This window comes from Chiloscyllium punctatum, chromosome 11 (genome assembly GCF_047496795.1).
Source record: "Chiloscyllium punctatum isolate Juve2018m chromosome 11, sChiPun1.3, whole genome shotgun sequence".
In the NCBI taxonomy this organism is placed as follows: Eukaryota; Metazoa; Chordata; class Chondrichthyes; order Orectolobiformes; family Hemiscylliidae; genus Chiloscyllium; species Chiloscyllium punctatum.
In genome coordinates, this window is record NC_092749.1 from 47893935 (window position 1) to 47966023 (window position 72089).

The 72089-nt window shown below is 38.5% G+C and overlaps 1 protein-coding gene across 2 annotated transcripts; it reads right to left on the minus strand.

The window, feature by feature from the left end:
- Window positions 1-224: 224 nt before the first annotated feature.
- rrp15 (ribosomal RNA processing 15 homolog) lies at window positions 225-36968 on the minus strand. 2 transcript variants are annotated; one of them, XM_072580764.1, is made up of 5 exons: window positions 36873-36968; window positions 31813-32063; window positions 29648-29745; window positions 25303-25504; window positions 225-638 (listed from the first exon to the last, which is right to left on the minus strand). In XM_072580764.1, the coding sequence occupies exons 1-5, from the start codon at window positions 36910-36912 to the stop codon at window positions 495-497; spliced, it is 735 nt and encodes a 244-aa protein (XP_072436865.1). In that variant the 5' UTR covers window positions 36913-36968; the 3' UTR covers window positions 225-494. The 2 variants fall into 2 exon arrangements, with proteins under 2 accessions (XP_072436865.1, XP_072436864.1); XM_072580763.1 differs by having other exon boundaries at window positions 36864-36957.
- Window positions 36969-72089: the final 35121 nt, after the last annotated feature.

The following is a 72089-nucleotide window of genomic DNA, read 5'->3' on the forward strand; positions in this document are numbered from 1 at the left end:
CTGAAGACTTAACGGGGAATGAGTTATTGCAGGTGTCCTATTTCCTCCATCAACAAGCCTCACTGGCCTTTTCTCTCATTACTCTGGATTCCAGCGATCCCTCTATTTCTAATCCCATTTCCCTCCATAACTTCATTATCGCTGGTCGCAGGGTGAGCGGTTAATGATTGCTAGGCGCTGTGAAGTGCGATTTCTGTCCAGGATACAATGAAACAAAACAGGACTCTGGGTCAACGCATCTTTATTAATTTGATATTAACTTTAACCAAAATTAATTCTTCTACTAAAATTCCAGATTTTCGACCTTTCCTTCTGAAGGGACCTGTACCCAAAATTCAGTGGAATATATGGATTTGTAATAAGATTACATTTTTAAAAAATCTTTGGAAAACAAACAACGTTTTATTAAAGAGGCAACTCGTTCCCATATACAACATCTATTGCATTCACAGAATGAGCATTACTCTAGTTTGGTTTGTGCCAAGTAGCAGGGTTCATCGGGCTGAATCACTTTTCTCTGCAGCATCACCATTCGCTTCTTCATCACTCTCTTTATCCCAGTCTTTCATTGTAGCTCCCATCATGAAGTCATCGCGTAATATGTTCCATGCTGCACTGTCTTCTGATTTAACTTTAACCTGAAATAGACCACATAATAAAATATAATCAAAAGCACAAATGAGTATACATGATTCACTTTTTCACCAACTCGAATACTCATCTGATGTAATTTTTTTTAACCCCCAGGTGCTGGGTCATTAGAATATTTTCTGGCACACCAGTCAGATACAGAGCATGGATTTAATAAGCCCTTTGAAACCAGATACAATATTTCTTTTGATCTCTGAACCAAATTCCCTTCATGTGCTACATTACCTCATATGGCACAAAGCTGGCTTTAAGGAAGTTTGATTTCTGTAATATTGATCTTTACTTGGTCGAGTCAGAGGTCGTTATCGTGCTACTAATTCATTCTTTTGCGCTCGATTGGTTCAAGCGGAAGCAATCTCGTACAACATTTCCTATATTTGTCTTTAAAACTAGAGGCATCCGGCTCAGTAGTTGCAATCAGTCGAGAGTTCCCCCTCAACTCCCTTTCCTTAGGAGTTACTATTTATACAATAGCTGTGTAGAATTTTACAACTGGCTATGAGAATAGAATTCCGATATATTAAAAGGATTAAGATAGAGTTGGAGCGCCACTCTGAGTTCCCTCTCTGCATTACACTATTTAACCAACGACTTCATCCGCCCAGTACCTAACGCCAAGGCAAGTAAAGGGTTTTACAATCAGTTAGAATTCACTGCACAAACACTGACACACACAGCTGAGTTTTGTTTTACACGAAAGTCGTATACAGAAGCGTGTTTGAAAGAAGCACGAAAACTAAAAACAGCAGCTAAAGTATAACCTTGTCATTGCAAGATATTAGCTTCGAACATTCTTACCTACCTACTACTGAATCAGTAATGAAGCCTTGGTCCTTAGTCTGATTAATTTTCGAAGCAAGGTTCAGAAGGAACCTTGAAATTGGCACCCATCAAGAGTTATATGTATTGATGTAAATTAAGAATCAAATAAATGTCCCTTGAATTTTCCAGTCAGGATATTTGAGATGTTCCTCTGAACTTTACAAATTGACAATATCCCACTGATATAGTCACTGCTCCGGATAATGAACATTGGAGTCAGCATTAATATCTTTATCTTATGACAATGAATTCCATGTGATAGAGGTATGGTTTAGATTAGGTTCATTAGGATTCTGCCAAGGAATGCTAAATTACCAGGTGGTGTCAGACTGAAGTATGTTGGGGTTATGTAAAAATTATAGCTACTGTGCAGTCAACAGGGATCTCTGTGAAAGTGTGAAATTTATAACCATAGAAAGTCATAGAGTGACTGTGCCTAGCATGTGGAAAACAAATTTCAATCATTATTGTCATTAAGGATTCAAGAACAACAAGACCTGCAAATTTACAAAAAAAAAATCAAAATTCAAGAATGAGTTTAATGCTCCAATAATCAGTTCTCTAGCCATAATTAGAGTTCAGTCATGGGCATAATCAAAATTCCAAAATAAACAAATTTATCAAGAGGACAAATTCAAGTAGGCCCCTCCCCTACAGGCATGAACTCTTCCTCCATTATGCTTATGCTTTCACTTTCACGAACAGCCCTCCAATTTCCATTGTGCCCAGATAGTGAATGACAATGGGCTCTTCCATTCCCAAAGATATCACAATCTAGTCAGATCCTGTCTTCACACAAGCACTATTAAGCTGGGATTGTGCACTATTTAGACAGGAACACAAAATTATCAAGAGGAGTTATGGTGAATTTTCTACTCTATCCGAAAATTAACATCCAGTGCTACCTTCACAACACCCAGTGCAGATCAGAACTTCAACCTTGGACTTTGAATCATTCAGAGTTAGAAGGTAACATCTTCATTCTCTATAATAAGGGTGCTCAGCCTCAATCTTTACAGATGCAGAATCCAAGCCTTCTACACTTCCTCCAAATCTTCCTGGTTTTGCTGGGATACCTACATGACCATAATTTTTTTTTAAACCTGTATTCACTATTTCCTTTCCTAGAAATTAGATCTTTGGACAATGGAATTGCAGTTCAATCATTTAAGCATCTCAATGAATATTGGCATTCAGATTATTATGAGCAGCAAGACTTGCTGTACAAGTACAGTTAAGAAGTTGCTGTCAAAGTTGCCCGACTGCTCCATAAGCTTCATTATACCAATACACCCATAGACTCAGCATTAAAATATACATATATGAAGGGTACCCACCAAATATATTAGAGTCGAGCATTTTAATGATGCAATAAATTTAAACTGGTCGCAAAAATCTCTCTGGCTCTAAACATTTAGAACTGGAAAACTTATTCAGGTTAACTGTTTAAAATGTAAAAATGTTTAAACCTTTGTGTTGCTATTTTGCATCTGTACATCATTTTACACTGCATTACATACTCTTAATTTACAATGCCTGATTTAACCAGTCTCGCATTAAGTGTTCTTCAATCTGATTGCTTAAAGGTATTCTGCTTTGCAACATGAATGTTGTATGTCCCAGATCCACTGTGGAGAACAGCATACTGAAATGGATTTCTAATTGCTATAATCGGTCCTGCATAAAAGAAGTCAAAGGTATACGCTGCTATCAGCATTAGAAATGCCAGTATCATCCTTTTGCTCCTGATTTCAAAGCCAATAACCACTTATTGTTCTGAAGCAAACATTACTTTACAGCAACAAGAAAACTTTACCTGGAATACCAGAAGTTCAGTGTTTTTTTATTTAGTGGTTGAATCTAGGCGAAACACTGAATAGAGGAAAATCTCTTTCTGGATTTCTGCCTCCTCTGTGAAATTTCAAACTCAGACCTATGTAGGAAAACCTCTTGCAAGAATTTCCACCATTAAACAATTTTAAGAGTTTATTTAATGTTTTCTTTTCACAGAAGCATGTATTAAATTGCAATGTTAATTATACACACTGATCTGATGGAAGGAAAATAAGGACTGAACACAATGAAGAAACTATGAGTGGTTTGATCTGTAGTAGCTGCCAGTTCCAGATTGCTTAGTTTGAAGGAAAAAAATGAACAACATAATTGGGTGGTTCTGCAGTGCATGCCCACTGGTAATTGGAAAATTCCTATCTGTCAAGCAAATAGCCTTGGTTTATGATTACCTGAAAAATCCCATTAACAAATGCAAAACTTGGTTAACATTTTTTAAGCCAAGGATTTTCATACCGCACAACATATTTTAATTAGATTTTTCAATGACAAGAATAGTAATTTTACTGATCTCCTGCAGCATATTTTTTCCAATAGTTTAGTTTGTTTCATAGCTTGAAACTTGACATTCTTTCCTTTCTATCAGGATCTATGCCAAAACTTCATGAACAGATCAAATGCAAAACACATCAGTTGGAGTTGCTCTGATCAGCAGCCAGTTACAAGACATTTTTTTTCTTTTGCTGCTGATCGGACAGGCCGACCACTACAACTCACATTAAAACCATGTGTGAAGCCAACAAAATGGAAGAATATCTCCTACCTAGCAAAGTTTATTTCTTAACAGCCAAAGAAAGCCATAAACAACTTGCTTAAGCACAACAATCCTCAAATTTTGTTCTGTAGTAAAATAAGTCAGTTTCTTTTACTAAAATGAAAAAAAAAATGAATAGATTACTCACTGCTGCTGCTGATTAGTGAAGCTTCAAGCTTCACATTCAAAGCCACTGACTAAGCTAGATCCAGGCTCTCCGGTTGGGACAAAACTAAAATTGTACTTTTATTAGAAGTTGTCTATCAAACCTGTAAATGCCAGAAATACTCAGGTCAGGTAGCATCCATGAAGAAAAACAAAGTCAATTTTACAGATCAATGCGCTTTCACCAGTTTGAGCCACTGTTAACTTAAGGATAGGTATTCAATATCTGTCTATAGTTGTTTTCCTACTATGTATCCAATTAATGTTGGACTCTTCTTGAAATTAATAACTAACAAATAATCCACAACTGTATTCAATTTTGTAATAATTCCTTCAAGTTTAGGTCATGTTTTGAAGTTGAGGGTGCTCTGCAACTTTCAGGGAGCTGAAATTTCTGGCTAGCACAAAGTGTGCTGAAAATTCGAAAATGTAACATTTAGGTTGAAACACATATCTGGTTCTGTCTTGCCAGGATACAAAAACAAATTCAAAATTCGACCAGTTTAAATGATGCCCCAGGTACAAAAGTCCAATCGAATTTGAATCTTACTATTTTGGATGACATCAAACCAATGAAATGATCTGATGTTTCGGGGCATAAATATCGAACATTTAAACAGTTAGCCACAGCAGCAAAGAGCTGCCAGCACCAACAAGACTGCTTGCAGAAAGATCTGCTCTCTGAAAGGTACCTTTATTTATCAAAGACCTGGGAAGCATAATCCTCCAGAAGAAGAAATTACTACAGGAATACAGAAAAGAAACAAAAGCTGCCTGGTTTTGAAATAAAAAGCTTTTTATTCCCCCAAAAGTCTTAGTTGGGATTTTTTTAAATTGGACTAGTATTGTAGACAGGGAGGTAAAAGATAGGTTTAAGAGAAAGGAGCTGCAAATAATTAATATTCTCTGTTAGACTTAAAGAATAAAGTTGTTAATTTTTACTTTAAATAGTGACTTTTGGGATAGTTCTTTGCCTCTCGAATTTTAAGATTAAAGCACCAGGTGAACCTTTTCCGTGTCGCCGATTTAAATTAGCAGAGGGGTTTACCCAGTGTCCTAAAGGTTTGGGGGCTTGTCCAGGATTTGAAAAGTTTGGGTCTCAGATTCATGATTTGAACAGGTTTAGACAGATTTGAATAGATTTGGAGTATGAAAAAGCAGAATAGATTTAAACACTTGCAGGTTAGTGTCTTAGATCTTTGAATAAAACATAGGTGAGACAATTTGTTTAATTTTGCTGACTTGTGGTTGAGTAAATGGAAAGTGAGAGAAATGGCTCTTAAAAATGCTAAAGAAGTTCTGGGATTTGAAGATGATTCTCAAAATTTTCAAGAAAGTTTAGAAGGAAAGAAAGAAGCCATATTTTTAGAATTAGCAAAGAAGTTAGATTTGGGTTTAACCAAGGACAAAAGTAAAGCTGAAATTCTAAGAGAATTACTCAAATACTTAGGTGTATCAAAGAAACAGACAAGTGCAGTAGAGGTAGAAAAAATTAAATTACAATTGAGGAAAATGGAGTTAGAAGGAGAGAGAAAGAGAGAGAGAGAATTTGAACTGGAGAAGTTGCGACTTAATCAGCAAAGCCAAGTTAACAGAATGGAGATTAAAAGAGAAGTTAGTCAAATATATACATATGTCAAAGCTCTGCCATATTTTGATGAGAAAGATGAAGCCTTCTTTATATCATTTGAAAAATTGGCTAGACAAATGGAGTGGTCCAAGGATTTATAAGTAATGCTAGTTCAGACTAAACTGGTAGGCAGAGCCAGTGAGGCATTAGCCTTGCTGTCAGATGAGGGGGGTCAAGAGATTATGAAATAGTCAAACAGGCTATTTTAAGTACTTCGGAATTGGTACCAGAAACATATATAGACAGCTGTTCAGAAACATAAAAGGAGGAACCAGGTCATACTTATGTTGAGTTCAAAAGAATTGAACAGTCATTTTGATTATATGGGTGCGTGCTTTAAAGATAGATAGGACCTATGAGACTCTAAGGGAGATTATTCTGCTGGAGGTGTTTAAAAACTCACTTCCAGAGTTGCTAAGAATTCACATGGAGGAACAGAAAGTCCAGGAAGTGAGAAGACCAGCAGAATTAGGAGATTAATACATGTTGGTGCATATGACAAGCTTCTGGCTAGAATCATCTTGCGAGGGAAAGAAGTTCGGAGAAGGGGAGAGATCCTACACTACAAAACACAAGAGTACAGAACACCGGTAAGAGTTTACCACAGGTTAAAATAGAAGCTAAAAGGGTGGAAAGAAGCGACAGGCCTCAGGTGTTGCCACTGTGGTAAAGTGGAACACACAAAGTCACAGTGCTGGTCGTTAAAGAAAGGCACTGGGGAAAAGATGTGGTAAAATAAGCTAAGCCAGGGGAAATAGTGAAGGTAGTAAAGGAAACACCAAGAAGAGCACACAACCTAGGCAGGGGCTGGGTATGGAATCAGTACCTGATCTCTATAATGAATTTGCCTCTGTGTATAAAGTTTACTCAGAAAGAACAGGGAGAGAAAGACAACTAGTTATAATTTTGACAGATACACGATCTAATTAGTCGCTGATAGGAAGAGATGAGTGAATGTGCACTCTTTCTGATCTGTTACCCAAGAGTGTGATAATTTGTAGGATAAATGAACAGAAATTTAGCATTCCCCAATGTAAGATCAGGTTGGAGTGCCAACTCAAGACTGGGGAAGTTATGGGGGAGTGATTGACAGTGTCAGTTCCAGGAGTTCAGTTTGTTCTTGGGAATGATTTGGCAGGATCCAAGGTGGGAACGACACTCCTTGTTGTGGAGAAGCCCAAGGAATATCAAGAAACTGAGGAGTTATACAGAAATATCCTGATATTTTCCCAAACTGTGTAGTAACCAGATCCCACTATCATAAGTCACAGCACAAAGGAAAAACTAAAGAGAGATGAAGGAGTTGAGGTTCAGTTAGCAGGCACTCTGTTTGATGCAATGGTGCAGGAAAATCCTGAATAGGCAGAGGGTCAGACAGAAGCATTTAGTCCTGAAAGGTGAGGGGACTTAAAACAGCAAGACAAGACAATAAAAGATATATATGAGGATGCATACTCCGAAAAGGAGGCAGAGAATATTCCTGAGTGTTATTATCTGAAAGTTAGAATCCTAAGGTGGAAATGGATACCATGGCAGGTTAGTGCAGAGAAGAAATGGGCCAAAGTGCACCAGATTGTGTAGCTGGTAGCATATGGACAGGGGTGTTACGGGTAGCACATTAACTACCTGTAGGAGGTCACCTAAGGGTACGAAAGACTCAGGCTAAAGTACAAAAACATTTTTATTGGTCTGAAATGCACCAGGATGTGGTTAACGTTTGCCTTAAGTGTCATACATGCCAAATGGTAGGTAAGCTACAGGCGGTAATAAAACCAACGCCTTTGTTACCAATTCCTGCATTTGAAGAACCTTTCACACGGGTTATGATTGATCGTGTAGGTCCTCTCCCAAGAACGAAAAGTGGGAATCAGTACTTGCTATTTACCAGATTTCTGGAGGCAATTCCATTACTGAGTATCAAGGCAAAAAGGATGGGAGAGGAGTTAGTAGATTTCTTCAAACGGTATGGGCTACCCAGAGAGATTCAGTTGGATCAAAAACCAAATTTTACTGCTCGGCTGTTTGAGGTGGTTGTGGATAGCTTAGGCATACAGCACTTTAAATCCAGTGCGTATCATCCTGAATCCCAGGGAACTTTAGAAAGGTGGCATCAGACCTTGAAGACCATGTTGAGAGCATACTGTAAATTACCCAAATGACTGGGATAAAGGTATCCCCTTTGTATTGTTTGCCATTAGAGATTCCCCAAACAAATCTACTCAGTCCACTCCCTTCGAATTAATACTCGGGCATGAAGTGAGAGTCCCTTTAAAATTAATTAAAGAAAGATTGACAGGTCCAAAGTCGGAGATCTCACACTTAGATTATGTATTGGAGGTCAGGGAGAGATTAAATTGAGTAGGCGAGTTAGCTAAACAGCACTTAAAGAGGCCACAGCATAGAACGATGCAGGTGGCAGGTAAAAGCTCTGAGACTTAGATGTTTTCCGGCGGGGATGACGTGTTGGTAAGAAGGTCGCTTCAAAGCCAGGTTTAGCGGTGCCTATCAAATTGAGAAAAAGTTGAATCAGGTGAACTATCTAGTAAAGATTCCAGATAGGAAAAAAATAGTATCGGGTATGTCATGTGAACATGCTGAAACTGTATTATACTGGAGAAAAGAAGTGGAGAAAAGAACTGGAGAAAAGAACTGGAGAAACAGGTATTAGTTACTGCCCCACAGAGTGAGGAATCAAATCCAGATGGTGTGGATTTTGATGTGCCTCATAATAGATTAAAAAATGAAAAAGTCCTTAAGAAGTTTGATATTTTAGTAAACATCTGTCTCAGGAGCATACAATGCAGTTGAAAGATTTGTACTGCAGTATAAGGACATAAGTAAGGATCAGCCGGTAAGACTAATACATGAAGTGGACAGAGGGAATGCTGCTCCAGTAAAACAACACCCCTATTGGCTTAATCCTTTCAAAACCAGACAGGTCCAGCAGGAGGTGGAGGCCATGCTCGACGAGGATATCATTGAACCGAGCCACAGCGAGTGGGGTTCACTGATCATCTTAGTTCCCAAATCAGATTGGACTCAACAATTCTGCATGGATTATTGTAAGGTCAATACCATTACAAAATAGGACACATATCCAATTCTGAGATTGGAGGACTGCATTGAGAAAGTTGGACACGCCAGTTACATCACCAAGTTGGACTTATTGTGTGGTACCTTTATCAGAGACAACAGAATAAATTTCTGCGTTTTGTAACCCCATATGAACTATATCAATTTAAAGTGAGGCCCTTTGGAATGAAGAACGCACCTGACACATTCCAAAGACTCATGAACAGAGTTGTGGCAGCGTTAACAAACTGTGCAGTCTATATGGACGATGTAGTGATCTTTAGTAAGTCCTGGAAACGTCACATGGTACAGTTGGCGGAACTCTTTGAACGACTATGAGAAGCAAAACTGATGATAAACTTAAAACTAAATTCACAAAAGCAGAGTTAATGTTCTTGCGACATAACATCGGTCATGGAAGATTGACCTCACAGAATGCAAAGACGAAGACCATCAAGGAATTTCCATGACCAACCTCAAAGAAAGAGGTGCTTCAATTCTTAGCACTCAGCAGATTCTATCGAAGTTTGTTCCAAACCTCAGCAGTGTAGTGGCACTGTTAATTGATTTGCTGAAGAAGAATAGAGTTTCGGTGGACAGAACAATGCCAGGAGGAATTTGACCATACGAAAGCAACATTAACCACCGCACCAGTTTTAGCTACACCTTTTAAAGTTGCGTAACGACATGAGTAAAACTCCCTGCTTAATTTAAACCAGCAACACAGAAAAGATTTATCCCGTGCAGTAATCTGTGAAAATTCAAGAGGCCAAAGGTCACTATTTAATGTAAAAATAAACAACTTTATTTCTGAAAGTATAACAGAGAATAATTAACTAACAACTATTTACAGTCCTTTCTCTAACCTATCTTTTACATTCCCCTTTCACAATACTAATCGGATAAAACTCCCGATTAAGATTTACCAAAAATTCGAATTTCAATACCAGTCAGCAGTCGAATCTTCTCTTTGTATCTTCCTCTGTCTTCTTTTCTTCTTAGGGATTATGTTTCACAGGTCACTGATCGATAAAGGTACCTTTAAGAGAGCTATTCTGCGAGCAGTCTGCATGTATTGGCGGCTTGGCAGTTCTCCACCAACTGTTTAATTTTTCCCGGTCTTCTACCCCCAAAGCATTAGGTTGTGTCATTGGCTTTTAATACTGGCAATATACTAAATTCAAACTTGACTGGAGTTTACTATTTTTTGGGGTATAATTTAAACTGATCGGCCTAATTTGAATGTGTTATTTTTTTGTCTCCAGGCAACCAATTACGCTAACTGCTGGACCAAAAGGTTACATTGTATCTTTTTCAGAACACTTGGTGCTATCAAGTAGTTCTGCTAGCGTCTAATTTTCTTAAAGGTACGGTACACCCACATCTTCATAACAGTTGTCATTGATGCTAGTGACACAGAAGTTGGAGCTGATGATGATGATGGGATTGAACTGCCAGTTAGTTACTTTTTGAAGAAACTCAACATCCACCAGAGGAAATACTCCACGATCCAAAAAGAACTATTGAGTTTGGTACTGGTCTTACAACATTTTAACGTGAACATCACGAACAATGTATCAGAGACGGTTGTGTACACAGATCATAATCCTCTGACATTCTTAGAACACTTTAAAGACAAGAATAGGAGACTATTTTGTTGGAGTCTTATGTTAGATTTTAATTTAAAAATCATACATGTTGCGGGTCATAAAAATGTAATCTCAGATGCATTTTTTAATATATATATATACACACACACACACACACCAAGAAGTTATAGTGAACTTAGATTAAAGTTATGTTATAGTAATGTGTTTAAATAATAGAAAAGAAATGAAGCCACCTATTCATTGTGATGATTCACTTTTTCTTAAGGGGGAAGTGTTATGAAGTTGTGGGTGTACTGTAACTTTAAAGTGCTGACATTTCTGACAAGCACAAAGTGTGCTGAAAATTCGAAAATGTAACATATCTGGTTCTGTGTTGCCAGGATACAAAAACAAATTCAAAATTCAGCCAGTTTATATGCCCAGATACAAAAGTCCAATTGAATTTGAATCTTACTATTTTGGATGACATCAAACTAATGAAATGATCTGATGGTTGGGTATAAATAAATATCAAACATTTTGAACAGTTTGCTGCTGCGGCAAAGAGCAATCAGCACCAACAAGATTGCTTGCAGAAAGATCTGCTCTCTGAAAGATACCTTTACCTATCAAAGACCTGGGAAGCAGAATCCTCAAGAAGAAGAAAAAAGACGACAGAAATACAGAGAACTGAAAGCTGCCTATTCTTGAAATAAAAAGTTTTTTGAAAAATAGTCTTCATCAGGGATTTTTAATCGGACTATTATTGCAGAGGGGGAGGTAAAAGATAGGTTTAAGAGAAAGGAGCTGCAAATAGTTGTTAGTTAATATTAGAGTCATAGAGATGTACAGCATGGAAATAGACCCTTCAGTCCAACCTGTCCATACCAACCAAATATCCCAACCCAATCTAGTCCCACCTGCCAGCACCCGGCCCATATCCCTCCAAACCCTTCCTGTTCATATACCCTCCAAATGCCTTTTAAATATTGCAATTGTACCAGCCTCCACCACATCCTCTGGCAGCTCATTCCATACACGTACCACCCTCTGTGTGAAAACGTTGCCCCATAAGTCTCTTTTATATCTTTCCCCTCTCACCCTAAGCCTATGCCCTCTAGTTTGGGACTCCCCGACCCCAGGGAAAAGACTTTGTCAATTTACCCTATCCATGCCCCTCATAATTTTGTAAACCTATAGAAGGTCACCCCTCAACCTCTGACACTCCAAGGAAAATAGCCTCAGCCTGCTCAACCTCTCCCTATAGCTCAAATCCTCCAACCCTGGCAACATCCTTGTAAATCTTTTCTGAACCCTAGCAAGTTTCACAACATCTATCCAATAGGAAGGAGACCAGAATTGCACGCAATATTCCAACAGTGGCCTAACCAATGTCCTGTACAGCCGCAACATGACCTCCCAACTTCTGTACTCAATAATCTGACCATTAAAGGAAAGCATACCAAATGCCTTCTTCACTATCCTATACTTGTGACTCCACTTTCAAGGATCCATGAACCTTTTAAAAAATCAAGTTAATTTTTACTTTAAATAGTGACTTTCGGGATAGTTCTTTGCCTCTCAAATTTTAACAGATTACAGCACATGATGCATCTTTTCTGTGTGGTTGATTTAAATTAGCAGAGGGGTTTACCTGTGTCCTAACAGTCACACAACTATTCAAAATCTTTCATAACAGCTTGTAATCTTCAACATTAATTTTGAGCAACAATTTAGAACAAAACCCAGTCTTGGAAGGGATGCGATTCAACATAATAAAAGAAAACCACTGCTAAATGAAGTATGAAATAACAAAAAGGGTCATAGAATTATATAGTGTGGAAACAGACTCTTCAGTCCAACTCATCCATACTGACCAGATATCCTAAATCAACCTAATCCCATTTACCAGCATTTGGCCCATATCCCTCTAAATCCTTCTTACTCATGTATTCACCCAGATGCCTGTTAAAATGTTGTAATTGTACCAGTCTTCACCACTTCCTCTGGCATCTCATTCCATAGGCACACCACCCTCTATGTGGAAAAGTTGCCCCTCAGGTCAGTTTTAAATCTTTCTCCTCTTACCTTTAACAAAGTCATCTAATTTTGGACTCGTCTACTCTGGGAAAAAGACATTGGCTATTTACCCCATCCATACTCATGATTTTATAAACCTCAATAAAGTCACCCCATCAACCCCCAATGATCCAGGGAAAAACATCCCACCCTATTCAGCAACTACCTACAGCTCAAGCTCTCCAATCCTGAAGAACATCCTTGCAAATCTTTTCTGAACCCTTTCAAATTTAACATCTTTCCTATAGCATGGAGACCCGAAGTGATTGTAGTATTCTAAAAGTGGCCTAACCAATGTCCTGCACAGCCGCAATATGCTATCCCAATTGCTCTACTCAATGCACTGACCAATGAAAGCAAGTGTACAAAATGCCTTCTTCACTACCCGGTTTACCTGCGACTCCACTTTCAAGGAACTATCATCTGCACCCAAAAGGTCCCTTTGTTTGGCAACATGCCCCAGGGACTTACCGCTAAATGTACAAGTCCGGCCCCAATTTGCCTTACCAAAATGCAAGACCTCACATTTATCTAAATTAAACTCGATCTGCCACGCTTTGGCTCATCTGATCAAGGTCCCATTTTACTAAGCGATTATCTTCTTCACTGTCTCCTACACTACCAGTTTTGGTGTCATTTGCAAACTTACTAACCATACCACCTATATTCACATCCAACTCAAGAAACTCAGCAGGTCTGCTAAAATCTGTGTAGAGAGAAACAGAAGTAATGTTTCAAGTCTAAGGCAACTCTCTCTCAGCACTGAAATTCCGAAATAGTCATACTTGCTTTTTGGCCTAAAACATTAACTACTTCTCTCTTCACAGATGCTGCCAGATATGCTAAGTTTCTCCAGCACTTTGTTTCAATTGCATTTCAACATGCTGTTGAAAAATGTCTTAATTTCTGTGCAACAAGAGCTTTTAAATAATGAGGTGATTAACCAGATTATCTGTTTTTAGGTTCTTTTGGGTCAGGGTAGATTAGCAGCCAAATACCCTGCAAGAACAGCTCATGGTAAGCTGTCACTTGAATGACATATCCAACAACATACCATTCCCCAAGTATTAGACTGAGCTATAATCTAGATTATTTGGTCAAGCCCTGGAGTGAGACTTGAACACAAAGCCTCTGACATAGCAGAGTTGCTACCAATTGCATCATACTAAGTTGATACAGGAAACATACCTGCAGCGTTACAAAGCAAATGCTGTTGCTCGAGATTAAAAGCTCATTTAACCACACAGATGTCTAGAAGATCCCAAGATCAAATTGAAATTTCACCAGAGCAATTAGTTTTAAAACACAGCTTCTATTTGTCACAGTTTTGAAGCTGTTCTACTCCTGTGAAGCTTAAAAAGCAACACTGATTTTATGAAGTATCTTCAATCTAAAATCATGCAAAGAATTATTTTTGAAACGTTATAAATGTAACAGCTGGAAAAAAAACGAAAGTAAATTTACTTTCAGTGGTGCTATGAGTTGAGGAAAGAATGTTGGCCAGGACAAAACAGTGTTTCTGCTTATCAATCATTGCCATGGGATCCATAATTTTCATTTAAGCTACCAAACAAGGGGACTGTGGTGAGCTTAATGTCTGAAAGAATGATTTACAGATGGTGAGGCTATTCTCCTACCCAGTCTATACAACATTTTTCTTCAACGTTTTGACAATGATTTCTGGTATACACAGTAAAGCAAAGTCGTAAAAACGTACTAGTTTCTTTTTGTACATGTTATTTGTTGCTGAAAAGATGTTAGGGTGTTGTAAATAAGAGAAACTATACAGCTCTAAAGCACAAAATATATAATCTATCCTGTTAGATAGGCTGATGATTAGAAATCCGATAATTACTAAACCATTCATGGTTTGCTCTCATATTACAAAATTAAATTCCAATTTGATTTGCGATTGGTGTCTACTCATCATGTGTGATCTAAACACATGGCTCTGAGGAAAACAGGAATGTCTCAACTTTAATTTCTGTTGAGTAAATGTAAACTTGACGAATATCACATTTTCTTGTAGTGCTTCACTGTGGCTTTTGATGGTTCTCATGTCTGAAACCACTACTAGGCAGTCCCAGAACTGAAAGCCTTTGAGCAGTTCCATCTTTGCCTGGAACTCAAGATATTTCAATCTTCATAGGTTAACTAACAGTAAACTTGAAAGGGTTCAGAAAAGATTTACAAGGATATTGCTAGGGTTGGAGGATCTGAGCTAAGGGAGAGGCTGAATAGGCTGGGGCTGTTTTCCTTGGAGCGTCGGAGGCTGAGGGGTGACCTTATAGAGGTTTACAAAATCATGAGGGCATGGATAGGATAAATAGACAAAGTCTTTTCCCTGGGGTCGGGGAGTCCAGAACTAGGCGGCATAGGTTTAGGGTGAGAGGGGAAAGATATAAAAGAGACCTAAGGAGCAATTTTTTCACACAGAGGGTGGTACGTGTATGGAATGAGCTGCCAGAGGATGTGGTGGAGGCTGGTACAATTGCAACATTTAAGAGGCATTTGGAAAGGTATATGAATAGGAAGGGTTTGGAGGGATATGGGCTGGGTGCTGGGAGGTGGGACTAGATTGGGTTGGGATGTCTGGTTGGCGTGGACGGGTTGGACCGAAGGGTCTATTTCCTTGCTGTGCATCTCTGTGACTAGGCTATCTTATGCCACCATAAATGACTACGTTTTCGAAAGTGAAGAGTGATTCATAATGATCTTACTCAAAATGTAGTAAATCTAGCACTGATTAGATTTTGTTGTTTATAGTTCATTCTAGGTTTTTTCCTACCTTGCTAAATGATCAAGAACTCACAATTCTGATAATAAGCCTCATCGTTCATATTTGATTTACGAGTTTCTCTGGCATACTTGTACTCTTAAACAAGATGTTCCTCTGCTCGATATCTCTCAAGTTAAACTTTAAACAGAATCCTTTAAATATTGCTTCAACTAAATGAACTTCAACTGTATTTTCTTGCAAACCTACTAAATCTTTAAAGAAAGCCCGCATCTGTCTCTCTAGAAGCTAGCAGTAATACTGGAATCTTGATACATTGATTTTATTACCTTTTCACATTCATTTTATATCATGTGTTAGGACTTACAACAGCCTGTTGTGTTGGATATATGGATCTTTCCAAAGGATTTGCCTCATCTTTTCATAACCACAAATAGAGTGGACAGATGATATGAATAGCCAGACTCAAGCTCACCAAAAGAGCTGCTAATAAAGTCAAAAATGATTCAGTCAGAAATCTGACACATTTCAAGCAATGAAACAAATCATCTCATAACAAATACGCAAATGTCGCAGAACATTCTGGAATTGGAACAGTATGTTCGAATATCAGTCATAATTATTTACCTGTTTATATTTATACCTTTTAGTCTTCTCTTGAGATTATAATGAAATCTGGACAGTAAATTGCAATGAGGCAAAAGTTCATTCGATTTTTAAGGAATTAGTGAGTAACACTTGCTGTTCATTTCCACTAAGAAATAACAGATGGTATTGAAGTGAAAACAAAGGAGATTCTATTGGCATACTTATTAATACAACTGACGTCTACTAATTAGAACAACCACAGTTACTAAAAATGGAGTTTGGCAAGTTCTACTTAAGTGCTGCATCCACATAATTATTACAAAGCATTTATTTGTACCAATTATTCCTTATGCTGATAGCTAGTCAGATACTGGCTAAAGCAACATGAAAAAAAGATGAGCAGAAAATTAAAAAAAGTCAATTTGTCAACAACGTTTTTTTCAAAATCAAAAGGCTAATTTAACAAAATGACTCACTACTTTCACACAATGAACAGTTTTCTTGATGCAATCACTTAGGTACCAATAGGCTGGCCAATGAAAGTACAATATATATACTTATTTGTTTAGATTCTGTTGAACAGAAAACAAACAACAGACACTTTATGCCATTTGAGTCCTTGGCTTAGTAGCTGGCTAACCATGAATTAGTTGAAAATTTACTTAAAGCCAGCTGGATTTCATATTGTACAAGAATATTACGCAAAACACTATTCGCTTCACCTAAGAGTGATATAGTTTCATACATTTGCACACTACTTCAATCATTTTGAATATTTGAAGTTAGTAACACAATTTTCTATCAAATTAAATATACGTTTGTATCAGATGCAAAAAAAACCAGTATTACTGAACTTTCCTTCTTTACTGGAAGAAACAGCCTCATGGAAACTTAAGGAACGAATGTAAGATGAGCAATTCAACCACTATGACACTTAGTACTCCATTAGCCCTTCAACCAGCAGGGTACTTAACACTACAAAGACTTCTGGGTTCCTGTTCAGAGCTGCTCCTTTCAGAAACCAAGATGTATGGGCAGAACTTCAAATGCTGGCTACCCATTTTGTGTTTAAAAATAAGCAATTAGCAATCCAAAGTTTAGTAGGGACACTGAAACCCGTTTGCCTGTCTCAATCAAATTTCAAGAAGCTTTTAATGGACACTCAACATTTCTGCCTAAAACAGGCAAGAAGGTCTTTAGGTAAGCAAACTGAGGTCATGTGCCTGGTATAGAACATTTATAGAATGTTTAAAAAGAAAGGGGTGGAGCAGTAATATGTACACAAGTTCCTTCTCTCTTAGCAGCAAGACAACCAAGCAGTAATCCTTAAAGTGATCACTGGAAGCCACTCCAAAAAGTTGTTGTACATTTGTTTTTAAAAAGATGTGGATCCAGTAGGAATACTGTCTCAAATCTTCCAGCTCAGCCTTGCCACTCTCAGTAATCATAATCCCTACTCCTCCACAGGTCAATCTGTGCCTTTTTTCCATGTTGGAAACAAATAATCCAGTCTGTTGGAAGCCCACAGTTCACAAACACAAAATAAAACTGGAACAGGTTTGGACCTCCAGACTGTCACTCTGGCTGAGAGCATTGCTGATATCACATCACTTGATGCCCAAACCAAGCACCTTCTTCACAATTTACATTGCAGCACATCGCAGTGAACTGTGCAGAATGCCAACTTAAACACTGCTTTGATGGACTTTTACCATCCATGTCAGAAATGGCAAGAAAACAGTGGTAACATAGTTAACAGACTTGTGTAAACTTTGTTTCTAATGATGCTGAAATGCTGCCAACTTAAATCATCAAAATGAACCTCTCTAACAAATATTGAAATGACATAAGCTGATTCAATAAATTGTACAACTTATTCAACTTTACATTCATAATGTGATTTCTGATGTGCAAGTGCGACCCAGCTGGCTTATTTACTGGTTTTACAGTGCAAAATGTTTTACATTGGCCTAGAGCTAACTACACTATATAGAAATGAGCTCAGCAAAAACCCATTCCTTTCATGTTGCTAAGTAACACATCAAATCTTTCCAAATATTTAAGTATTAGTACACATAAGCTAAGCTTTATGAGTTTGAAGTATTTAATTACAACACCAAATCTTCTTTTGGAAAAACCTTTCACAATCTAATGAAGTCTTAGTATTGACACACACTGCCTTAAAAAAAACTTACTAAAACTCAGGGTTAATAAGCAGTTACAAGTGAACATGTACCCGATTTAAGTATAACTTTGTTTTCCTCCTACTTCTGTATAGTATCAAAGTGCCCCAAAAAATGTCAAGTCCAAAGTCACTTAGAGAAAAAGACACCTTAAGTTAAGTTTAAAAAAAAAGATTCTGGCTTACACTCAAAGGTAATCACTTCCATCTGGGCATACGGAACCGGCAAAAAGACTGTTTTCAAGCCATGAAAGCAAATATTTGACTCCAACCCACAGCTCTTTCAATCACAACTGTTCACAAAATAAACAGTCAACCCTCAAACCATACAGAGTTTTTCTCTGCATAAAAATGAGAAAAAAACAGATACACAAGCATGACATAGATCCCATTGCATGGTCAACATTTTAGTTACCACAGTTGACTGGAAATTACTTATTCTATTTTACAGAAAAAACAACAATGAACATTTCAATCAAATACCATTAACCATTCCCAAAAGGAATTTAGAAAAAAAGCATATGTAGCTATGTGCCCAAGCTTCTGAAAAATTTTACAATTACAAATGAAAAGAATTTATCCCAAACACAGGAGGCATCATGTCTAACTAGTTTACCTTTCAGTGGTTCTGCTTAATATTGATAATAATGAAGCAGTGAATCAACTCCATCCAGGACATCAGCAATTCAAACAACAAAAGTTATATTTTAGAAGTAGCCTAACATAGATATGATAGAAAGTCATTAAGTGATGCAATCAAGCAGGAACTAAGAAACCAGTCCAAACTGGACTTGCCCAACATCTAAAATGATTTCTTTCAAATGGGGAAAATGGCTTTCATTTATTAAGCACCCGCATCACATTTTACAAAAATATCACTCTCAGGAACGGGAACTGCTACTTATAAATGCCAGTAGTTATTGACCATCCAATTGCCCTGATGGCAGTTGAGGACTAACCTCTCAGGTTTGGGACTACAGTCACACATAGGCCTGACCTGGTAAGGATGGCAGTTTCCTTTCCCAAAGGACATGCGTGAACCAAATAGGTTTTTCAAACAGTTGACAATGATTTTGTGTTCATCATTTGACTCAATTCCATATTTTTACTAGATCCAAATTCTACCATCTGCCTTGGCAGGCTTCAAACCTGGCATTCCAGAACATCACCTGGGTCTCTGGATTAATAATCCAATGATAATACTACTAAACTACAATCTCCCTCTATATCGTTGCCAATAAAGTATTTTTGACATTTTGTTACTGTTCTAGGTGTTGATGTCCCTTTATGACCATTACCCTTGTTGGATTATGGCATATTCCTATGCTATTACATTATTTGGGATGTAATTACGTCATTAGATCTGCAATGCCTTTTCTGTGTCTGCCATCCTCAGTAATTGAAATTCAGCATTGAAGAGTAAGAGATTCAGGTGACTGCAAAATATGGTAGGATCGAAACAGGGAAGCAGTGTTTAAAACCTGATAAAGTGTTGTGACAACTGTTCAAATTTTCCATTTAATTAATTTTTAAGTCCATTGCTAGCTTTCAGTGAAATTATTATAAATTTGTAAAAAATCATTAAAACCTAAGGCAAAAGGACCACTTTTATGAAGTCCATTGATGTGAATAATTAGATGGCAGGGCTTTGCTAGATACAATTGCAAATTATGTTAAGAACTGAAGTTGCTGACAATGATAAATAAAAATGCTATGTCTCCTGTTGCTAGCAAAACTAAAATCATAGACTAGTTATATCCTTTGTCAAAACCAAAAATATTAGCTGCCTTGGCTAAAACACTGGCCTTGCCTAGACAGAATAAAAAGCTTTGAGGTGAAACAAATTAGAAACTTCAAATCTAACACTAATAGTTCTTTGTTAGGTAAGGGTATTAAAATTTATTGAATGAGGGTTGAAATACAGATCAGTCTCAAGAATGGTGGCTTAGGCTCAAGGCCAAAACACAATCACTTCCAAATCTCACTCTAATTCACGCTACCAGATTTTGTTTAAAAATCACCATTCTTTCATCAGTCAAAATCTTGGAACACACTGTAAGAACAATGAAAGTGTCTTCACCACAAACAGTGCAGCATTCAAGATAATGGTGCATCAACATCTTCTCAAGTGAAACTAAGGACAGTCATTAAAATTCCATTTTGTCCCATTAAAAGGCAGTAAAAGATTTACTCTTGTTCTTGGTAGCTGATGAGCTCTATGATACAGAAGAATAGGTAAACCACCCAGCCACATTGCCAACTACTAAACCTGAGACCAATAAGGCTCTCCTGATGGCAGATGACGACTTATACTTTTGAAGTTGCAGTTGGCGTCAACATAAATGGCCTGTACCATTTTTCACTAACTGAGTAGAAACCTGCTACTCTTCCGATGATAAAGATACACACTGATTTGTTGGAGATTCCTAAATCAGCTGAAGGAGAAGCCCATGAGGCTGAAAACAGTAATGCGCCACTCAGATGATGGGCTTTGATAAACCAGTTTGTAGGATGGGAGGTGTGGATAGTTCACATTACAAAACTAAAACATTGTTCATCAGCATTGATTAGAAATGGCAACAGTCCTAAGAGTCAATGTCACAAAGTGCTGAATTACCTTGCAGCTGCCATGAAACAACTTTAACATTCTTTTGCCAAATTGCCTAAGAATTTAATACATTCCAATTAGCATCTTCAAGAACTGATTAACCATTGTAATTATTATTTTATAATTTTTTTATTGTTCTGGGTACCACTAGGGTGTTGTCTCAAAGGTATCAAATGGCCAATAGTGACAGATATTATTATAGTATCTTTAGTTCTTACCAAGAATGGACAAAACGCTCAGATTTTTCTCATGTTTAGAATGTCAGTTACAATCGAGGTCAAGCTTGAGCGGCACTCCTAAAGCTAGTGCTTCCAATTAAACCTGTTGGACTGTAACCTGGTGGTGTGTGATTTGTAACTTTGTGCACCCCAGTCAAACACCGGCATCTCCAAATCATTCTTGAACTGTTACAGTCTAATTGGTCTAAGTATATCTTGATGCTGCTGCTGGGAAGGGAGTTTGAGCGTTCCGATCTAATGATAGAGAAGAGGTGGCAATATAATTCCAAGTAAGGATGATAAGCAGATACCACATCAAACCGAAGTGGCTTAAATCAATTTATAAGTAATTTGATTTAGAGTTTAAAACAGCAATACTCCCCTGGTGAAAGGAAATCTGTTATTCCCTGGGGTAATGCTGATTCTCTATAGAGATTAGAAACTCAAAATGCTGAGATAACCTTTCCTTTCTCACCTGATCTGTAGAACTATCCCAGCATTATTTTTAATTATCATTAATTAGGTGATTAGTTCTCTCTTCTGGGCATAAAAGTTGCACTAAGAATCTACATAAAGATTGCACCAATGAATGTTATAACATTCTTAAAACATAACTGGATAGCATGCTTCAAGGAATTTTAAAACATGTCATCTGCTGTTAAACAAAATGTTTGCAGATACCAATAAATAAATTGGTGGCATTCATAGCTGATTCCATTCTGAATTTATGTGGCAAATGTGCAGTAACATTAAGAGTAGAATTATTTGTATCTCTAATTTTCCAAATTCAAAGTGCCCTTCTACTCAGAAGCAGGCTTGAAGTGAACAGTTTTAAGAGACAGGAATTGCCAGCTTTGATGCATGCCAGGAGATGCCCCAATTGAACAAGATCCAGCCCAATTATTCCATGTAATCAGCTAGCAAAATGCACTAGATTGTGACAATAAACATTTCCTTCTTTTCCTTGTGAGTAGCCTTTTACTAATTGCTCAGTATTAGGCTTTCTGGTTTCATATATCCTGGTCGCTCTTCATTGGTAGTACTTACACAGCTTTTCCTGTTTTTGACAGGCACACACCCTCGCCTTTTCAACTGTAAGGTCAAGTGCAGCATATTTTCATAGGTACAGCTGAGAGGCAAAACATAGCTGTTTGGGAAAAAAAAACTGAATTTTGGCATTAACCCTAATATTTTCTATGCTATATAAACCTTTTGAAAAATAACTAAAAAAGCTGAGGCTAAGTCCTGTCACGACAGATAGAATAGTGCCCCACAAGACCTACTTGGTGTACTAGACTACATCAAGGTGCTGTTCAAACTTATACATGATGCTTGAACAAATATAGATGCTTGAAAGGTTATGAACGAAAACATCAGGGGAAAAAAATCCAACTTTAAATCTGTTGCATAATTGGGTGAAAGTGGTGAGGAAGAGAAAATGTTCCAATGGAACTTCAATATAACCAAGACTAAGCCCAAGAAAGATCCAACTTTTTCATGAAATGAAGTTGCTTTGATTTATATTTTGACCATTTTAGTTGGAAGGAAGGGAAATCAAAATGTCCACCCCTTCCCTAAACAAAGCAGCCGTCATGCTGACTCATCATTCAAATGAAATTGATAAAATTTAATTACTCTTGCATCTTTCACTACTTCTGCATCAATTATAACAAAATGCATCAAATCCTTCGATGCAGAAGATAAAAATTACAGAGGTCAGGACATAACACATGTACATCTACATTAGCAGCTGCTGGGACTTCTGGTACTGACTACTTTAAAGTAGAGTTCAAGATTGAGATCATCTCATTGAAGTACATCCGCCCTATGGAGAGAAACTCCCAACAAAACCTTGAATAATTTGGAGCTGCATGCACAATTCCAGTCTTCTATTGCACAGTAGCCCCTACACCTGCTAGTTAGCAAGCTGATACACCAGCCAAACTCTTCCATTTCCCTTTGGTACACTGGGTTGGTGATGTCTACCAGGCTGGATTTAGGAAAGCTCCCATTTCTGTACGCTCTTTGATAGCAGAACTAGAAAATAGGCAAGGAAGATTTGGGTTGATAATTTTACAGTGGGAACATACCAGAATGATAGTTGATTAATGAGACATTACAGTATTTAGCTACCTCTCCTATCAAGTGCAGAAGGACAGGACTTCCTTCACTATAAGAACACTCATAATTGAGAGGCTGGCTGCCCTTGGAAAGTGAACACTTGCCCCACCTATCCCCCTCAGACTGAAGTGCTCCAAGCACATGCCAGATGCTTTGTCAGAAGAAACTCTGTTGGGCATTACAAGGAAGCACCCAAACAACTCCTTGCATCAGTCAAAGGCATATACCTGTATAACAATGACCGTAGCTATTTGCAATATATTAATTATTTAGGTGAGGGAACTAAATGAAACATCTCCAAGTTTGGATTCAAAGCTGAGTGGTAGGGTGAACTGTGGAAAATGCAGAGCTGCTTCAGCGTGATTTGTACAAGTTGAACATGTGGGCAAATGCATGGCGGATGATGTATAATATAGACAAATGCAAGGTTATCCACTTTGGCAGTAGAAACAGGAAAGCAGATTACCTGATTGGCAAGAGATTGGGAAAGGATTGCCTTTGTACATCAGTCCCTGAAAGTCAGCATGCAGATGCAGCAAGCACTGAAGGCAGAACATGTTGGCCTGCATAGTGAGAGGATTGAGTACAGAAGCAGAGATTTCTTCCTGCAATTGTACAGGTCCTTGGTCAGACCACACCTCGAGTACTGCGTGCAGTTTTGGCCTGCTTAACTGAGGAAAGATGGCTGTGGAGGGAGTTTAACAAAGGTATGTCAAACTGATATTTGGGATAGCAGAACTGACATTGGAAGAGAGACTAGATGGGTTAGGGCTCAGTTCACTGAAGTTTAGAAGAAGGAAGACAGATATCTCAGACATATAAAATATTACAAGGACTGGACAGGGTGATTGCAGAAAGGATGTTCCTGTTAACCTTAAAGTCATAGAGATGTCCAGCATGGAAACAGACCCTTCGGTCCAACCTGTCCATGCCGACCAGATATCCCAACCCAATCTAGTCCCACCTGCCAGCACCCGGCCCATATCCCTCCAAACCCTTCCTATTCATATACCCAACCAAATGTCTCTTTAATGTTGTAAAGAATCAGGGATCATTTTCTAAGGATATGGGTAGATCATTTAGGACTAAGATGAGAAGAAATTTCTTCAACCAAAGGGTGGAGAGCCTGTGGAATTCTCTGCTGCAGAGAGTGTCTGAAGTCAAAACATTGGATATTTTCAAGGAGTTAGACATAGTGCTGAGGGCTAAAGGGATCAAAAGGTATAGAGAGAAAGCAGGAAAGTTGGATGACCAACTATGATCATAGTGAATGATGGAACAGGCTTGAATGGTTGAATGGCCTACACCTGCTTGTACTTTCTCTGGTTCTATATTGCAAAATAGCTTCCCCAAGTATTTACAAAAAAACAATTGCACCATTTTGAAGATGTCAGATTCCTGTAAATGGTGCTATATTCATGCTACTTGGGCTTTACCCAGCCATCATGGCATCCCAAACAACTACAAAATTATATTGAAAATGCCTAGAACTACCAACTATGCAGGCACATGAAAGTAATTACAAATTATGTTTTATAATATTAAGAGAAGCATTGTTCTGTCTACCAATCTTAAAAAGCAATTAACTGGTCAGGGAACAGGTCCATTTGCTCAGTTCTTTTGTTGCAGCCTCAATACATGTAAGCCGCAAAATAGTTGGGTTTGTTGCCTGTACACAAAACAGCATCCAGAAGACATTTATTTCACCTTATCTCCACGTGAGCTAGTCCAAATCACTGTGAAGCAGAATGCAATTTTGACTACATCTCCCTGATATTCAATGGAATTACCTTCTCAGAACTTTCGATCAATCAGGAGCTTAACTGCACCAGCTATATAGATACAGTGCCAGAAAGATATGCTCAAAGATTGGGAACTCTTGAGAGTAACTCACCCCTAACTCACCAAAGCCTGTACACTTGGAAATACATCACCATTCCTCATGGCTGTTGGGTTACGATCCGGCACTCCCCAGTTGACACTTTGTGGACTGCAGCAGTTTAAGGAGTTGGCTAGGCACCATATACTCAAGGGCGAAAATTGGTGAGCATGCACCAAAGAAAGAAGTGCAGCAAGACTGCACTAATTAGCCTAAAATTACCATGTCACTGATCATTATGATCCTGAATAGATAAATATCAATAAATATAAGGAAACACTTAAAATGTGGCTATGTCACAATACCCACATGATCAACAGAAACGCAAGTGTTCAGTATTACAAAACTCAACATACCTTTTTTACATTATCAACTGGTCTTGCTGCTAAGCCCTGTCGAACATTCACTTCTGATCCTCGGAGCACATCGATGAAATCTTTCTTTGAGACAGAGGACAGTAACTTGGCACGCTTCTGTTCAGACCCACCTACTTCTTTAATTTTTTTATCCACATTAGTTTGATGCTTTCGAACAGCATTAAATAACTGCACAACACCCCTGTGTATCAAGCAAATAGGTTAATCAGGCTAGTTATTCCAGTCTACTCAGACCACAAACATACAAATTAGGAGCAGGAGGGTGCTATTCAAGGGAAGCTGCTCTACACCTTCAACAAAAACAGGCTGATTAAAATGGTAATATGGTTCAGTTGTTAGCTCTCTGACTTCTGAGTTCAAGTACCATTCCAGGGTAAATAAATAAATCAAAGTTAACATATCAGTGCAGTACTGAGAGGGTGCTGCACTGCTGAAGATGACAAATTTCAAACGAGATATTAAGTCAACACTCCATTTGCTAGCTTGAATGGATGCAAAGAATCTCAAGGCATGGAATAAACATTAGCAGGCAAGTTGCTCCCTGTGCACTGACCAATTCTTAACTCAAACATCATTAAATCAAATTATTTGGTCATTGATCAATTACTGTTTGAGAGTTTGCGTTTTGAAAATTGCCTACCATGTTTTCTCCATTATAATAGCAAATCATTGCTATAAAGCATTTTAAAATGCCTGGTGCCCATGAAAAACACTGTATAAAATGCAAGTTTGTTTTGTTTCCATCACGATTACAATGGAGATCACAATATTAGTTGTCCATTGGATCCAACCTAGCCAACACGTCTGCCACAAATTGTCAGTACAATACAACTATTTTTAATAGGCACCTATGGGTTTCTCAAGTACCTTTCACTTTCTTTAGTTATTTTCAATGCAGATGAACAAAAATTGCAAAAACAAACAAGAAGCATTTTTATGAAGGGATTTTGCTTTTGAATACAACAGCATATAGGCCAGAATGAAAGCAAAACTTCTGTGGACCACATTTCTTTGAAGAGCGCAGCATATTCACTGCCATACAATACCAAAGGCCAGTGAAATTTCAAAAGGTTGTCTGTTTGATTTAGTAGGTCTACATGCTCAAAACATAAGGAGCATGGACAACAGAAAAACCAAAAACTGTCTTTGCAAGAACTATTAAGGAAAATACGTAAATTATTTTAACCAGTGGATTTGCTGGTAAATACAACTAACAATTACCAATTAAAATGAACGTAAATTGCTGGAAAAACTCAGGTCTGACAGCATCTGTGATGAGAAAGCAGAGTTAAAGTTCTGGGTCCAATGACCCTTTCAGGGTTCAGGGTCCCCTTGGTCGTCACTTACCACCCCATAAACATCTACATCCAAAGTCACCATCTACCACCTCTAGTGGGATGCTAGAGGCACACTCTCCTCCCTTGTCAATCTTCCACAGCAACTGTTCCAACTGAGAAACCTTAGCCCACTCCCAACGGCACTTTACCATGCAATCGCAGAAATCAATACCTGCCCGTTTACTGCCTGTTCACTATCCAAAGCCCCAGACACACCTCCCAGGTTAAGAAGTGACTTACCTGCACTTCACTCAATTAAGTCTACTGTATTGTCTGCTCACAAGGTGGTCTGCTCTACACTGGGGGACGAAACAGACTGGTCAAACACTTTTCAGACCCTGAACTTCTTGTTGCCTGCCTCTTCAACAGATCACGTATTCCCTGGACAACATTGTTGTCTCAGGCTTGCTGCAGTACTCCAGCGAAGCTCAGCCCAAGCTGGAAGAACAACTCATTTTGCCACACACAGCCTTCAGGACTCTATATTGAGTTTCATAATTTTAGGGCCTGAGAACCTTCTCCCATGTCCTTACCCCAACCTTACACAGAAACCCTGTCATCACATGGCCTGCTACCACACACAACCCAATGGCAGCCACTAAAGGTCACCATTAGCAGCTCTTCATTCTCCCAGCCTGACCTTTACCCCATTGTTTTGTCTGCTTGTTTTTTTGTCTCCGAACTCAATCTCCACCTATCGTTTACTCCATCCCCAACCCCCCCACACCTTCTCTAGCAGACATACTAACACTTCCCTAGTCGGTCCGCAAAGGAGCTAAAAATATTAATTCCACTTTCTCTACACAGACGCAGCCAGATATGCTGAATTTTGTTCCTGATTTCCAGCGTCCACAGCTCTTTGGTTTGTATTACAATTACCAAATGATTCATCAAGTCAATAATGTTTCTACTTTAAGCCCATAGAATAGCAGTTATAAAGATGCTGGAATTGAGATTCTTAAACTGAGGAATGGGTCATTAATGAGATTAGCACAATGCCCTTCAATCGGCCAATCATAATTCAAACCTTGCCGAAACTGGGAAGGCCATTCTGTTTCTTGTCAAAGTTCCAAACAAATTGAGCTGGTACTCAACATTCAAGTGTTCAACACTGGGCACTGGCTTTATTTTAACTCGTAGAATAGGTATCGGATTTGTAAGGAAATTTATTTGAAGAGCTAGAGGAGACAAAGCATAATGAGATGTTATATGATTCGTAAAACATTAAACCAGCTGATGTTTCCTTTGGTTAGTTAGAAGATAACAACTGATCAATTCATACCAGGCACTAAACCCCATCATCTAATTCAAATTAATCAAGATATGACCACGTTAAAGGAAGGTAACACATCAAGATAATCTGTGTCTTACTGATTGTGCAACTCCAGAATTTATGATCTAAGAGAAAACGTTTTTTGCAGGTTAACTTACTGTCAATTAGAAATGAGGAATGGCTTATATATACAGGCAATGATAGACATTGGGAGTCCTGAAAGTTACTGCTCATTTTGATTTAGCAAACAGCGAAAGAAGTCACTTCAGGTTGCCCATACCCACCACCTAGTGGGAATATCAAGAAATGCAGAAGTTGAGATTTAAAAGTAGGTCAGAGCCTAGATGTTCACATTGCAGCATATTTCCAGGAGGATAGGATGTTCACCTGGCATGAATGCGATTTCTTCCCTGTCAATGGGATCTTTAACATGTTTTGGTGGACTTGTGACAGGACTTCAAGCTGGATGAAAATTGCTTTTTATTGCTACTTCAGAGAACTGACAGGCATGTTGTGCAGACTTTGGGAAGCCTCTTCGAGCAACCCTTACGTTAGATGCCATGTCTTTCAATTAGCCCTTTCTAAATGGAAGCAGCAGCAGTACATGCAATACAGATCTTGTTCCAATTTGTTAAGTGCAGGTGGGCGGTGCAGTTTCTGACACAAGGGTCAGCCTCTGAGGATGGAGAATAGGCATAAATCAATCACCATGCACACTTCCAAACTGCTTTCTTCAAGATAGGCTGAAATACGGAAGGATTTAGAAAGTGGTGCATCAAGAGTCTTTCGTCAGCTTTGGGATGGAGATGTGAGACAAATGGTCAAATGTTTTGTGAATGGATGGATTTAAAATTTCTAAAATCAATTTAGCCTTTTCTCATTAAAGCAAAAGTTATGTTAAATTAAAAGCAAACAGAAAGAGCCTCTATTTTATTTCAAAGATTGTAATAAAATAATTCCAGTGACTTCAAACAAGGATATATTGAGCACATTGTTTACCTTATCCATTTGCAAGCAAATTCACTTTTCAAAAACCATGTGCTGGCAAATAGGACTGGATTAATTTAGGATATCTGGTTGGCATGGACGAGGTGGACCAAAGGGTCTGTATTCATGCTATACATTTCGATGACAAAGGGTGGCCTTGCAGTTTTAGAACATAGAGGGCCAAAGGGCCTGTGCTGTTCTATGTAGTGCCAGCCTTTTATCCTACTGAGATCAGACTAACCTACACACTCCTTAATTTACTGCCGTCCATGTTCTTGTCCATCAGTCGCTTAAATGTCCCTAATGCCTCTAACTACTGCCACCGCTGGCAATGCATTCCACGCACCCACCACTCTCTGCTAAAGAGCCTACCTCTGACATCTCCCCTAAACCTTCCTCCAATTACCTGAAAATTATGCTCCCTCGTGATAGACATTTCCACTCTGGGAAAAAGTCTCTGGCTATCCACTCTATCTATGCCTCTCATCACCCTGTACACCTCTATCAAGTCACCTCTCATCCTTCCTCACTCCAATGGAAAAAGCCCAAGCTAGAGGGATATTGGTCAAATGTTGGCAAATGGGACTAGTCCAATTTAGGATTTCTGGTCACATTGTTGTGTTGGACCAAACTGTCTGTTTATGTGCTGTATATCTCTATGTCTATGACTATAACTTTACAATTTAGCCATCAGAAATTCTTCTACAGAAAGCTGCACAAAACTTACCTGGTGGCTATTTTTTGGAAAGCCCGTTCAGTCTCTTGGTCTTCAGCTACATTAGGTTTCACTCTGCACATCTGTTCCCATTCTTTCTTTTTATCCAGCTGCCAAAGAAAGCACATTTAAGAACATGCTGAATAATGTCATAACTTCATTGAAATCAAAGGTTTCTAATGAATAAATTACTGTACTAAATATCCAAACATTTGTTGGGAAATGGTGAAACCACAGTTTCAGCAGAAACTAAAGCCTCAACAAAACAGTTACTAGTATTAGCAATACTTCTGTAAACACCATTTACAGTTGATGACAGCAAAGCAACTTTTTCTTCAAATTAAGTCGTGCTCAGTGATAGACATATGCCTGAAATGAAATACTTGCCGCATTCAGTCTCAAGCAATTCTGTATCAGGTGTGGCAGAGGCTGGATGCAGAGTAAATTCGAATAATTTGCTTTTATGCATCAGTTTAAGATCTACTTTTCTTACACCAGTTTCTGCCAGATTGTCAATTAAACTGAATTGGAAGCAGTTGTATGTGGTAGGTCCACATCCCACTAGAAATGGCCATGGAGCCAGGCAAATTCATTTCACATGAAACTTCTGCATTCAGGGAAAAGAAAACCTGCCTCCCATCAATTTCCAACGCAAAGGTTAAGAATAATATGCTAACCCACTGCACTCAGTGCCCCTCAGAATCCAAAACATGCCATGTTAATTGGAATTTCAAAAATATTAGAAACGTATGTAGATTTAATAGAATTTACTACCAAACAGCATAAATGCTGGAGGTCTGGCACAGGGCTACTGGCAGTACTCCAAGCTTGGGGGTTTGTTGACAAACTCTTCAAGCTTCAATTTTGTAGCTTACAATGTGACTGAGGGGTTCAAATGGCATTGCTGCCTTTGGATCCATTGCCAGCATCCCTTAAGTAATCCTCTTTGTTGAAATAAATGGCCAAGGCAAACATTTGTAATTCCACATTGGTCAACAGTAAACAGAGAGTTCGCCAAGTATAATTTTAGCACACATTACCTATACACAGCACATAACCCTAGCAATCCATTTTTATTTATATCCCAAGCAAAAAAAGCATTTCAACTGAAAAAAAAAGCAGCAATGATTAACTTGCATGTGACTGGGAGTTAGTAGTTCAAACCAATTCACAATATACAACTTTTCACTTTGCATACTCATTGTTTCTAGTCATCACAAACTAAAATGGGAAAATGGGACGCATACAAGAGTAGTAATAGCTACAGAGTCTACTACTTAGAGTGTGGAAAGCCCTGGAGAAAGTGAGGACTGCAGATGCTGGAGGTCAGAGTCAAAAAGTGTGCCCCAAGGGGGCTGAGATGTAAATGTGTTGGGGGGGGAGGGGGAAGGTAGCTGGGAATGTGATAGGTAGGTGAATGTGGGAGGTGATGGCGATAGTTTCGAGTGGATAGGTGGGAAGGGAGATGGACAGGTAGGACAGTTCAAGAGGGCGGTGCCGAGTTGGAGGGCTGGATCTGGGATGGGGGGTGGGGGGGGGGTGGGGAGGTGAAATGAGAAAACTGGTGAAATTGACATCGATCCCTTGTGGCTGCAGGGTCCAAGGCCGGAAGATGAGACGTTCTTCCTCCAGGCATCAGGTGTCTAGAATTTGGAAGTGAAGGCAGTCCAGGACTTGTGTATCCTTGGCAGAGTGGGAGAGGGAGTGGAAAATGTAGAATGCAATATTATTTGTCTGGGAAGTTCTGTAAACCATGCTTAAGTGTTAGAACATCCTGGAGGTGTCTTAATAAATATTGCCAAGGCGGTTTCTGCAGAAAAGCAAATTAAACCAGCTGGTTATGAAAGTCAACTATGACTTCTTCCCACAATATGTACACCACTCACTCAAATGCAAACATTCTTTAGAAAAAGATTTTTTTTTAAATTGGTCAAATCCATATATCTTCTCTTCAACATTTGGGTCCCTTTCTCCAGAATCAACAGTGAAGCTCACAAAGAAAAACCTATTTCTAGTGTCAATTTCAATGGGCTTCCCTAACGACTTGTGTCACAACTCTGTTGCCCTTGGGTTTTGGAAGAAAAACAATTATTTCTGTTCTGGTAGTTACCAGTTTACACAGACATTTCATAATTATTGCGCAAAAAAAAGTCTTAAGAGCATAACGCAATTAATACCTGCTTCATCTTTTCTAACATTGCCTGCTTACGTTTCTCTTTTTCTTTCAGGTTCTCCTTATTTTTAGCAAGAATGGTTGGTTTGTCACCAGGAACCTTCTTATTAAGAATTCTGGCCATGGCATCTGCCCAGCCAGCATTGGGATTTGTTGAACTCAGGTCTGCATTTTCCTCTCCGAGTTCAGTTTTTGAATCATGATTTTCCTCATCCTGTGAAGAGAAGTGATCACTTGCAAGATCGCCATCAGCATCTAAAAACAGAACAGATGGGCATATTGTTATGAGTAGGGGGAATACACTTCAAACATGAATTTCATTGATACAATACTGACATCTAGTGTCAACAAAAGGTTCAGCAATCTCCAAGCCACAGCTTACCAAATTTAATATTCAGATTTAGCAATATTAAAAAATAAATTAGAAATCTGTATCCTACTGTGCATCCTAGACTTTTTATTCAAACTTTATTTGAAATCTGAATCTCTGTTTCACGACCTAACACTGATTTGTTGCCTGTAACAGTAATTGCAAATTCGGTTTTGCAAACAAACTTTAAACCATTAAGAATATTCAAAGTCACTGCAATAACATATTATGATTTTAGATATTTACATATATAATTCAATGGCACTTTGATACATGAGTGCACTTCAGAACTTTTGAATTTATTTGTGGATAAACTTAATGGATTGGCAAAGTAAACCCAACATAACAATGATGCCATTAGAATGCAGTACTGCATATTAGCAGATGAACATTCTTCGCCAGAGCACCAGGATACCTTTTCTTATAAAACTCTTAAGGAGATTTTCAGCTGTTCCAGTGCCATGAAATCCAAAGCCTATAAAAATGTGCCACCTTGAAGACAGAAATGACCAACAGAACATTAAAAAAATTACAAAAGAGACAAAGACAAAGATTCTCACCTTACACTCAAGGTTCAAATGCAAAAACACAACTTAGAAAAGAATGAACAATTTCTACAACTTGAGAAGAGCTTATTGATTGGCTGGACTATGGTTAGCATGGAGATGCAACAAAAACTATTAAGTGTCTCATGTAACTGATTACATTTAAAATAAGGCAAGTTGCTTGGAGTTGTCGGGGTGTTGTCATGGAGATGCCAAAACACAATATAAAAAAGCTAACCTATCAAATTAAACAATGAAACTGACATCCGTGTCCAACATGCCCTCCAATATTTGCAAAGACTATTGGCTGCAGTATACACTGCATGCTTTTCTTTAGAGTTACTGGGGTCAGACAAGGCTGTGGGAAAAAGATATCCAAGGACAATCACTCCTAAAGACCAAATCCAACCTCAATGTCTGGATGGCCACCTTTGCCAGGCCAATGAGCACAATGACAATTGTTAAAATTCAGATGTGCACTTAGTGTGTGCACTGCAAATTATAATATAGGTTGGAGTCAAGACAAGTGAGGAATAAGAGTCAGTTTGGTTTGATATTTTAAGCCCTGCCCACCTCACAGCAAACAGTTACAGGCATGGGAATAAACACAGTTGGTCTCTCTTACATCTTCTAGCTCAGTCAAGCAAAATGCTCTTTAAAAGGCAGCGACACAAATTCAAGACTTAAAATGAAACATATAAAATAGACAGTAGCTGCCAGAATTCTGTCACCTAAGCTATACTTACAAGGAAATCAAGTTTTGAAGTTAGTTTGTGCTGACAAACTGGAATAAATTGGGCACAGTGAATGATCCATAGGATGGAACAAGTGTTCCTAGGATACACTTGATATTGGGCCTTCTTTGAAAAAAGGAGACTGGTGAATTGCAGATTGTTGTTAGGAATTCCTAGGTGATGTGTCAGGTGCTGAGGTGAGAGACCACAGGCAGCAGTCCTCAAGTAGCTTCCAGGAGATGAGGAGAAAGCAACTGCAGCCCAGCAATTGTTTTCAGCACTGGAACAGACACAGCAGAAATAATCAAGTATAAAGCTGTTCTTAAAATGGTTCCTTACATTGCTCATTAGACTGCATTTGAACCATGTTTTCCTTGCGTGCACCCAAACTCTTTCAAAGAGACTTCAGCTAAGTCATTCACCTCCTAGTTGCATTTCCAAAGATTCCAACCGTTGCTTTAGGTGCAGACCTTTGACAGTTTCCTCTGTATTCACCTGCATCATGACTTACATGCCGTACTGAAGTCCATTTTGCACCACCGCCAGAGGGAAAATGAAAAAGTAAAACAAATGCTTTTGCTGCAGCAGCAAGCACAATATGCTGCATTTATAAAATGTTGGCATCACCAAAAATATCCCAAGCACTCAACTAATAAACTCAAATGAAAAGTGACGCCAAGCCACAGATAAATTAGGAAGACAGATAGATTCGGATGATTTCAATGGAAGAATGATATGTTTAGAAAGGAAACTCCAAATGAAACTGATGTGATTGGTGATCAACAGTGGGAGTGAGGTGAAAGAGACGGGAAAGTCAGAGAAGATCAAATAATAACTGATTATTCTGAAAAAAATATGAAATAACAATGTAGATAGAGTAGGGAAAATGATGGAAGGAATTGTAGACAAGGTCAAGACTAACCACTTGCCTGGATACTGCAGCTCCAAAAACACCCAAGAAGTTTGACACCATCCAGGACAAATCAACCCATATTAACAAGCATCCACTCCCTTCACCAACGTTCAGTACAGCAGTGTACCACCGACAAGATATACTGCAGAAGTTCACCAAAATACCTTTGGACAATACTTTCCAAACACACAACCACTTCCATCTAAAAGGTAGAGGGCAGAAAATGCATGGGAACACCACTATTTGCAAGTTCCCTTCCAAAACAATTAGCATCCTGACCTGGAAGTATATTGCATTTCCCTCAGTGTTGTTTGGTCAAAATCCAGGAATTTGCTCTCTAACTGCATTGTGGGTCCACCTAAATCACATGGATGGAAGAGTTTCAAGTCAGCAGTTCGGCCTCTGAAGAGCAACTAGGAAAGGGCAATAAATGCTGGCCAGCCAGCAGCACCATGTGAAAATGAAAGAATCAAAGACAAATGTTGAATTAGTTATGAAGGAAATGTAAGATCGGGAACAATAGTTATGGATGAGTCAAATAGATGCATAGCTTTGGAGAAAAGAGTGGAGTCAAAAGTATTTATCAATGTCTCACACATGGTGAATGCAATGTTACAGAGGCAAAACTAAGTCACTAGGTAAACTATTGAACTTCAACATCAGTTCAAAAACAAACAACATCAAGATTATAAACTGCCTGGGTCGGACTGATGTCTGGCCAGGGAAGAGGTGATAAAGGAGGAAAGTCTGCAGTCAGCATCTGAGGAAACAGGAAACAACTTCAATCTTCTCAAGGCAGAGCAAGACCTGTCTGGGATTCAATGACAGACAAGACAGCAATGATAGAATTAATGTGATGAAAAAATTGGGAAACTTATCTAGCACATTGACTACTGACTGCATTCAGCTATTATAAATGGGATGAGCATGGAGCTGGATGACAAGCAACTTGAACAAAATGCACATCAGCATGGCACCAGCAGCTAAAGTACAGCACAACAGGTTATCATAAACCAAAGGGTTGTCAATCATTTAAACTGCTTCCATTTATCCCCTGTTGTGACACCTACAAATGTACACGTGTAAGTGAACAGTTTAAATCTGCAACTGCACACTATCCAAAGAAACTGGCTTTTAAACATCTAGCTCTGAACAACATAAATCAAGAACAAAAAAACCACAGCATTTTAATTTTCATAGCAGACTGAATAGCAATATGCTGAATTTGATCGTGATCAATTTACAATTCAACAGAAACCAGCAAGATGTAAGAATGTTAAGTCTCCACAACATTTCAAGTGCAAATTCAGAATAGTTTTGTGTGCAACCCAGTAAAGATTACCAAATATGCACACAAGTTAAATAGCACACATTAAAGTACAATCTTAAAAGTGCAATATTGCAAAACTGGGTGACAGAATTAAACAAGATTCACTCTCAGGTGGTAATATTAAACACTCCTTGTCTTAGCTCAAGCTACCCAGGACCACCATTTAAATTGCAAAAAAGAAATGCTGGTGGGAGCAAAAGAAGTCAGTTTCAGTCAGACTAATATTCAGGTAAATGAGTTGCGCACTATCCTGATCTCGATATTAAACAGTTTACTTAGAAGTCATTAACATTTTGTCAATGAATATGAAACTGATGATATGCCCTGGCAGTGATGGCCAGGTGCACACAACCAGGAAACAAAAATGGAGATCACGAGTGGCCGTAAAATCAGAGGTAGACAAACAGGAGGCTTGAAAAACACAGTCCTGAAGCAGCATGGACTTCTCCACCTCCTGATGCTGCGTGGCTTGCCGTGTTCTTCCAGCCTCCTGCTTCTCTACCTTGGATTCCAGCATCCTCAGTTTTTTTTTGCCTCGAACAAAAGCAGGGGTATTAAGCTAAAAATCACACAACACCAGGTTATAATCCAACAGGTTTATTTGGAAGCACTAGCGTTCACTCTCCAAATAAACCTGTTGGAATATAACCTGATGTGCGATTTTTAACTTTGTACCTCAGTCCAACACCAGCACCTCCAAAGAAAATCAGAGTGCCAAAGACAATATGACATCTGCTTTATTTCTGATAAAGTGAGAAGAATGCCAAACAGTCTCAAGTGGATGGCGGAGGTGAAAAGAGTTACCAACCATTATAAAAGTTAAAAGGTGGATGGAGAAGGTGGGCAGCAGTTTTCAACCAAACGGTGAGTAATAAACGGAAAGGCTAAAAGAAAACAAAACGATGTGGGACGTAAAAAAAGGAAAATGCTTGGACAAATCATCCGAATAATCTCGAGCAGGAAATATTGGTTGGAACTTTTGAACGGTATATTAGTTTAAAGTTAACACTGTACACTGAACCCGATGAGCTTCAGGCTGAAGTGAGCCCTTTAAACACATTCCCCTTCCCACAGCCGCTCCTACTGGCTTTTATTTCCCCCAAAACATGATGAAGAACCAGCGGTTCCAGCACTTTTCTGGGACCTGGGTCATATCTATTTACCGCTCAGACCTGCTCCCATTCCGCCGTCTCCACGTGAAACCGCCGCCATCTTAACCGGAAGCAGCAGTGCCGAGTGCAACCCACACAACCTTCCGCCACCGCCAGCTGAAGAGCCCGGAACAAAGAGTCCGCCTGAGCCCTGCTACTGCTGTAAGTTTAGAGAGAACCTCCACAAGTGACTACAGTCTCTCATTTGGTCCCGTTCACTTTCGCACAAGTTAGGTTGAGCAAATTAATGTGACCGTATTCGAGTCCCTGGACTGACAAACGTTTTTAGATGCTTATGCATGACTTTTCCTGAGTCATTTTTGCGGACAGAATTCCATCACACGACAAGCTCAGTTCACACCAGGCAATAGTGAAGCCATTGATTTGCTGCTGGACAAACATCAAATCTCTCATCTGTCGCCCATGCACTTTGACGGAATGTTCATGGTGGTGGTGGTGGTAGTGAATGTGCAGAATTGGGTCAATGTCCAATTCATATCCAGTGTTATCTTTTAAAGAACAAATAAAAATGTTTCTTCTTCAGTACTCCTTAAAATGTTAAGATGGCTATGAATTTGAGATGTGGTCTCAGAGTATTTCCAAGTGAATCTGCCCAGGGCCTGGCCATAGCAGCAAATAACAGAACTGGGCAATGCAGGACCGGCGGGTTGGGGGGTGTTGTTCCTCCATTTCTTTCATGTGATATGTTCATATCTGGTTGACCATTCAGGAGGAGCACATAGTAGTCACCAATACATTCCAGGCCTTCTGCGAGCAGCGGGAATTACGGAGGCTCTTTCCTATTAACTTAAAGAGGGAATCTTCACCCTTCTTGCTTACGTCATTAGTACCAATGACGTCATTAGTACCAAAGGTAAACATGCAGGTTGAGTCTGTGATTAAGAAAGCGAATGCAATGTTGTCTCTTATCTCAAGAGGGTTGGAATATAAAAGCAGAGATGTACTACTAAGACTTTATAAAGCTCTGGTTAGGCCCCATTTGGAGTACTGTGTCCAGTTTTGGTCCCCACACCTCAGGAAGGACATACTGGCACTGGAACGTGTCCAGCGGAGATTCACACGGATGATCCCTGGAATGACAGGTCTAGCATATGAGGAACGGCTGAGGATACTGGGATTGTATTCGTTGGAGTTTAGAAGATTAAGGGGAGATCTAATAGAGACGTACAAAATAATACATGGCTTTGAAAAGGTGGATGCTAGAAAATTGTTTCTGTTAGGCGAGGAGACTAGGACCCGTGGACACAGCCTTAGAATTAGAGGGGGTCATTTCAGAACGGAAATGCGGAGACATTTCTTCAGCCAGAGAGTGGTGGGCCTGTGGAATTCATTGCCACGGAGTGCAGTGGAAGCCGGGACGCTAAATGTCTTCAAGGCCGAGATTGATAGGTCTTGTTGTCTAGAGGAATTAAGGGCTACGGGGAGAACGCTGGCAAGTGGAGCTGAAATGCGCATCAGCCATGATTGAATGGCGGAGTGGACTCGATGGGCCGAATGGCCTTACTTCCACTCCTATGTCTTATGGTCTTATGGTCTTAGGAGCAGAGAATTCCATCAAATTATGGAAGATGAGTCAATCAGTATCTATATCAGTGGTGAAAAGTCTTTCCTTAAGTGGAGGATCTGTTTTACCATCATAATAAATGCGAGGAGAAAGTGCATTCTATGGTAAGTTTTGTTTTACTCGACACTGAATCAAAATGATGAGAAATGCAGAGAAAAAGAAAGAGGATAAGAAATGAAAGAAGAAAATAATATATCTGTTGGGCAACCCTTTACCAACATGATGGAAGCAGCTGGCTGCATTATACTATGTTTACATCTTTATCATAAATTGACATCTCAGTATATGTTCCTTCATTGACATTCTCCCTGCGAGAAGAATTTTGATTTCAAGCCATATACCAAAGAACTGTCTCATGTTGTTCATCTATCTTGGCCTCCTCCAGTGGTCCCTAGCATCACAAATGACAATCTTCAGCCAATTTGATTCACTCTACGCGATGTCAAGGAACAGTTAGAGGCACAGGTACTGCACAAACTATTAACCCTGACAACATTCCAGCAATAGTACCAAAGACTTGTGCTCTCGAACCTGCTGCTCCCCGAACCAAGTTATTCTGGTACAGTTACAACACTGACATCCAACCAACCATGTGGAAGATTGTACAGGCAGGTCCTGTATACAGAAAGCAGTACAAATGCAATCCAGCCAACTACTGCCCTAACAGTCTACTTGTGATCATCAACAAATTCATGGAAGGTGTCATCAACAGTGCTATTAAGTTGCACCAGCTCAGTAATAACTTGCTCGGTGACACCCAGTTTGGGTTCCACAGGGCAACTCAGCTACTGACCTCATTACACCCTTCATTCAAACATGGACAAAAAAAGCTGAATTCCAGAGGTCAGGCAAGAGTGACTGTTCGTGATAGCAAGGCCATGATTGGCCTAGTGTGGCATCAAGGAGCCCTAACAAAACTGAAGTCAATGGCAATCAAGGGAAATTCTCTACTGGTTGGAGTTATACCTGACACATTGTAGTGATTGTTGGAGGTCAGTCAACTACACTTCCAGGACATCTCTGCAGGAGTTCCTCAGGAAAGTGCCCAAGGCCCAACTACCATCAGCTGCTCCATCAATTATGCCTCCATAATATTAGAAGTGGGGATATTCTCCAATGATTGCACAATGTTCAATACTATTTGTGACTCCTCAGATACTGAGGAAACCACGTGCAAATGCAGCAAGACCTGGTTGATATCCAGTCTTGGCCTGAAAAGTAGCAAGCAATATTTATGCAAACACAAATTCCAGGCCACGACCACCTCCAACAAGAGACAATCTAGCAAAAATGCCCTGACATTTAATGGTATTATCATCACTAAATCCTCCAATATCATTAATCTGGGGGTTACGATTGACCAGAAATTGAACTAGACTAGCCAGGTAAATACTGTGGCTATAAGAGTAAGTCAGAGGCTAGGAATCCTGCAGTAAATCACTCACCGCATGATTTCCCAGAGCCTGTCTACCATCTACAAGGCACAAGCAATGAGTACAATGGAATACTTCCCACTTGCCTGGGTGAGTACAGCTTCAACAACACTCAAGGAACTTGATGCCATCAAGGACAAAACAGCCCACTCAATTGATATCCAATCCCTCCACCATCAACACTCAGGAGCAGCAGTATATACCACCTACAAGATGTACTGCAGAAATTCACCAAAGTTCCTTAGATAGCACCTTCCAAACACATGGCCACTTCCATCTAGAAGGACAAGAGCAGTACATGGGAACACCATCATCTGCAATTTCACCTCCAAACCACTCACCATCCTGAGTTGGAAATTTATAACTGTTCCTTCATTGTGACTGGGTCAGGATCTTGGAATTCCCTCTTTAAGGCATTTTTGAAATAACTACAGCACTTGGATGGAAGTGGTTGAAGAAGGTAGCTCCCCACCTCTTTCTGAAGGTCAGCTATGGATGGGCAATAAATGCTGGTCAGCCAGTGATGCCCACATCCCACAAGCAAATATAAAAAGAAAGAGGCATTGGATTAACAATTAATGTTCAAAATGATGAAATGGGTGCTCTTGCAAGAAAATAATTTGATAGAATTTGTCATGTGTTGAAAGATAAGAAGCAACAAGAATTTAAAACAAGTTGTGAACTAAGAAACTGCATTCTGTTTTTTTTTTCTGATGACAGAATTTTCTCCCAGTAGCAGTGGAGAAAGAACAATGTGGTGCCAAGTCAGGATGGTTGGTGTGAAGGGGAACTTGCAGATAGTGATGTTCCCACATAGGTGCTGCCATGTTCTTCTGCATGTTAGAGCTCAGAAGATTGCAAGGTGCTGTTCACATCAACTTCTCAAAGGCGAGGGATGAGCAAAAAATGCTGGCCTGGCCAATGAGATCCATATCCCATGAATAAATTTAAAGAAAAATAACCCTGCATCACTAAATAACTTCATTCAGTTTAACAGCAGCTGATATTTTTGGATGGATACAAAATAACCAAGTTCTGAAAAATAAAACTCTGAAAAATAACCACTGGATACAGTTCATTACTCAGATGTTAAAAGGCTTCCAGTGCATAAATCACTGGTCCTGTGTACTGAGCACTAATGCACCTTGCTCCTTCTCATATTACAATGGCAGAGCAGAGGAACAAATTGGATTGTATATTATGTGTATTTTATACATAAATAAATATTCACACACACGCACTTATGTGTCTTTGTATCAGTGTATATAACATACTTTAAACCAATAAGTGCTTTCCATTGATGTAAATGAAAAAATGAGCTCACAATATAAATTAAGTACAGGTCGTTCTGCTATAACGCACATTTTGTTAACGCAAATTCACTGTAACATAATACACAAATTGCGGACACTGTTTCTAAAGCACGAACATTTAAAATGTGAGTTGGCTGCAATGTGATTAAGTGCTGTTTCTGAAGCGTGATTTTTCTATAATGCAGGGTTGCACAAGCACGCAACCATCACATTATAGAAGATCTACCTGTTAATTAAATTAGATATTGGTCAGCAAACAGTCATTCACATATGAAAGCATGAACTCAGCAGTGGTAATGCTTACTGGTCAGAATCCTGTGCAAATGAGAACCCCACACTATTAGGATGTTTTTGTCAGATGAAGAAGTCATGCATCAGTTGTAAACAGTGCAAATTGACCAGCAGAGATGGCAGTAGTGGGCCTATGGTAAGACGAGGATGAGAAGGAAACTCAGTAGGGAACAAGATGTTGGCCAGCAGCAGACTACAGTTTCACTGTGCAACCATATTTTTTGGTATCAACTTCCATGAATCCTTTAAGGACAGCTGGCTTACTTAATTTGATTTGAGAAGACTGAATAGAGCATACAGAATATGTTTGTCAGACCGTTGTGATCTGATTTCACAGAAGTACCTTCCAATGGCATCAGCAATGGACTGAAATCTACTTTCAGGTGTGCTGCTTTGAACAGCTCCAGGACCAAGTTAACATGAAGCAATCCTGCAAAAGCACACCTCATGAACAATGCTGAATGTAATATTCATCCCTTCATACTAGAATGTGCAATTTAATTGACAGATCCTTGTATTCAGTTTAAATTCAACATTTTTGACCAGTGGATCTGCAATTGAGACTATCCAAATATACGTTGATTGTTTCATTCAGCAGCATGCTGTCTTTATAAAAAATTTTTGCTTTACCTGAAAGTTTAAGAAAATAATAAAGGTTGTCACTCCAGCCTGTTATATAGGTATGATATATAGGTAGCATTGTCACCCTTTAGCTTAATTTTAGACCCTCTCTACCTAATCAAATGCATGTTAAGGAACTCACAGCACTATCAGAAGAACAGTTCTATTTGTGTCTTGTTTAACATTGTACCCTCACAAATATTATCAGAATTATTAATCTCATTGCTGTTGTTTAATCTTTCAATGATCAAGGTTGTACTGTATTGGATAATTGGCCAGGATGCACCAAAATAATTTATTGTGTCATATTTCTGAGGTTTTTTTAAAGACAGTTATGCATTAAACTATCTCCCTAATTTGAGGTAAAATTGAAAGGGGCATTTGATTTCCTACACTTTGTGCTTTGGTGTGTGCAGATTACAGACTCTCAGGCTGCTAGATTCAGATATCTTGGAGAGAGACAGAGTGGGGTGGGGAGCGGTGGGAGGTGTGGTTGCAGAGAGAGAGAGATACGAAAGATAGACAACAGGTATTGTGAACAGGCTCCTTGTTAGTCACCAGGCAGATTGCATGTGGAATTTGCTGTCTAGTGGAAGAGATAGAATATGTAGAGATTTAAGGACCCTGGAACATATATCCTATAGTGGTTAGGAGAAGGAGCCACTGGAGTGAGCTTGGCTGATTGATGTTTGTTTGGGGATTTGCAAAAAAGGGAGGAAAAGAAGTTTTGACACTGAACATTACAACTCAGAAATGAAGGAGAGCAAATCCTACAATAAAGAAAATCTACTTGGAGTGCAGGGTCATATACAAACACAGTGTGGGGCTTTGGTCTTGTTTGGAAATTAAAGGTGGATGCCTTTTCTGTGATTCAGCTCTTTGGTTTCTGATTAAATAACAGTTGATAGATGTTGATTTTAGTGTTTTAGAGAAAGTCTTAAAGCATGAAGTTTTCTCAAATCTTCTTTGAATTGGCCATTAGGAATTTTGTCTCTCTTTTTAAATATTATTAGTCTCCATGGGGATCATACAAATTGAGGGCCTGTCCAGGATATGAATCTGAAGTTTGTATACTAGTTATCTTAGAATTTGCAAGAACTTTAAAAATATGGTTTTGCTGTGTTAAATGTAAAAGTTGATATGAATACATTTTATGCTTATTTATTTCTGGAAAAATATCAACTACATGTGAACATTTTACAACAGTTAAGAATGGTTAATTGAATGCAGTGGTGAAGAAAGGTGGAGTGGATTTAAAAGTAGCAGTCATAGAGGGAAATGTTGGTTCAGTATTGAACCTTGAGGAAGTCAAGAGTGATTCCAGTGGCACTGGTGTTGAGTTGGCTAGATTCAATTACAAATGTAACAACTGGCATTGGAAAGAGATAGAAAAAAGCAAACATTTGAGTTCAAAGAGAGAGAGAGAGAAAATAAATTTAAAAAATAGAAAAACAAAGTGAAAGTAAAAGTGTAAACTTGAACATCAAAGAGATAAATGTAAACTTGAAGTTGAATTCCAAAGAGGAAATGAAAATGAAAACTTTGCATTCCAGAACAAAAATGAGGAAATGTGATCCTGACAAAGAACAGTTTAGCATTATGCCAACTGGGGAGTGGCTGGAAAATTTGATGATGATTCAGTTTTGACTTGTGACTTTGATTTAGCAAGGAATATTGACATAGTGACAAAATGCAATGGGGGAGGAATTGACATTTACTTAGAAATTAAGAAAATTGCTAAAAATGAACAATGGCCAAAAGAAAGTTGGATGATTTTATTGTAAAATATATTTATTGGGAAGCATTAGATGTGCACTCATTGCTTTTTGACATATAGTTGAGTGATTATAATAAAGTGAAAACTGCTGTTCTCAATGCACAAGTTAGTTCTTGAAGCTTACAGGCAGAAGTTAAGCAATGTAAGTAAGGCACAAACCAGACTTTTGTGGAATCTTGTAGAGAAAATGACATGATATTTAATAGGTAGTGTAGGTCTTTGAAGGTTGAACATAATTTTGAAAACCTTAGGGAGATAATGCTAATGGAGGAATTTTAAAATATTGTCCCCTTGGGAATAATGTCTCACTTGGAAAACCATAAAGTTTCTAAGATAAGAGGAGCTGCCGTAATGGTTAATGATTACACAATGTCTCACAAGCATGTTAGTAGCAGATAATTGTTTATGAGCCCTCAAAGAAACTGGGGAGAAAAGAAGAGAACACTGATAATGAACAGAACACTAGTTACAGTGAGGAAGAAAGCAGAAATAAAAAGACAGACACTTTTCACTGTAGTTAGATGAAAAACAGTATGGAAGACAGGTGTGATTCAAAGGACCAATATGTTATCTTTGTCATAAGAAAGGATACATGAAGGCAAATCATTAGAAATTAGCAACCAAGACAGCAGTACTTGTTAGAGTGCAGTGTGTTCTCTGAGAATGCTGTGCCAGTAGGTAAAGCTTGTGATGACATTTTTGATTAAGTTTGAAAATTATATGGTTCAGTTTTAAAGAAGGGTTTTAAATTCAAAGAAAGACAACAATGAACGTAAGAGGGGCAAGTTGGCTGCGATTGACTTGGGAAATACATTGAAACGTATGCTGGTAGATGTCAACTGTTATATTTAAAGAATTAATACATGGTATACAAAAAACATCAATTTCTTTAAGGCACAGAAACCCAACAAGAAAAGTGAATCAACCACAGCTAACATTCCACTTTCCATTGCCTTCATTAGAGTCTGCTGTTATATTTATGTGACATGCAGTGATATTCTCATCATCCCACAGCACCCTTGGAAGTTCCACAAGTGATAAGGTGATTTTCTCCAACATTCACCTTTTTAAAATTTATTGCTGTGATCTTTTGCACCATGGACATGACCAGGTTAATTTAGCTAGCAACAACGGCATGATGCAACCTGCCTTTGACCATTTTCTAATATCTTAGTATGTTCACTCTGCAAAAATTGCATATGTGTGAAGAAATGATTGCAAATTTAATGTAGCTGGAGTTTCCAAATGCATGCTTCTTGTATTTGCCCCTTCAGTGTCCTAATGTCCAGCACATGTGGAGTCTGTGCTTTCACCCATCAAAGTGACACTGTGAGTTGAGATCAGTCCAAGCCATTTTCCAGTTGCATTGCACATCTAGACAATAGCAAGTGATGGCAGCAAACGCAACTCACAACGGACTCTGTCTGCAACGGGAACTGCCTAGTTATAGGGTGTCCAATAGAACCTCCCTGTCCAATTGTACCTTGCATTAACCCTTCATCCCATTTCCACCAATCTCCCCAGTGGTGACCCACCACAGTGAGCTGCATCTCCAACTGTCCTCTCTGACCCTTGAGCTCTGACATTATATGATGCCCACTCTTGTCCTCTTACCTGAATCCCTCCCTGCCTGTGGCTGCTATGTCTACAGGACTGACTGTTACTCCCTGGATGGCAGCCAAACAGATCCCTTGTTGGTGAGTGCCTGAAGCTGATGACTGAGCGTAACCAAACCCCTGACTGAATGCAGACTGTGCCTCTGATTGAAGTTACCAGGACTCCTGATATACAGCATTCCACCACACCGGCTGGCTTGGCCTGAAGGACAGCCCCTACACAGTTTCTGATTTGGTCATTTGGCTGCATACACATGCAGTGTGTTTGCTGTCAGAGAATTGGTACATTGTGTCTGTGGTAGATGAATGTCTCAGTGTGCTATCCAGCAAGAATTCTGCTCCTGGACAGATTCCCACTGACCAGCAATCTGCCTGTGGCTGTGCAAAGAACTTGTTAATATCGCAGTGTTGATAGCCTTTCACTCTGGTTGAAGTGGCAACACAAAAGCTCACATGGCACTGGATGGCAAGGAAAGACATGGATGTTGCAAGTACACAGATGGCTGCTAATTGAAGCAACTCTAACAGAGCAAGCCAGCAGTCCTGAGATGCAGCTTGGTCCATTTCATGACCTGGCCCTGTGCAGAATGAGCCCTTACAGCTACTGTTCAATACTAGTTATTAATTTGCTCTGAAATACAAGTCTGTGTTTGCAAAGAGGCCTGCCAGTGGATCAGAAAAACGTCATGACGGTCATGAGGGGCTGGCAAATACTAGGTACCTATGTCAATGGAAGAAGGAGGTGTGTGGCTGGTGCCTATGGATTGTGCCCTGAGATGCTGTTTGGTACGGATTCACATGGAGGCTTCTCATAGCCAATGTTGAGCCAAACTTGCCAGGGACTCACTCTGATTTCCATATCAAGATTTTTGAATGTCCAGCTTGTTTGCTGTGTCAAAATCTCAGAATGCAGATGTTAAAAGGATATTGAGACATTGACCAGTAGCAAATAATTAATGACAATTTGGGGTGAATTGAAACTGTCTAAATTAAACATGCAAACAGAATCTGAGAAGGAGGTAGCATAACAGAAAGCAACAGTATTCAAAGCTGGTGACAGAACAAAGGAAAGCATTGCTTTGACACTGAAAGACTCAACTAAACCAATAGTGATAGCATAGAGCTGTGAGGAAGGACACATATTTTTGAACATCAATTAAAGCTTCAAAATGATGAAATAATTGTTCTTGCAAGAAGATAATTTGATGGAATTTGTCATGTCATAGAGTCATAGAGATGTACAGCATGGAAACTGACCCTTGCGTCCAACTCATCCATGCCAACCAGATATCCCAATTTAATATAATTCCATTTGCCAGCACTTGGCCCAAATCCCTCTAAACTCTTCCTATTCATATACCCATGCAAATGCCTTTTAAATGCTGCAATTGTAGTAGCCTCCACCACTTCTTCTGGCAGCTCACTCCATACACACACCACCCTCTGTGTGAAAAAGTTGCACCTTAGATCCCTCTTATATCTTTTTCTTCTCACCCTAAACCTATGCCCTCTATTTCTGGATTCCCTGACCCCAGGGAAAAGACTTTGTCTATATATCCTATCCATGCCCCTCATGATTTTATAAACCTCTATGAGGTCACCCCTCAGCCTTCAATGCTCCAGAGAAAACAGCCTCAGCCTATATCTCAAATCCTCCAACCCTGGCAATATCCTTGTCAATCTTTTCTGAACCTTTTCAAGTTTTGCTTGTTGAAAGATAAAAAGCAACAAGAATTTAAAAGAATATGTGAACTCAGAAACTGAAGATTTTTTTTCTGATCATCAATGTAATCTTAACAATGTTCTTAATACAAAAGAGGATTTTACTTGAGAAAGTAAAAAAAACCAGCTTGCACATACAAGCATATTGTTAAAACTTGTATCCAGAACAGAATGCTAAATGTTTAACTGTACAACATGTGATTTCACTATTGATAGTTTACCCACTTTGACATCAGCCTGATTCACAGTCAATTTTTTTCTCACTTTTTCAAAAGATCTGGACAATGTAGGCTATGCCAGGATTTATTGCCCATTCCTAACTGCCCTTGATAAGGTGTTAGTGAACTGCTTTCTTGAATTGCTGCCATGCACCCACAATTCTGTAGAGCGTTCCACAGTTTTAGCCCAGTGGCAGTGAAGAAAGAGCAAAGTGTTACAGTTAGCCAGATTCTTGTTAGCCAAGGAAATAAAGGTTATCAGAAATAGATGGAAATCACAGAATCACAGATCTGTTATGGAGTTGAGAAATGTTACTTGTGTTATCATGTCTGTACTGGTTCTTCAAATGAGAATCATTGCCTCGTGCCAATCTTCTGTTTTGTCCCCATATTCTTGTCCACTACTTCGATCCAATATTCACCCAATATATTTTAAATGCCTCAACTGATCTTGCCCCTGCTAAATTTTCTGACTGTGCATTCTAGTCTCTAATTACATGCAGTGAGAAAACATTTCTTCTCACGTCATGCTTACCTCTTTTGCACTTCACTTTAAATATATGCTCTCTCCTTCTTGTTCCTTTTACAATCAGGAACAACTTCTGCCTATCTACTCTATCCAGTCGACTGAATATTCCCAGAATGTGAAATTTGAAATATTTACAGATCAACTATGATCTTATTGAATGAACGGCCCCTTTTAGATTCCATACAGTGTGGAAACAGGCCCTTCAGCCCAACAAGTCCACACCAACCCTCCGAAGAGCAACCCACTCAGAACCATTCCCCTACATTTACTCCTTCACCTAACACTACGGGCAATTTAGCATGACCAATTCACCAAACCTGCACATCTTTGGACTGTGGGAGGAAACCAGAGCACCCAGAGGAAACCCACGCAGACAAGGGGAGAATGTGCAAACTCCGCACAGACAGTTGCCTGAGGCTGGAATTGAACCTGGGTCCCTGGCACTGTGAGGCAGCAGTGCTAATCACTGAGCCACCGTGCTGCCCATTTCTGCTCCTAATCTGTATACTTGCATGTTTAAACAGTCTTCTCCATTTAAGTGACCACCTTCAAAGATTTACTTACATACACCTCCAAATCTCTCTTTTCCTGTACCCTTTTAAGAACTATCCCATTCACTTTACATTGTGTATCCTCATTCTTCAAAGCCAGAAATGTATCATTTAATACTTTTCATCATTGAATTACAAGTGCTGTGTTTTGCTCATTTCACAATTCTGTCTACATTATCTTGATGTCTGTGAATATTCTCCTCATGTTTATTATATTTTCATGTTGTGCTATCTTCAAATTTTGAAATTATGCCTTTTGAACCTGACTCCCAGTCATTATCATATATCAAAGTTTCAGTGGTCTAAATACCAACTCCTGAGGTACAACATTGAGTACCTCCCTTTTTAACACTTCTCTCTGTCTTCTGTCTTTTTGTCAATTTCATATCTACGCTGCCATTACCCCTATCATGGGCTTTAATTCTACCAACACATATATTACATGATACTTTATAAAATTTTCTTTTTAAAGTCTAAACTTAAATATTGTGACTGGATGTGGTTTCGTAATTCATTAGCCTTTGTGCATTTGGGAATCTGATAACTTCCTGACTCCTAAGATAAGTCAATCCTGTCTCAGGTAGCACTCTTATCTCTCAATCAGAAATTTGTGGGTTTAATTCTTGCAGCAGACAGTTAAGTCTATAATCAAGGCTGACACTTTAATACTGAGTTGAGGAAATGGTGCACTATTAGACATCTCATCTTTCAAATGGGACATTAAACCACTTAGGCAGATGCTAAAGATCCCATGACACTATTCAAAGACGAGGAGAGACATTCTCCCAGTGCCCTGACCAATATTTATTCCCCATCCAACATCAATAAAAACAGATTATCTATTTCGGTCATCATCTCGTTGTTGCTTGGGAGACTTTATTGTGCAGAATTGACTATTATGTTTCTTACCTTATAACAGTGACTTTTCTTCTAAAGAAGTTCATGGGTTTTGAAATGTCCAGAAGTCATGAAAAGCATTATGTAAATTTAAATTTCTTTGGCTTTCTTCACATTTTCACTCAACATGCATTGGAAACTGTTTCATATCAGTATCAATGCTATAGTGTAACAGTGCCAGTATAAAGATGCTTATTCCTAGATATAGTACTGCATCTGAAAAAAAGAGGAAGAACAAGTTATAACATGATTGAAACAATGTTGTAATTTTGCCTTTGGATGATTCAGCTCCTAATGGATGGATATAAACTCACGCCAAATTTGGAATGATTAAAACAGTGTTTAGATGTTTATATCTTCATGAAGACATTTTAATATAAAGCACATAATTAAATACCTATTTATCACTTCCCTCCTGTCAGCTATCTTCTATAACTGCTGCATTTAACAACTTAGCTGAGAATGACAGCTTGTCATTTGGGAGAAACTCAATGGAAATGTTACACAAGTTGGTGACTCCTCCCAATTTCAAAGTCCATGGCTCACATGTGACTGCGACATGAAGTTGCCAATATTCATCTCTTTCCAGATCCAAGGAGGTTTTCCTTCTGTGTTGCTATGACTAAATTAGAGAATATGGCCTATAATATTTATATGTGTGTATGCCTATAATTGAGATTAATAACAATTACAATACCTCAACTACCAATGTAAACTTCAGTCCGTTGTTTGGAATAACACAAATAAACTGTGATAATCATAAATATAGACCTCATATCTTCACAATAAAACAGCATAGCTGAAAGCAAACAACATAATTGAACTCAGGGGAGAAGCTGTTTATTTAGACACATTGTTGCTCAGAGTTAACTTGATAAAAGGGACCTATTTGACTTCATTAATATTTGCATACTGTCCTTCAAAAGTAATTCATGATATGCTGTTCTAACATAATAATACACTATACAAATGCCAGTTGTACACTCTAATAACCAAAGGCAATACTTTGTAACAGTCCTCACCATGCATTGACCTAAAATCAGCATTTTCTGTGTCTACTTTGAGAAATTGTCCCTCATACTGTATCAGAGAATGCAACTGAATTCAGGCACTGAAATGATACATGTAAATCAAAAACAAATTTGTAAAATAAATAGCAATTACTTCCTGAAGATATATCTGCAGCGTGACCAGCCAACCTCTGCGACCTACTTGCAGAGTCCATGGGTAACATTGTATAAACCTGCTGTTGCAGATAACGTAAGGGAAATCAACAGCATAGAGTTCATCAAATATTTAGAATGGCTTTCCTGATTTGTTTATTTTTATCAGCAGGAAGTAAATTGTTTTCTTTTCTCTAAAATGCAATCTTCAAATATACGGACATTTGGTGACAACAAGATGGCCAAAGTATTCTCTACATCACACGAAGCCCGCAAACCTCACTTCAACAGTAAATAAAGGAATAGGTTAGTTTTGTAAATTGCACTTTCCTTGAAATTGCCCTTGCTTCTAGTTCTCTAGAAACTAATCAGTGGATTATTATTCTGAGATGATGATTGTTGTGTCAAGGCTGTAAAGGGTGGCTCAAAGATAACCAAGGCTGCTGAAGCAGTGAGAGACCAACCTGTACATATTCACAACAACCATACTACAAATCAATGTTGGGCTCTTCATTTCACTTGCTCAATTAAGACTACTGGAACAAAAGTTAATTAATATGTGGAAGTAGAAAATAAATCACTTCAGTGACTAATAATAGTTTGATGATAAACAAGAACACTGGACTCAATAGCCATAATATAGAGTTCGTTAACAAATCTAATGAACTCCTTTGGGCAATAGTATATAGTGATGACAGATATGGATAATGGATTTTCTGAGATTTAGTTTCAGACTAGGGGTTTCTAAAGAGGATGAAACTAATCAGGAAGAACCACTTGAGATGTGATAGGGAAGAGATGAGTTAAAAGTTATTGATCATAGATATACAATGTATTTGAAGGCTTAAAAAAGATGATGGCAGTTGAATGGCACAGAAAGTGGTATTTACAACCAAGGTTTAGACAACGAACTCAACAATATATAAACTTTCATAATAAACAAAGCTTTTATCGGGGGAAAGGCATTGTCAGTAATCTACCCGGGTCTGATTAAGGATATAAAGTAATAAACTATCGGAGACTTTGGGGCAATTAGAAAAGCTTTCAAAGAAGAGCCAGGTCTAACATTTCTGAATGGTTGAACAAGTCGAGAAGACTTAGAGCATGAAAGAGATGCAAAAGAAAAGAAGGAAAGAGCTGCTGGTACATATTCGGCATTCTGTTCAGTACGGACTGGTCTTTGCTACATATCATGGTTGTATATTTTTGCTGTATAATACGTGTTATATTTATTTTAAATTGATTAAATTCAACTTATCACCATTTTCATTGCAGTTGCTCATGTTTAGTTAAATTGCTACAAAACATATTCAAGGATTATTGCATCCCAACATTACTGATACTATAGGCTGTAGCTAGATGTGTGCTAAAAGAAATCTGTAAAATGGAACCCATGTGATCAAAATTGCTCAATCACCAGTCAGACAGTTTGGTTAATCATAACGAGAAGCTGTTTTCTCCAATGAGCAGTACCTGGAACTTAGCTTTAGATTCAGACGATAAATATTCCAATGTACTATTACAAATGAAAATGAAAAACATTATGAAGTGTAACTATAATATACTACAGTTTTAACCCCTTAAGCTATAAATTAAAGCAATATATTTATAAGTGTACAACTCTGTATTTGATGATATGCAACATAAAGGTTTGATCAAACTTTATCTTTCCATTTTCCATAATCAGTACTTTATAGAATCCATTTCAGCTGTTAGAAAAAGACAGGAATATTAGCGTGTGGTTTCTCCTGGGAACATTAAAATATAAATTACAGTACTTTGAATTTCTATTTTATAGGCACTTACCTGAGAGCTAAGAATGTATTACTTAATAAGCACTGTCTAGCTTCATTTTTCATAAACTGGTATTCTGATATAAACCATTAATCGGATATAAAAGTAAAATGGTTCGCCGTTCATGATTTTGTGTGCTTTGCTAAGGGTTAGCATAGGAAATGATCTACAGAGCAACACCATGAGACATATACAGGGAAACAGGCAGCATGAGAGGTTGCCATGATTGTTCTTGGGTTCTTGTTCAGAGAAATGTTTCTTTGGAGTCAGGAGAGAAAGTGAGTTACAGCTATGAATGATTTGAAATTTACAGATTTCTTTTAGCACACATCTAGTTATGGCCTGTAGTGTCAGATTGAGTGTAAGAACCTGCAAAGCTTGTCTTATGATCTAGATAACAGAAAATAAACCAACAATGTCCAGTTCATTAAATGTACCAAACAGTATTCCTTGAAAAACTACTGCACTCATTTTTTTCACAGCTGGGGAGAAATATTTTTGTTTCCGAACTTTTCTGTCAGGAAAGGGTTGCTTCCTCAAGATATTTTCGCTTTATGACTGTGCTAATAATTCAAACATATTTGTAGTTATGTCTTCCATTTCAATTGTGTTAGTCCTTAATAATATAGATTAAATATGTTGCTAATGCACATGCTTATTTTAAGTTCATTCATTCAGCTAATTTGAATTAGAGTTTGAAAACTTCTCCTTTGTATTACTTTAATATGCATTCAGTGATTCAAATTTGATTATCAAGATAGTTAAGAGCCTGGTTTTGCAAGCAGCATCTCAAGATTTTATTCAGGTCCAATTAAAAACATTCCTTTGCTGATGGAATCTTAGAGTCATAGTATCACACAGTACAGAAACAGACCCTTTGGTCCAACTAGTCCATGCCAAACATAATCCAAAACTAAACTAGTCTCACCTGCCAGCTCCTGGTCCATATCCCACCAAACCTTTCCTATTCATGTACTTATTCAAGTATCTCTTAAACGTTGTAATTGTGCCCACATCCATCATTCCCCCAGGAAGTTCATTCCACACATGAACTACCTTCTGTGTAAAAAAAAATTGCCTCACCTGTCAAGTGCTCAGTAAAGGTGAGATAGAAATGCTTGATTTCCAGATTCTTTGTTTCATTACATGGAGTTTTAATAAATACACATGAGTTTTGTAACTTGCTTTGTGTTATTAAATAGAATATAGTAGTGTTAGGCTTTAATATATCCCATATAAAAGTCCCAAACATAAACCATTAATTATCCTGGCTAATGGGTCTCTGATACTTGGAACTTCTGCATTGCAAGAGGGAAGAGGATAAAAATGTCAAAAGGAAAAGAAATTTTTAAGCAGCCAGAGATCAAAAGAATGGCTGGATTCATTAAAGGATCTTTGTAGCCCACAGTCTAATTGAGTGAACTGTTGACGTCTACATTCCTTCACCAAATGTTTTACACCTAGATCATATTATCATTAAATTAGATTGAATTAGTTGCAATGATTGAATTAAAGAAGTATGGTATCAAGATTTGGCAATTTATTGTTTTTCATATTCACTTCCACATAGAAACCCTGAATCAATAATAATAACCACAATACTCCTAGGATCAGAATGGGTGGAAAATCTTATTTGTGCCAAGTAATTTAGGAATTGTGAGGTGAATGAACTTATGCAACAGTTTCACTCTATTTAGACTGCTTTTAAGATGTTGATGATGAATTTCTGTCCAAAATCTTACACCCAATCCCTCTGTTAAAGCAAGCTTGGGAAGTTTCATTACTTTTCCTAGAATTTATGATAATTCTATCCTTGTGAATTGTACCAGCTGACATTTAGTGCGAATTCTGTTTGGATCTGTAAAAGAAAGTCCAAAACCATGTTTGCTTCTTTGTAGATGGAAAGTCTGCAGAGGGACTTCTTGCAGACTTCATCTAATGTTTCCTTCACGATCAGAGAAACAGAACATTGCTGTAATATTCCACTGATGATTCACTGTAAGTGTCACTAGTGAACTCTTAAAGGCATCAAGCATTTTGTCCTGACAATTATATAACCTACCAATGAACATTCTTTACTTCTGATCTGATGGTAGTTAAGAATATCATTGATCAATGAAGATAGTTGAACCATGGAAACTTTCCTGAGGAACTCCAACAATAATATCATGAATCTGGCCTCCAACAACCACAACTATTTTCTATTTTATTTGAAATGATTCCACCAAATAAAAAGCTTTTCTACTGATCTCTACTGTGTGCGGTTCTGGTTGCCCTGCATAGAAAGGATATTATTAAATTGGAGAGGGTTCAGAAAAAAATTACCAAAATGTTGCTGGGAATGGAGAGGTTGAGTCATAGAGATAGGCTGGTTGGCTAGAACAATTTTTACTGGAGCATAAGATATTAAGAGGTGACTTATAGAGGTATATAAAATCATGAGGGGCATAGATAAGGGGCATAGAACAGCAAGGATAATTTCCCAAGGGTAGGGGAGTTAAAACTAGGGGGCATATTTTTAAGCTGAGAGGAGAAAGTTTTAAAAAGGCCATGAGGAATAATTTTTTTTCTCAGAGAGTGGTTCATGTGTGGAATGAATTGCCAAAAGAAGCAGTGGCTGCAGGTATATTTACAACATTTAAAAGACTTTTGGATATGTACGTGAATGGGAAACGTTTGGAGGGAAATGGGCCAAATGCAGACAGATGGGACTAGTTTAGTTTGGGAGCATGGTCGACATGGACTAATTGGACTGAAAGCTATTTCCATGCTATATGACTTTATGACTTCAGTTTTACTAGACTTTCACAATGCCACAATGATCAAATGTTGCCTGGATGTTTTGTGTTATAAGGAGAGGTTGGTAAGGCTGGGACTCTCTTCCCTGGAGACTGAGGGTTGACCTTAGAGAGATATATAAAATCACAAGAGGCAAACATAAGGAGATAGCAGACAGTTTTTCTTTATGGTAGCGGAGTCTAAAACTAGAGGATGTAGGTTTAAAGTGAGAGGGGAGAGATACAAAATGATCCAGTGGAGTAATGTTTTCATGCAGAGGGTGGTGAGTGTCTGGAACGAGCTGTCAGAGGCCGTGGCCAAAGTGAATACAATTTCATCATTTAAAAACATTTAGACAGTTACATAGATGGGATAGATACAGAGGGATTTGGACCAAACAGAGGCAAATGGGACGAGTTTAAATTGTGAAAACTAGGCAGCATGGACAAATTGGGCTAAAGGGTTTGTTTTTATGCTTTTGAACTCAATGACTCAATGACACTATGTTGAGGCACAGTTACTCTCACTTCGTCTCTCAATTTAGGCTCTATCGTCCATGATTGGCCCAAGTCTGTAATGAGAGCAGAGGGAGTCTGATGCTAGTGAAACTTAAACTGAACATCAGTGAACAGATTGTAGGTGAATGTATTTTATGGTGAACAGTTCTATCAGTGTTATATCATCAACTTCAATTGTCTCCAAACATACATATCCACAATTATATTACCTTGAGGCAAAATCTAACTATGAACAAAACTATCCTTCCCCAGAGTTTACTTTACTATTGTCTGTGCATTATAAATGGAAAGACAAGAATATAGAACACTTATTGGATAAACAGCTTACCAATCCGAATATTACAGTCAGACAATTTAGACACTCACATAGACACAATTAGGAGATGTGAATAGAATTGGATCTTGATTTATTTGTGGGTGTCTGCAAATTTCACTGAAGTCCTGTGTATTATGAGTGAGAAAGAGTGGAGTACTTATTGGGGAACCCTGATGAATTGTACTGATTAAAGAATCTTTAAACACTGTAGCATGAAAGTTTAGAATGTCCTTTACAGACTCTTGGAGCATTACATTAAGATCCTACAAAATATCTAGTCTTTGAAAGTAATGCAACAAATAAATCAAGTGTGTGCAGGAGATTGATGGAGATGTGTCTTGTTTAATATCATAAGAATCTTTGTCATCTATATTTTTAGTTGGGGAGAAGGAATTTGAGGCTGTGACTGGTGACTAAAAGCAGCCTGTGTAGATGCAATATACATAACAACTGAGGTTTTCTCATTTTGCATTCATCAGACCATTATATTCTACCATTTATATTAAAACTAATTATGTAATTCACATTTTTATTTGTTGTTGTCTGATATCTTTAATTATGTGCGACAAGAATGGGAATTCTCTCAGCCAATTGTTTGACAAAGTGAAAGAAAATCCACAGCTCACGCAGTTGATAAAAAAGTTTTTTTTTGCATTTATAGTCTACCACATTGGGCTTTTGAAGAGACTGCAAGCATAATATAAAAAACAAAGAACTGCAGATACTGGAGGTCTCAAATAAAAACTCAAATTGCTGGCAAAGCTCAGCAAGTCTGATATCCATTTAAATGAAGAGTCACTCGATTTGAAATGTGAACTCTGCTTTCTCCTCACAGATACTATCAGACCTGTTGAGTTTCACCAGCAATTCCTGTTTTTCTGGAAATATGTCATTGGTCTAATAGAGGCCTTGCGTAAGTCTGCTATTCTTACCTGGTCTATCCGATATTTGATTCCAGTCTCAAAGCAATGCCGGTTAACTGTTAACTCATCTCTGAAGTGGCCCAGCAAGTGACTCATAAAACTGTCCCAATGAATAATAGTTGGAGGAGGATCTCCACTACCAAATTCAGAGAGAAACCAAGGACATGCAATAACTATGCCTACACCTTTATTACTCAATTCCTGACAATTGAAAGATGCTTTAACCTTGCTTCATCTTGGAAGTAGGTGCTTGGCTGAAGTTGGAACTACTCTTGAACAAAGAGGAGGATGTATTTTGATTTGATTAACAATTTTGTACAAAATTGTCTGAAATTGAACATAAGTTTTTTTGGCTCCAGTTTTGTCTACTTCCCCGGGCACGTTGTCCACACAAGCTCAGCTAATGTAAAATGTTTTAATACAGATGCTTGATCCAAACTTATTAGGGTAGATCGTGACTTTGTGTGATAGTGTAAAATGGATGATAGTGAATTGGAAGCCCACTTTTTACCACATCCAGTTTCGAGGAGTTGAGAGATGTAAAATTGGCTGCTGATCGGTTTTCAGTCATATTACATGGCTGCACAAAATCAAAATATATCCCTTGTATAAATGATGAAATATAACAATTGTTACTACAATGGATCATTCGAAATTTGAGACATGTGTTGTTTTTAAAAATGTTATTGTTTTGAAAACATGAATTTAGAATTTGTAAGTAACCAATCTATTATATAGTTATTACTCTTTCTGTCAATAAAATTTGATTTGTAATGTGAGCTGATATATGGGAATACTTTACTTTAAAATTTCTGACTTTCACTAGGGTCTTGCACACAGACCATAATTTGCTGATATGAGTTGGGTGTGTATAAGACTGCATTTGGTACAGGTTGAGAGTATTTTGTTTTATTCTTGCAATAGTTGGGTATTGCTGGCACAAGCAGAATTTATTGCTGAAGCCTAATTGCTTGGCTAGCTGTCTTCTTGGACTGCTGCAATTCATGTGGTCAGGTGCAGCTACAATGTTCAGTCTATAACCCACAGAATTGTGGAGGGCTTGGTACAACTCTGTATCAGCTCTATTATGTATAATAATGCTTAAATGCTAATTCACCCTTTGACCTATTATCTTTAATTATTTCATGCATTAGGTCACATTTCAGGTCATTGAGACTTGAAGGCTAGGCATTACTGTTGGATTTTTAGGTTCGGCTGGAGAAAAGATGTCTGGAACAAACTTAAATCATAACACCTAGAGTATTCACTGGGGAATTTTTGAAAACTGTAGCAGGGAGAGATGCCTGATATGCCCTTCAGAGATTGCCGGAGCATTACCTTAAAAAAGCCCAGTAATATAGTCATGGAAAGTGATGGAAAATATATCACATGGTGTCAATTGTGAAAGTCTGCAACATTTGTTCAGGAAGCTTCAATGACACTTATGGTGTGAACCCTTGAGAAGATACAAACTGAACCCCTAAAATAAAAGGCAATGTAATAATTATGGGCATTGTGAGGGAATGGTGAACATTGTTAGAAATCATACAGCTGTTTTCCCGATTACAAACTAATAATCGTGGAGTTTGCCAGCTACCGATATTTTATCAGAAAAGGTCTTCCCATTTCATTTAATATGTTTCAATGCATTGAAAATCATGAACGGTGAGCCGAGAGATGAAGTGAACCAAGGATACCTGTGCATTTTCAAATTCTATAAGGTAATATTAGGCGATGATTAGATCACTATGAGATGATAAATGCAATGTGCAAAGTACAATGCGCAGGAACCTTCTTATGTTATAGATTGTGGCTTAAATTTTCATTTCCAAGTCAGGTGAAATTTCCCAACTGTAGGAACTCTACTTGGGAGAAATTGCCTGAACTCACTGGAGTTGGACTCACTGCCTCTGGGAACAATGCAGCATCTTCACAGGGACTGCCAAACAGTGAGGCAACCTGTTTAAAAGACTGTTTTATAAGTAAAAAAATAAATCTCTCTAGCTCTTACCCCTGATATTCCTCACCTCTGCCCCTGAGACCATGCCCCCCACACTCTCCATGCCCAATTCATGCTAACCTCTGTCCTACATGCACCCCCTCATACCCTCCATATCAACTTATGGTCCTCAGCTACACTCTGTGGCTCCTTACAGCTGCTATACCAATTTTATGCCAACTCATGCCAACCCATGATTCTCCACCCATCCCTGTGGTTCTTTATAGCCTCTTTTCCAACTTAGTGCCAACCAATGCACCCATCCACTGCCCATTCCACTTACACCCACCATGGCTACTCACCCAGTATCTAACCTAGGCACATCTCAGGAATCTGCTAAGATGAAATGAAGTCCTAAAAATCTATTACAAACATCATTGCATTAAAAGTACTCTCATTGATAAAAGCTAATTCAATACACTTAAAACACTCAAGTCTTTAATCCATTCTGGAAAAGTATTTACAGCATCGGAGTTAAGTACATTATAACCACTTGATGTTATCAATAAACTTGTAAGATTACAGCCCCCTGCCCCCACCCCTCAACTGTGATCAAGAAATGGTGTAGAAGCAGTCAAGTAGAACCACTACTATAATTAGGCTTATGTTAACCTCAGATGCTGCCTGAACTGCTGTGCTCTTCCAGCACCATTAATCCAAAATCTGGTTTCCAGCATCTGCAGTCATTGTTTTTACCTTATGTTAACAAACAGCTATTGAAAATGTAAGAACCATTTTCTTTTCAACTGAGAATCACAACAGTCTTTTCCAAAATTTTGATGGAGATTGAATTGACAAATTAATTCCAAAGACCTTATCTGCCCCTAATGTACATTTATAGACACTCTTACCAATCCCATAAATATAGTTGACCTCTCCAAAGAACTCTGGGAAGTTTAGACCTTATTCTTGAAATTATCATGACTCTTGTTTCAGGAATTTTGATGATAGAAAAAAGCTGCTGAGTGAAGGCAATTGTGCTTATGAACATGACACTGCCTCAGTGAACAGTTTATATGCAAAGTGGATGCCATACCCCATTCGTCCTCCACCTCCCAGCAAAAATGGTGGTTGTTGGCTGCAGGAACTGAATGTCCAGGTTTCGTGTTCCAACCCTATTTTCCTATGAAAATTCGGGCCTGCCCCTGAAAGAAATTGGCTTATACTGACCTTTAAAACAAAAATTTGCAATATTTTTAGAATAATGGTAAAAGTAGATCTTTCATTCTATTTATAAAGTTTCCAAATGCACCACTGAAGTACTTACAAAACCTGTTTCACACTGAATTGCTGTTATACTCTGCAATATCAAGGCCAGGTGTTGTGAAATGACTTACCTAATGGAGCTTCACACCACTTAACTTTAATATATTCCAGTGACAGAATTCAAATTGTTTTGCATTGATGCAAAAGTCAAAGTATACTGCACCCTTCAAGATTCCAATCTTAGGCTTCAGAGCATTAATGTTCTGCACAGAGGCTTTGAACAATATTACGATTTGCCAATACCAGTGATTTCAGTCTGTCTCCCATGTTAAGCATGCTGTAAAACAGAAAGGTAGGTGGATAATTTTTAGTAAAATCATCTATTGTCTAATGGTTGCTTGTAGCCTGCCTGACTGAATTTCCAAGTGAATCTTGAAATGGGCAGCCAGTACTGCTACCCCAGCAAATGTGTGCCTTAATAAAATATTTAAATCAGGATGCTGCACTGCTCTTAGGACCCCCAAAGCAATTTCACGCACCAATGGATACCTAAATCAAATCACTGGAGGCCACTTCTAAATTCCCCAACATAACCTGTGACCTCACAAAAGTTTTCTCAACCACTGCTAGCTGCTCAGTGAATCCAGTTTCTCCCTCCCTCCCTCATAAAGATGACCTCTCTTTCCCCTTTGAAATTATTTTTGCTGGATGTGGCTGCATAGCTAAAGTAATCAAATTTCTATGACCAACACACAACTACACCTTCACACTCTACACTCAGTGAGATGTACATACGCTTGATGCAAGAAATTAGAAATGGTCTCTTTTCAGCCCTAGTTTATATTGCTGAGGACAACATTCACCAAGTAAAGAGAACAACTGCAGGTATGATCACTTACTTTATTTTCCAATACTGGATAATTGGCATCATTGATGCTTTAAAATCTGTGAAATAAATCATTTTCAGGAGGTTGATATAGTAAAGTACAGACTTAAAAATGGAAATCAGAGTTTCATTATTTTGTGAATATAAAAATTAATAATGTTTTAATGTGATTTCTCAATGACATTCCAAGATACTAAATCCATGTTAAGTGGTTCTTCAAGACTTTTCCCTTCACTCTATGCTACAGTGAAAGGTAAAGGGTTATGTTTTTGGTGGAAATATTTGTTTATAAATAAGGACATAACATAAGATCATAAGATGTAGGAACAGCCCATTGAGTCTGCTTTGCCATTCAATGTGATCATGGATAATCTGATAATCCTTAATTTCATTTTCTTGCCTTTTCCCCATTACCCTTGATTCCCTTACTGATTAAAGTCTGTCTATCTCAGGCTTGAATATACTTAATAACCTACTTAATAAAGCCCTGTATAATAAGGAATTTCACAGATTCACTATTCTCTGAGAGAAGAAATTCTGCCTCATCTATGAACCAATTGGGTGACTCCTTACTCTGGGATGTTGTCAATTTTTTTTAAAATGTTGAAAACCGATATAATTTGGATTTTTCTATCAAATGTTTATCAAATGATCCATCAATTTAGTAAAGAATTAAGTGGACAATTTAAATAAAACATTCATAGTTTGTTGAAAGTGAGGAGTTGATTGTTTAGACTTATCTTAAAGACTTTGGAATAAATGATGATTTTTCTATTGGAATGGCCCTCTTCCTGGACTGGAATCAGACATGCCCCTTGACTGACAAATGTGGTAGACCCTGACTGTTTGTAGATCCCAGAAAGGACTGGCCCCCTTTGACTTTTGGACATGGCCAATTACTTGTCGCACATGCAGCATGTTTGCCACGTAAGCTGCTGGCACATGGTGTAGGCGTGACATTGATGTAACATGCTACCATCCAGCAACAAATCTATCCTTCCATTGTTCAGTGTTCTGAACTTATGACAAACCACCTGCCTCTCTGTCAGCACTAAAATGGAATGCAAGCCACAGGGGCTGGCAGCCTCTGAAGTAAGCACAGCATGTGACAACACAAAGGAATTAAGCTAAGAGCTTAATTCTACATCCAATGTAGATGCGTGAGATTTTGTGTATCCCATTAGCAAAGCAACCCCACCGAAGTGTCCAAATCATAGGTGTCCTTGAGCACCTTCAGAGTGAGGTCTTGAAGGGTTGAAGTGGTGCAATTTGGTCAAAGAGCAGGCATGATGATGTGGCGAGGCAGCTGCTTTACTGATGCTGGCTTATATGGATGAAGGATGGAAGAATACAATGTTAATGGAACATGTAGGGATGATGTAATGAAGCCAAAGTTTGATGAAGTCATGGAGAAGCAATAGGTAAGTTGTGATGTCAGGTAACAACTCTGACTTTCATGTTGAGAATTGTTGTTAACTAGTCTTTTTTTATTCACTCCAAGAATGTGGGCGTCATTGGCTGGACTATCATTTATGGCTCATTCCTACCTGTCCTTGAGAACGTGATGATGAGTTCCCTCTTGAACTGCTGCAGTCCATATGCAGTAGATAGACCCACAATGCCATTCGGAAGGGAATACCAGGGTGTTGACCCAGCAATAGTGAAGAAATGGTGATATATTTCTGAGTCATAATGGTGAGTGGCTTAGAGGGCACTTGCAGGTGGTGCTGTTCCCATGTATTTGTTGTCCTTGTCCTTCTAGATGGAAGTATCATGGGTTTGGAAAATGGTGGCTGAAGAGGTATGATGAATTTCTGCAATGCATTTATAGATTGTATACACCACTGTCACTGAGCTTTGATGGTGAAGGATGTGAATGTTTATGGATGAAGTGCCAATAAAGTGGGCTGCTTTGTCCTGGATAGTGTTGAGTTTCTTGAGTATTGTTTGAGTACCCAGCCAGGCAAATGGAGAATATTCGATCTCACACCTGATTTGTGTATTCTAGATAGTGGATAGGATTTGGGGAGCCAGGAGGTGCGTTACTCACTGCTGGATTCCATGTCTTTGATCTGCTCTTATATGCATAGTCTTTATATTGTTAGTCCAGTTCAGTTTCTGGTCAATGGTAACCCCAGGATATTGATAATGGGGGATTCAGTGATGTTTATGCCATTCAAAGTCAAGATGTGATGATGAGATTCTTTTGTAGGGGATAGTTATTTCTTGGCACTTGTGCGGCATGAATGTTAGTTGCCAATTGCCAGACCAATTCAGGGAATGAATGGACAATTAGAAGCTTCAGAGAAATTAAGTGAGTTTAGTTGATGATATGATGCAAGTACAAGGAAATAAGGTAGTTGCTTATCAGTGAGATTCTGAGTTCACCATTAAAACTTTAATTGGGAATTTTTTTCTCAAGGTTGAGGTTCTGATTTTTTAATTTTCTCATATTTTATCATAATCTTGCCATTGCTGAACCACACAAGTGAGGAGAAAATTGTACTGAAAGGATATGGAAGTACTATGTGACTGTAGAACTGGAGGACACGATTGCAAAATAATGAAACTCAGGAATGAAAGAATAATTTTTACTCAGATGAGTTAATTTGTCATCTGAAGTAGTAGCAGAATGGCACTAGCTATTCTGGGACCATCTGCAGTATGTAGCCGCTGCCAAAGGATAGTGTGGATACACTGAAGTAGATTAATACCTCAGAATGTTCTTCAATTTCCCATTTAGAGAATATAGAGAGCTTAATTTGATGATTTCAAGGGGTCGGGCTCAAGTTGGGAAATTGGGCTCGAGTTTGAATTCATTTTCGAGAGAATTGTTTATAGTTAGCAAAGGAAAAATGCCTGATATGCTCCATGGACTTTCCTTATTCCATCCTGTCTAATATTTCTATAAAGCAACAAAAAAGGATTCTGAACGATTCAACCTTGCCCCTCACACTATGTCCAATTTCCATTTATTTGAAAATAGCTAATAATAGCTGGAATTGGTTCACTTCCTACTTGGCTTGTAGTGTTCCCCAAGAGTGCAAAAAATATTGTTGATTTTTCATTAATATGTTCTGTGTCTAAAATTCATTTATATCATGTTGTTGTTAGTCAGGTTTACTGTTTGGATTGAAATTTTAAATTTATTATTATGCATTTATTTTTTAAAAAATCAATTTTCATGTTGAGTATATGAAAATGATAATAAAATAATATGTGGTGACATTGTTCAATTATTAATTAAAACTTCCATATAAACTGGGAAATATCTTCTGGTTCATGACCTGAAGTTGTGAACCTTGATAGACATTCATAACACAAAATCATTGCTCATTTGGCAGGATCAACTCAAGAAATGTTATTTGGGGCTATTCTGAATTAAGGCTTTCCAAATCATTCCCACAATGTTGTTTAATCCGGATCAGACCTTAATTGAGCTTGTATGCAAATGAAAAGGCTCTTTTCATATTCGCATTTATACTATGATATAAATTGACCCTTACAAGGGTTTGTAATTGGATTACAACATCAAAGACACTCCTTAACTCTGCAGAACATGCACTATTCGCCCATTTGCAGACCCCAGCAAATGTGGTCTTTAGGAAAATCATGACCCATAGATTGAGCAATTACTTTTGTAAACTCTATCTGTGAGGTATGAGTAATTGCAGAATGTTTAGCACGATTCAGACTTGTGATAAGAAGAGAGTTAAATAATTGCCCTGTGTGACTTGTGATTGTTAACCTCCGAGGTCAACTAGTTTGAACATAGGTTTAATGAAATCCTGGAGCTAGGATTTATGACACTGCCAGTGAATGTTAAATTGGACAATTTACATAAGGAGGACATTAACCTTCTGTGATCTAAATAGCATTTCAGAACCTAGCCGCTAGGGACAAAATAACACATACCATTATTTCTGATTAGCCTAGCTACCCTGCCTAAAGCCCTCGTGATGACCAATTGGTGCACTAAGTTTAGTGGCATAATTAAATAAATGTACTTGTAAGAAGTAAATTACTATCAGTGTATGCACTATATCATTAAATTCCTGAGGACTGAAAGATATGAATAATTTAAAAACACATTACTAATTTACCAAGATGAAGCAATTGTGTGCCACTTCCATGCAGATCTGACCTATAAAATATTGTTTTATGGACTTGCGTGTTATGTGTATGTAGAAGATCCTTGATTTATAGAATAACATATTTCTTTTATTCAGGTTGTCAAAATTGCAGGGCAGTAAAATAAGATGTTGAACAGTAGAAAATATGTCCTGATCTCTTAAGTTGCAGCACTGGCTGAGATACTTTTTGTAAAACATTTGTGTGGAATGAAATGCATTGAGGGTAAGTCATGGCCTGCTGTAAAATATTATATCTCTTTAAAATTTATTTTCACAGGTCAACCTCATAAGTGAAAGTATAAATCATATTGCATAGATGGCCTAAAAACTGTGTTATTTATCACAGAGCTTTCTTTGTGATAATTATTTTTAAAAACTTTTTTTTTTAATTCATTTACATGAGAGGATGAGGTGATATCTAATAATTTCATGATGTCTTTATAGCAGGATTGATTTTATTTGTATAATCAGCATTCTACAGCAGTAGTGGGAGGTTTGTCTTTAGTTTGTATGACTGTTCATATCAGTTTCAATCCTGTACTGATGCCCTATAACTGAGGTATTTGCCTCAAACAACCATGAACTAATTTCTTGCATGCCATCATTGACCTCATCCACTGGAGAATGTTCCCATTGCTTCCCATTGACCTCAGTTTTTTCTTGATCCTCTTTATGCCAAAACTAAATTAAGCCAGACTTAATGTCAAAGGTAGCTACTTCAATACTCCTCTGGCATTGATTTCTTTGCTGAATTGAGGCTGTGATTAGGCTGGAAACTAAATAGTCATGGCAGTGTGTTAGAAATGGTTAATTGGTGCTTCTTGATAGCACAATTAATGACTCCTTCTGTCACTTTGCAGATCATTGAGAGAGTTAATATAGCGAACATTAGATGAAGAATCATCTAGACTTGAAACATTACATTAGACTCCCTCCAGTATGGAAACAGGCCCTTCAGCCCAACTAGTCCACACCAACCCTCAAAAGAGTAACCCACCCCAGACCCATTCACCCTAACTAATGCACCTAACCCTACGGGCAATTTAGCACGACCAATTCGCCTGACCTGCACAATGGGAGGAAACCGGAGCACCCGAAGGAAACCCACGCAGACACGGGGAGAATGTGCAAACTCCACACAGACAGTCGCCAGAGGCTGGAATCGAACCTGGGACCCTGGTGCTGTGAGGCAGCAGTGCTAACTGCTGAGCCGCCATGCCACCCTATTAGCTTGCTCTCTCTCCATAGATATTGCCTGACCTGTTGTGATTTCTATTATTTTTTGTTTTCCGTACAGATTCCAGCATCTGCAGTAATTTGCTCCAACATTAGATCTTTCTTGTTTTCTTGTAAATATCAGAACAGGGCAGCTTTCCACATTGATCTGCAAATGATAGTGCTTTAGATGCACTCAAACAGCTCAAATTTAATAAGGATTGAGAGTGAAACGCCTAATATACAAGTATTTGACATTATAGACAAGATAATGTCAAGACACCTCACCAAGTGGGTGTGTACCGTGGCCAGTTTCTTTTTAGTATCTCATGGAATGAACGAAACAAGCTGAACATTAGCATCAGTGAATGAAGTTGAATCATCCATACAATATTTTTTGCTGCAGAGGCTTCAACCTTATCTTGTGCTATGCAATTGTAATTTTGAATGGGGATCTTAATAGAAGTTCCTCATCTCATTAGCAGCCTAAATGACCAATAGCATTCCAATTGGAAATGGTAGGGATAGAGTATTGAAACACAGGTACTGGAAATGAATTACTTTTTGACCTTTTATTATGACAAAATATAATTCTTTGATACAACCTATTCCTTTTGGCAACTTGGGTTTGTCCATATAATCTATCCAGGTACTCATGCACTTTGAGTAACTTGTGTAAAATAGCATTGTAATCAACTCTTAAAGGTGGTGTGAGGATTTGTGAGGATATCAGAATGTACTAATAACTTTCATACAACTATCCAGTGTGATACCAAAGCTTTTAAAGTATATTTTACGTTTTTAAACATTCTTTTGAATTTTTAAAAAACAGATAGGCTAAGTTATGCTTTCTGTCAACACCAACTATGGTCTACCATTCACACTATAGAAGGGAATGTGAACTATTAACATTCTGAGGATTATCATTGACCAAAAACTGAACTGGATTAGCAATATAAATGCAGTGGCCATGAAAGCAGTTCAGAGGTTACGAATCATTTGGCAAATAACTCACCACCTGACTTCCCAAAAGCATCCAGGTACATATCAGGAATGAGATGGAAAACTCTTCACATGCCTGTATGAATGCAGCTCCAATAATACTCAAGAAGCCTCACATTGTCCAGGGTAAAGCAACTGCCTCTTTGGCACCACATCCACAAACATTCATTCCCCCTTCTACTGACACTAAGTGGCAGCAGTGTGTACTATCTACACTGTAGAAATTCATAGAGGCTCCTTAGACAGCACCTTCTAAACTCACAACCACAACACTCTATACCACAAAGGCAGCAAATTTGTGGGAACACCAGCAAAGTTCCCCTCAAATTCACTCACCATACGAACTTAGAAACACATTGCCATTCCTTTATTGTCTGGGCATTCTGACACCACTGTGGGTGTAGCTACATCTCAAGGACTGCAGCAGTTCAAGAAGACAGCTGACCACCAGCTTCTCCAAGGCAGTGAGGGATGGGCTATAAATGCTGGCCTTGCCAGCAGAACCCAACTCTATTGAATGAATAAAAAAAAAAGTACTGACCAGTGTCTAGGTCATGAATGCTGAAATGATGGCCATCAACTTCTCCAGGGCATGAGAATGTGCTGTCAGATCTGTCCCTGCTGGAAAGCTGCTGTGGCTTCTGTGTGCAATGTGCCAGTGATTGTCACAATGTTTTTGGGTGATAGCGTTAACATGGCTGAAGATCTGTCAGTGTGTGTGAGCTGTGAGGTAAATGTGTAGGTTGTATTATGACAGCGTGTGAGGGTGAAATACAATCACGTAAACCAGGAGCCATGACTGTTGGTAAAAAGTATTGATAGATGAACCAAAAACAAAAATGCTGAAAATACTCAGTTTGTCTGGCAGAACCTTCCCCTGCAGTTCAATTATTGGCCAATAACAGCCAATAATTGAACTGCAAGACTTGTACAGCTGCATAACCTTCCAGCGGATGTGGAGATTACAACATTGATGACCCTAACTCTCATTTGCCTTTATAAAAATATGTTTTGCAGACATCTGAAAACATGTACATTGTGAGGTTGTGCCAAGCTCTCCTACTTGCCTCAGTAGCAGCTACTCTGATCCCTGTGGAAGCAGCCTGTTGGCTGTCTATCAGTACAGACAATCTCATTGAACTTCTTGTGTTTGAATTGTGTCTGACCTGCCAACTTTACTTGGTCAGCAAAGGCAGAGATAATAAAAAGAGGCAGAGACAGACAGCTTGGAGACAGCCTTACCTAAAGTTGTACCAGTGGGTGTGCTGAAGCTTTGCGCAGGTTCAGGATCTGCATATGGTCATGGAATCAGGGTCCTTACATGCATGGAAATATTCAGCTCAAATTCTTCAAGTTCTCAAAGTACATTCCATATCTTTCTACTGCATTTCATTGATTTTTTTCTGACTTTTTTGCTTACTGATATAAGAAATGTAAGTGTTGAGGTTGTAGACATTTTGATCTACTACTGGACAAGTGCCTGATGCAGGATATATTTAAATTTAATTAGTATTGTAGTAATGTCATGTCCACACCCAGATCATTGACTATTAATAACACTTATTGACTACAATATTATCTGCATGAAAAGGCAAGGCATACTTAGGACCCAGTTCCATGTGTTCTACCATCACTGATGATATGATCTACTAATTAATATAATTTGACAGCCCCTCATACCACAAATCCCATCACATCTTTTACTCTACTGCTTCTAACCATTAACATTTAAACATTCACATTTTAATTTTATTTCTATTCTTACAACCCCCATCAAATTCCCTTCCACACAAGGCGTCAATTTTTAACAATATTCTCAGCCCTTCTTGAGAACTGTTGTGACAAATGTATTCTCACATTGTTGTCCTTGGAGAAACAATGGAAGACTAAGATTCCGGTCTCTGACAACAGCTGCTATGTGAACTGTGGGACTGACAATCATCTGAATCCAGTGCAAATCTTCTAGCTCTGCTGGAAAAGTTTATTGCTGTACAGTTTAGTGCTTTATTGAAGACCAAAGAAAGACTCAAAGCCTCTCACACTTCAACTGGAAAATATTCCTCAGTGTTGGACACATTTTCTGGGAAACTAGGGAAATGCATCATATCATCACAAACAATTGGAGACTATGGAAGATCTGAAGAAATTGCACATGGGGAGATTCCTTCATATATATCTAATGAAAGTAGAGCTTCTGGGATTCTATCACCAGCAGTCTGATTCCTAGGAAGCCTTTTATAAAGCTTTTCCATCTGTAGACTTGATGGAAGATTGGACCATGGCAAAATAAATTCTTTATCTCATTTGCGAGTTTAGACTGGGTCAACATTAAGGAATAAATTCTGCATTTTCCTTAACAATTTTTTTCCCCAGGAACTGCCCTTCAGATGGTGATGGTCACCCCTAGCAACAACCCAGGAACAGCCCCTCAGACAGTGATGGTCACCCCTAGCAACAACCCAAGATTAGCCCCTCAGACAGTGATAGTCACCCCTAGCAACAAGCCAGGAACTGTCCTTTAAATGTGATGGCCATCCCTAGCATTAACTCCAAAGAAGGTCAAGCTAGTCCTGCGGTTCACAGACCCTGCAGATGTCACTGGATGTGCCCTCTGAGAGGAAGTCAGTCCTCTTTGCAGCAAATCACATCAGGAGACCAGACTAAAAGCAATGCCGTGTTCATGTGTTCAGTTGACATTGATAACCTATTCATCAAAGTCCTACTCAAGGAAGTCATAGATACCAGCACTGCAGCACCATATCATGGTAATCTAACCTACCGTCAAAGCATGACTCAGTATTCAATGAACTTATAAACACAGCAATTCATGTGGTTAAATTCAGTTTTCCACATGGTCAAATATTGCCATCGGTCAACTTTCTCCACTGGTGAGAAGTTATTTGGGAAGGGGAAGTTAATATTATTAATGAAATGTAAATACATGCAAATAAGCTTCTTATCATCTGGTGAGAATTTTATATAGCCATCCAAAAAGAGAGAACTGATTTGCAAGAGCTTTTCTCAACAGCAAGAATACGACTTTTGGACACTTGATTAAGTCATGATGCTCATAACAATTGGCGTCACCTCAGGAAGGGGAAGATCATTTCCATGTTATTGATGTGTGCATCCAAAATCCCGTGTTTCTTTTAAAAATGCTATTTACTTGAACTGTAGTTATTTATGCTTTGACTATGAAATTATTTATTTTATTACAGCCTCCTTGGAAATAGGAAAAACTGCAATGTTGGTACTTATTCATATAATAAAGGAGTTGCTACACAGACTTTTGCCACTGTTGGATAGGAATGATGTCTGAAGAGGAACTATAGGACCAATGTACCCCTGCATCAATGCTATCTTCAAAAAACATTGAAACATTCTGAAGAGCCTCCTGCACGATATCATTAAAATTGGCATTCCCATATATTATTTTCTCAAAGAACAATTGTCAGTCCAGAATATCATCTCAAGGCTCTATGATTTTCTGAAGAAATATCATAGAATCATAAAACTCCTACAGTGTGGAAACAGGCCACACCCAACCCTCCAAAGAGTAACCCACCTAGACTGATTCCCTTACCCTATTACTCTACATTTACCCCTTATTAGTGCACCTAACCCACACATCATTGAACACTACGGGCAATTTAGCATGGCCAATTCACCTAAACAGCACATCTTTGGATTGTGGGAGGAAACTGGAGCACCTGAAAGAAACCCACACAGACACGGGGAGAATGCGCAAACTCCACACAGAAAGTTGGCCAAGGATGGAATTGAACCTGGGTCCCTGGTTGTTAGCAGCAGTACTAACCACTGAGCCACCATGCCGCCTTAGTCTCCAGTGTCTCCCAGTTCTTGAACAGGAATAGATTAAGGAATAAAGGAACATAGGACTTAGGAGCAGCAGTAGGCCATTTGACATTTTGAGCCTGCTCAGCCATTCAATAAGCATCTGATCTGAACTCAACGTTAATATTTGCCCTCCACAATCTTTGATTCCCTTGTTCTGAAATATCTACTTAACTAAATCTTGAATAAATTCAATGATCCAACCTCCAAGAGAATGCCATAAAACTGACAACCATCTGATTTTTTTTAAAGTCCTCATCATAAACTGTGTTCCCAACTAGTCTCTTACAAATGGAAACATCTTCTCAGAACCCACCCTGCAATTCCTTTCAAGATCTTATGCTTCAATAACATCACTTCACATTCTTCAAAACTCCAATGTGGGAATGTGCAACATGTTCACCCTTTCTTCAAAAGACAAACCCTTCATCCAAGCCAGGAGTGAAGTGAATCTTCTTTGAACTGCTTCTCATGTAATTATATCCTTTCATAAATAAAAAGATCAAATTTGTATACAGTACTCCACATGTAGTCTCACCAAGCTCTGTATAGAGTCGTAGAGATGCACAGCACGGAAACAAACCCTTTGGTCCAACCTGGATTAGTGGTGCTGGAAGAGCACAGCAGTTCAGGCAGCATCCAACGAGCAGCGAAATCGACGTTTCGGGCAAAAGCCCTTCATCAGGAACCCACCTGTCCATGCTGACCAGATATCCCAACCCAATTTAGTCCCACCCGCCAGCACCCGGCCCATATCCGTCCAAACCCTTCCTATTCATATACCCCTCCAAATGCCTTTTAAATGCTGCAATTGTACTAGCCTCCACCACTTCCTCTGGCAGCTCATTCCATACACGTACCACCCTCTGCGTGAAAAAGTTGCCCCTAGGTCTCTTT

Excerpts from the sequence above, each read along its gene's own strand:
- rrp15 (XM_072580763.1), bottom strand. The coding sequence starts at position 36,912 with ATGGCGGCGGTTTCACGTGGAGACGGCGGAATGGGAGCAGGTCTGAGC. Across the intron at positions 32,064-36,863 it reads AATGGGAGCAGGTCTGAGCG|ATGCTGATGGCGATCTTGCA; the intron begins GTAAATAGATAT and ends TTCTGTTTTTAG. Across the intron at positions 25,505-29,647 it reads TTCCAAAAAATAGCCACCAG|GGGTGTTGTGCAGTTATTTA; the intron begins GTAAGTTTTGTG and ends CTTGATACACAG.